At 44.3% G+C, this 72089-nt stretch overlaps 1 pseudogene; it reads right to left on the reverse strand.

Annotated features, from left to right (window-relative positions):
* Window positions 1-46892: 46892 nt before the first annotated feature.
* Window positions 46893-53915, reverse strand: LOC139241320 (probable G-protein coupled receptor 139; annotated as a pseudogene).
* Window positions 53916-72089: the final 18174 nt, after the last annotated feature.

The raw sequence follows: 72089 nt of genomic DNA on the forward strand, positions 1-72089 counted from the left end.
ACGATCTCTAATTTCCCTTGTTAGCCACTGTTGAGACACCTTCCCCGTTTTATTTTTCCTGCAGACAGGGATGAACAATTGTTGAAGTGCATCCATGTGATCTTCAAATGTTTCCCATTGCCTATCCATCGTCAACCCTTTAAGTATCATTCGCCAGTAAATTCCAGCAAATTCACGTCTGATACCATCGAAATTACCTTTCGTTAAGTTCAGAACCCTAGTCTCTGAATTAACTGTGTCACGGTCCATCTTAATAAAGAATACTACCATATTATGTTCACTCTTTCCCAAGGGGCCTCGCAGAACATGATTGCTAATTAGACCTTTCTCATTACACATCACCCAGTCGAGTTTGGCCAACACTCAAGTTGGTTCCTCGACATGTTGGTCGAGAAAACCATCACGCACATGTGATCATCCAGGCTACATGAACCGTCCAGGCGTTCGCACATGGCACAGTATTTGCACTCTATGGGATTGAGCTTCCACACCATGCTTCTATTTATTTGGCTATGAACTAAACTAGGAGCTTCAACTATTTGACTGTGATATAAACATAAAACTAGTAGACAAAAACACTCCCGCGCTACTCAACAATCAGCTGTTTTCCTTGAGCCGACGTCATTATGACAACACGCTTTAGAGTTTTGTATTCGATCGAATGTGAATGGTTCATGTTGGCTAGTTTTCTGCATAAGAGATGGTGAGTTTGCGCACTTTGGCTGTTTAATGCAGAAAGTGCGACGCTTCCAAACTAAAAGAGCTTGTTTTATCTTCATTCATGGATTAAATTTATCATAAAACTGTTATGACGACATTAAGTTCATGACATACAAATAAGTCAACGTTACAATTCTTTATAAGAGTTTGGAAAAACATTTCGGTGTTTTGTCATAGAATCATCGAACCATAGAAGTTTTGACAATGGGGGAGAACATTTCGGCCCACCGTGTCCAATTTCGGCCACCAAGAGGCTATCCAGCCTAATCCCACTTTCCAGCTCTAGGTCCATATCCCTGCAGGTTATGGGATTTCAAGTGCACATCCACGTATTTTGATATCTTGTGAGGAGTTCTGCCTTTAGCATGCTTTCAGACAGTGTGCTGCAGACACCAACAACACTCTGCGTAAAAGAGTTTCCCCTCAAATTCCCTCTGAACCTTCAACCAAATATATTAAATTTATCCCTTGGTAGTTGACGCCTTATCGGTGAGAAATATGACGTTTCTATCCATTAAATCGAGGCCCATCATAATGTAATACACCTCAATGATGTCTCCCTTAATCTCGTCTGTTCCAATGAACATAAATCCAGCCTATCCAATCTGTCCTGATTACTTAAATTCTTCAATTCCGCCAATATCATCCTAAAGCTCCGCTGTGCCCTCTCAGGGCACTTATGTATTTCTTGTAATGTAGTTACTTCAATTGCGCACAGTATTCCAGCTGTGGCCAAACCAGTGTTTTATCCCATTTAAGCATAATCCCCCTGCTCTTGTATTCTGTGCCTCGGGCAACATCGGCAAGCATTCCGGATGCCTTCTTAACCACTGTATCTAACTGGCGTGCTACTTTCAGGCATCTGTGGACATGCCCTCCAGCTCCATTTCCTCCTTTGCACTTCCCAGTATCCTACCATTTCATGTGTATTCCATTTCCTTATTAGCCCTCGCGAAATGCAATGCCTCACACATCTCAGGAAAAATTCCATTTGTCACTATGCTGCTAAACATGCTCTCAACTGAATAATGTACGTCGAGAGGCACCGCTAAGTTTGTGGTGGTGGCCCTCGAAATCGTGGTCGAGGATCCACGATGCCGATGCGGGCCCATTGCCCTGAAAAATGTCTTGGTTGTCATGTATGTTTATTCAAAATGGATTGAAAGTGTAATATTTTCTGTAAGCACGTCCACCGCCACCATCGAAAGCCGATGAGCCATCTTTGCAACACACGGCCTACCTGATGTATTAGACAGCGACGATGGGCCATGTTTCACCAGTGCTGAATTCAACGAATTCATGAGGCTCAATGGGATCAAGCTCCTGTGATCTGCCTCATTCAAGCCCGCATCCAAAGGCCAGAGAGAATAGGAAGTTCAGACCGTCAAGCAAAGCTTGAAACGCGTGTCGCAAAGCTCCCTGAAGACCGGACCATCCCGAGTTCTGTGCAGCTACCGCACCAGAACCCTGTCGCTCACCTGGGTTCCCCCAGCAGACCTGCTCCCGAAAAGGGCGCTCAAAACTAGGTCCTCCCTTGTGTACGCTGATGCCTGATCTCCATGATCAAGTAGAGGGCCGGTGGGACCAAAAAAAGTATGTATCATGATCTCGCAAATTTGTTACGTGATATTGGAGTCAATGATCCTGTGTTTGTAGTCAATTATGGACATGGTCCAAACGGCTCGCTGTCACGGTCATAGCCAAAACAGGGAGTCTGGTTTTTCAGATCAAATTGGCCATTGGACTAACGTGCAGAAAACATTTGGACCAAATCGAATTTCGGTTCGCTAACAGCTCCTAGCAACCCGAAGAGGACACCACATACATTGACACGCCAAACTAAACGCAAAAGCTTCTATAGATATGTTAAGATAAAAAGATTAGTGAAGCCAAACGTAGGTCCCTTGTCGTCAGAATCAGATGAATTTAAGATGGGGAACAAAGAAATGGCAGACCAATTGAACAAATACTTTGGTTCTGTTTTCAGGAAGGAAGACACAAATAACCTTCCGGAAATATTGGGGACAGAGATTCGAGTGAGAAGGAGGAACTGAATGAAATCCATATTAGTCAGGACATCGTATTGGGGAAATTGACGGGATTGAAGGCCAATAATTCCCTGGGGCCTGATAGTTTGTGTCCCAGAGTATTTAATGAAGTGGCCCGAGAAATAGAGGATGGATTGGAGATCATTTTCCAACAGGAACTCGACTCTGGATCACATCGTATGGACAGGAGGGTAACTAATGTAACACCACTTTTTTTTTTAAAGTAGAGAGAGAGAAAACGGGGAATTACAGACCCGTTAGCCTGACATCAATCGTGGGGAAAATTTTGCCATCAGTTACTAAAGTTGAAATAGCAGCGTTTTTGTACAGCAGTGACAGATCTGTCCAAGTCAGCATGGATTTATGAAAGGGAAATCATGCATAATAAATCTTCTGGAATTTTTTGAGGATGTAACTATTTGAGCAGACAAGGGGAGAACCAGTGGATGTGGTCTTTTTGGACTTTCAAAAGGCTTTTGACAAGGTACCCTACAAGAGATTTGTGTGCAAAATTCAAGCACATTATATTGGGAGTATTGCTGTGGATAGATAACTGGTTAGCAGACAGGAAGCAAAGAGTTCGGATTAACGGATCATTTTTAGAATGGCAGGGAGTGACTAGTGGGGTGCAGCAGGGCTCAGTGCTGGGACACGAGCAATTGCAATAAACATCAATGATGCAGATGAAGGAACTAAGAGTAATATCTCCAAATTTGCAGATGACACGAAGCTGAGTGGCGGTGTGAGTTGTAAGGAGGATGGTAAGAGGCTACGTGGTGATTTGGACAGGTAAGGTGAGTGGGCAAATGCACGGCAGATGCAGAGTAATGTGGAAAAATATGAGGTTATCCACTTTGGTGGCAAAAACATGAAGGCAGCTTATTAGCTGCATGGCGGCAGATTAGGCAAATAGAAAGTGCACCGATAGCTAGTTACCATGCGACATCAGTCATTGAAGGATGGCATGCAGGTGCAGCAGGAGGTGAAGCAGACAAATGGCATGTTGGTTATTCATAGCCAGGGGATTTGAGTAAAGGAGCAGGGATGTCTTACTCCAGTAATACAGGGTCACGGTAAGGCCTCACTTGGAATATTGTTTTCAGTTTTGGTGGCCTAATCTGAGGAAGGAAGGAATTGATATTTAGAGAGTGCAGCGACGGTCAACCACATTGATTCCCGGGATGGCAGTTCTGACATATTCGGAGAGACTGGATCGACTGGTCCTGTATTCACTTGAGCTGAGAAGAGTGAGAGAGGATCTCATAGAAACATACAAAATTCTTACGGGATTGGACTGATTAGATGCAGGAAGAATGAACCCGATGTTGGGGGAGTACAGAACCAGAGGTCACAATCTGAGGATAATTTGTAAGCCAGTTAGGACCGAGATGAGGAGAAACTTATTAATTCAGAGAGTTGTTAACCTTTGGAGTTCACCACCGCAGAGATTTATTGAGGGCAGTCCGTTAGATATATTCAAGAATGAATTAGATTTGGCCCTTATGGGAAAAGGGATCAAGAGGAGTGGCGAGAAAGCAGGAAAGGGGTACTAAGTGAAAATTTAGCCATGAACTTATTGAGTGGTGGTGCAGGCACGAAGGGCCGAATATCCCCACTCCTGCACTCATTTTCTATGTTTGTATCCATCTATAAATCCACGTCTTTCTTTTATAAAATCTATGGAGCACTAGCTCCAAGGCAAATATATCCTTCCAAAGACAAGGAAAGGCGAAATCTGATTCATGGGATGGTTCTTACTAATGAAGATGATGATTTCCAGCATGCGTTTGAAAGGTTCCACACAATGGAATGTTGGAAAAAAACCAACACTGAGGCAACGTGTGAACATGGGCAGGGAATTGAGAGGAGGGATACTGGCGATGTTCCCCAATTGGCAGACTGTGAATGGTCGTGTCCAGCAGTGATCTGTATGAGTGCCTCAGATTTGCATTGTAAATAAAATGACTTAGAAGAAGGAATAGTGAATCATATTACCATGGTTACACTAAGTTGGTGGCAAACAAAGTAATGAGAAAGGAAGCAGATGATTTCAAATGAACAATGATTTTGTGGGCAAAAATAAACGCGTCTGATTCACAAGTTTGGGAGTGGATGCGGAAAATCGGGAGTTTAATGACATATTGAAAATTTTTTCAATTAAATATATGTTTTGAGTATTTTCGGTCAGAGAAACGTATGTGAAAGACATGCTTTGCAGCAAGTGGGATGGAGCATTTCAGCTTGCCGCTGAACACTTCTCTGTGGGCGCTGACGTAAGCAAAGTTTTCTGTCGTGTAACGGTTATTACTTTAGCATCACACGCAAAAGATGCCCGGTTCAAGAAAGGGCAGAAATATTAATTTAAACAATACATTTGCTGTGAATTACAATATAACATAAGTGACCCCTGGTTCCTTGTCGAATGAGCAATGACCATTAATAACAGTCTCCTCAAATACAGAGTGTGTATCAGATAGGGGATAAAAATTAATCAATAATTTAATTTTCCCTAATTATCCCTGAGCCCAAGTCCCAGAACACATCTTCTTCACACCCAGTTGTGTCGACAAGCCCGGCTGGCCAATGCCAGCAATACAAACAAGCAGCCCATAACTCCTCCACCCCCAGAGGTTAGAGTGCAGCAGTCCTCCATCACCAGCACTTGTCGTCCGAGAAAGCGGAAGCAGAGGTTATGAACTTCAGTTTTGAAACTCATTGTTGACTCCGACAGGTAACAGAATGCCTAATCGATAACATTGGTGCTGTTCCTCATTGAGTTTAATGGAGAAACAAGTTGGGAAACTGAGAATAGAGTAGGAGCTGGAGTATATTGTCGGCAGCTGCTAAAATGTTGGAAGCTAAAAACCGGTGTAGGAGGGTGAGAAGAGTGAAGAATGCCGAGGACTGAGTAACAGCATAGGGGGCCAGGAACACTGAAGATGGCCGAGAATTGATGAGAAGTGGAAGACGCCAAGCACAGATGAACAATGTTGCCAGCAGAGAAGAGAGGAAAAATGTAGGATGCCGAGAACAGAGGAACAGAGTAGAATGCCCATTACAGTGAAATAGGCCGAGAACAGACGAACAGTGTAGGAGGCCAATAACAGTGAAGGAGACCGAGAACAGCGAGACAGTGTAGGAGGCCAATAACAATGATTGAGGCCGAGTACAGAGGAACAGAGTAGGAGGCCAATAACATTGAAGGATGCTGAGAACAGAGGAATAGATTAGGAGGCCAATTACAGTGAAGGTGGCCGAGAACAGAGGAACAGAGTAGGGTGCCAATTACAGTGATGGAGGCTGAGAACAGAGGAACAGAGTAGGATGCCAATAACAGTGAAGGAGGCCGAGAAAATAGGAAGAGAGTAGGAGGCCAATTACAGTGAAGGTGGCCGAGGACAGAGGAACTATGTGGGAGACCAATTACAGTGTAGGAGGCCGAGAACAGAGGAACAGAGTCGGAAGCCAATTCAGGTGAAGGAGGCCGAGAACAGAGGAACAGTGATGGAGGCCAATTACAGTGAAGGAGGCCGAGAACAGAGGGACTATGTAGGAGACCACTTACAGTGAAGGAGGCCGAGAAAAGTTGAAAAGTGTTGGACAACAGGAACGGTGAAGAAGGGCGAAAAGATAGGAACAGTGTCGGAAGCCAGTACGTTGCATGGCGCCGAGAACTGATGAGCAGTGCATGTGGACAGAATGGTGCATGAGGCTGAGAAAGGAGGAACAGTGTATGAGGCCGAGAACCGTGTAGAAGGCTAGGAACAGAGTAATAGCGTAGGACAGCCATAACGGAGGAACAGCGTCGGAATTTTAGAACAGATAAACATTGTAGTGGTCAGCGAGCAGCAACACAGTGAAGGAAGCCGAGAACAGAGACACAAACCTCGGAGCGGAATGTAAAATTAAATTGGCAAGTGAGTTGAAGCTCAGTGTGACGCTGCTGGATGGAACAGAGGCGTTCAGCAAAGAAATCACGCAATCTGCGTTTAGTACTCCCCAATATACAGGAGACTGCATCCTAATCAGCCAATACAGGACACCAATTTGCTGGAAGTAAAAGTCTATCACTGATTCATGTGGAAGCAATATTTGGGGCCATGGCTGTTGGGATGGAAAGACGGGAAAGGCAGGTATTGTTACTCCTGTGCTTGCAAAGCGAGTTGCTGGGGAAGGGGCGGATGTGTTGGGAGTGATAGAATAGTGGACAAGTGTGTCGCGGGGGCAAGGAAACGCAGGGGAAGATAGGTTTGGTGCTGGCCTTAGCTGGCTGTGGCGAAAAAGTTAGAGGATAATTGGTTGAATGTGCAGGCGGGTGGAGTGGAAGATGAGGTCAAGTGGAAAGCATATACGGTTCTTGCTGCAATGATGATGGCAGAAATACAGGATTGACAGAGTCGCGGCCACTGTTCACCACAGACGAGGGGAGTCCTTGGATGAGAAGAATTAAGTCTTTTCAGATGCATAGAAACATAGAAACATAGAAAATAGGTGTAGGAGGAGGCCATTCGGTCCTTCGAGCCCTGCACCGCCATTCAATGAGTTCATGACTGAACATGCAACTTCAGTACCCCATTCCTGCTTTTTCGCCAGAGCCCTTTATCCCCCTCGTAGGAAGGATTACATCTAACTAATTGTTCAATATATTTAGTGAATTGGCCTCAACAACTTCCTGTGGTAGAGAATTCCAAAGGATCACCACTCTCCGGGTGAAGAAGTTTCTCCTCATCATGTTCCTAAATGGCTCACCCCTTATTCTTAGAGTGTGACACCTGGTTCTGGACTTCCCCAACATTGGGAACATTCTTCCTGCATAACCTGTCGAAACCCGTCAGAATTATAAACGTTTCTATGAGATCCCGTCTCATTCTTCTGAACTCCACTCAATACAAGCCCAGTTGATCCAGTCTTTCTTGATACGTCAGTCCCGCCATCCGGGGAATCAGTCTGGTGAACCTTCGCTGCACTCCCTCAATAACAAGAATGTCCTTCCTCCAGTTAGGAGACCAAAAACTGTACACAATACTGCAGGTGTGGCCACACGAAGACCCAGACAACTGTAGTAACACCTCCCTGCCCCTGTACTCAAATACACTCGCTATGAAGGCCAACATACCATTTGCTTTCTTAACCGCCTGCTGTACCTGCATGCCAACCTTCAATGATTGATGTACCATGACACCCAGGTCTCGTTGCACCTCCCCTTTTCCGAATCTGTCACCATTCAGATAATAGTCTGTCTCTCTGTTTTTCCCACCAAAGTGGATAACCTCACAATTATCACATTATACTTCATCTACCATGCATTTGCCCACTCACCTAACCGACCCAAGTCACTCTGCAGCCCCATAGCATTCTCCTCGCAGCTCACACTGGCAGCCAACTTAGTGTCATCCGTAAATTTGACACTACATTTAATCCCCTCGTCTAAATCATTAATGTACAATGTAGATAGCTGTGGCCCCAGCACAGAACCTAGCGGTTCACCACTAGTCACTGCCTGACATTCTGAAAAGTTTCCATTTACTCCTACTCTTTGCTTCCTGTCTGCCAACCAGTTCTCAATCCATGTCATTCACACTACCCCCAATCCCATGTGCTTTAACTTTTACATGTTGTTCCTGTATTTAAAATGGAAGGCAGAACAACTCTGAAGAACTACAGATCAGTTCACATATTGGCGGTGCTGGGAAAAATAACGGAATACTTCACAAATAAATTAAGAACAAGGAGAAACACAAACATAATCACAGAATCCTAGAATCATAGAAGTTTGCAGCACGGAAGGAGGTAATTTATGCCCATCGTAACGCGCCGGCCAACAAAAGGTTATAGAGCCTTATCCCACATTCCAGCTCTGCTTAAGGCAGTTCAGGTGCACATCCAAGTACTTTTTCAATCAGTTTTGGCTTGTGCCTCTCCCTACCTTTCAGTCAGCGTGTTACAGACCCCCACAACCCTCTGCAGTGAAGAAGTTTGCCCTTAAATCCCCACTAATCTTTCTACCAATTACTTTGAATGCACACCCCCTGGTTGGTCACCCCTCGGTTAAGGGAAATAGGCCCTTTCTATATTCTATATCTAGGCCCCTCATAATTTGTTACACCTCATTGAGCTTCACCCTCTGTTTTATGAAAACGAACTCAGCCTATTCTATCTGTTCTCATTGCTAAGATTCTCCACTCCCAGAAACACCCTTGTAAATCTCCCCTGTGCTCTCTCCAGTGCAATCACGTCCTTCCTTTAGTGTGGTGACCGCAACACGCAGATCTCCAGCTGAGGCCTAACCAAAGTGTTATACAGTTCAAGCATGATCCATCTGGTATTATATTCTATGCCTCAGCTAATAAAGGCAAGCTTTCCCTATGCCTTCTTAATCACCTGATCCAATTGGTCTGCTACCTTCAGGGATCTGTGGACATCCACTTCCAGGTCCCTTTTTTCCTCTACACTTCTCAATGTGCTACCATTTAATGTGTATTCCCTTTTTTTGTTAGTTCTCCCCAAATGCATTAACTCACACTTCTCCGGATTAAATTTCATTTGCAACTGGGCTGCCCGTCCGACCAGTTGATTGATATCTTCCTGTCGTCCGCAGATATTCCAAAAGCAAAGGTCATGCTTGACCAGCCTTCTTGAAATCTTTGATTAAGTATCAGAAACAGTAGATGAGGGTAAGGCACTGGAGGCAATATGGATTGATTCATAAATATTCCTTCGTTAAGATACCACATTGCAGAGTCATGAACAATGACACAGCAAGTGGAGTTAGGCGACAACAACAGAATGGTTCGGGAGCTGGCTACACAAATAGAAAAAGGGAGTTAGGGAGAAAGGCATTTACTCAGATTAGCATAACTCGAGAAGTGTTGTTTCACAAGGATAGGCGCTGATAACTGTGTTGCTCAACATTAACATAAACGATATTGAATCAAGCAGGACAAACAGAAATTCAAAATTGGCAGGTTTAGACAGAGGAAGAATTCAGTTTGAGGCGCTGCATTTCGGTAGGAAGTAATATTGCTTCCTAAATTAGAGCCTGGAAGGGGTAGAGGAGCAAATATTTTCAGAGGCATATTTTCAAAAATCATTTCCTGCAGCAAAGGATGTGAACAAGGCCATCGAAATACAAACAAAGCTCTGGGATTCGTTATTAGAGGAATTTAATCAAAAACAAAGATATTATTATACAATTGCATATCACCATGACTATATCATAATTAGCGCAATGTATACAACTCTGGTCTCCATATCACTAATCCGATCTCGAGACACTGCAGAATGTGCAAATCGTGTAAAAAAATTATAACACAACTTAGATTATCATCATCATTCAAGGTTGCACAGGCTGGGCTGTTTTATTTACAAAGGAGAAGATTGAGGGCTGGCCTGAAAGAGGCGTTTAACTTTCTGAAAGGCGAACATAAGTTAAATGTTTGCACTGATGAATTCAGCCCTACAATGTCGATTATCGATGTAAAATGTTCAAAAACAAATCAGTTAAGTAATTGAGGAGAAATGTATTGAATTTGAGACGGGTGAGAATATGAAACTTACGACAAGTTGGAGTACTTGAAGTGACGAGCATGTAACGGGGAGTGATACCAGTACACAGGGGCATTTATGGCTCTGAGAGGCCTAAGGCTAACAGGAGCGAAGGCCCTATATAAATACAATATATTGCATACAATTCATAAAATCATCAAACAAATATAATTGACTATTTATCCAAATTTAACAACTGACACAAATTAAAGTTATGTACATTAAAAAATCAGCATACATTTGAAACAGAGAATGGTTTCTTCATCGATTTTAACAGTGATATCAAACGGAAATTGGCAGAAAGACTGGGAAGATCCTGGTCTTGACTGTGGCAAACAAAGTGCAAAAATCAAAGCCATGTACATTAAAAATAACAGCACAAACATTATACAGTTGAAGCGGAGAATGGATTCTTCCTTGCTTCAACTGCGATATCAAACAACAAATTCTCTGAATACGTTTCTTAAACCAAAGACTGTTTTTTTCCAGTACATTTGCCGTATGAACAGCATACGAAACTCTCCGGCAAATTTTTGGGGCATTTTTAACTCATTCTCATTGTCACATAATTTTATACACACCTTGAGCAATAACGACATAATATTTTGTACATCTGTAGTTATAACTTGCATTTATATATGATATTGCTGAAAACAACCTTGTGTCAATGATTTACAATTACTTATATAAAAATTAGGGCCGCACATCGATGGCCTAAAAAATATGAGGGATTAAGGCCTCATTAGCCTTTGCACTACATGAGGTAGAAAGCAGTAGAAGTTGATGCTGATAGAGTTACATAAAGATTGGTGGGAAAAGGCTAATATGCAGTTAAACACCGGCATTAATTAGTTAGAAGAATGGCTTGTTTTGCACTGAAAGTTCTATGGAGATATTCGTAATTGCCTACAAACTAACAACAGTCATTAATTATATCACAACATTGCAGATATTCAAATGGTTTATTTAATGAACCATTGCACTATTTATTTCATTATTATCAATTTAATAATGTTATTATTTATTGGCCCTGGACGGACCCTGTATTATGAAAACCCGATGTGTGTGTTTTTCAGTTATACGTAACTGTCCTCTCTTTTCTGAGGGCAGCATTATCTGGGCGGAGACTCTGAATCATAATTAGTAAGCGGTTCGTCAAACTTTAAACTGTTACAGCAGTGGAACAGTAAATAACTTCAGCCCAATATTCATTCTGTGCAATAGCAGGATAACTAAATTCAGCACACATGACCCACAGATTCTCAGGACCGTGTGGGGGGGGAAGAACATTAATCAGCACCAAAAACTTAGAGTGTTGGCACTAACTATGCTTAGATTAAGAATAAATCAAGATACAACGTATTTGAATAATGTAACCTAGAAACATAGAAACTAGGTGCAGGATTAGGCCATTCGGCCCTTCTAGCCTGCACCGCCATTCAATGAGTTCATGGCTGAACATGCAACTTCAGTACACCATTCCTGCTTTCTCACCATACCCCTTGATTCCCCTAATAGTAAGGACTTCATCTAACTGTGTTTTTAATATATATAGTGAATTGGCCTCAACAACTTTCTGTGGTAGAGAATTCCACAGGTTCACCACTCTCTGGGTGAAGAAATTCCTCCTCATCTCGGTCCCAAATCGCTTCCCCTTATCCTTAGACTGTGTCCCCTGGTTCTGGACTTCCCCAACATTGGGAACATTCTTCCTCCATCTAACCTGTCCAACCCCGTCAGAATTTTAAACGTTTCTATGAAGTCCCCTCTCAGTCTTCTGAACTCCAGTGAATACAAGCCCAGTTGGTCCAGTCTTTCTTGATAGGTCAGTCCCGCCATCCCGGGAATCAGTCTGGTGAACCTTCGCTGCACTCCCTCAATAGCAAGATTGTCCTTCCTCAGGTTAGGAGACCAAAAATGTACACAATACTCCAGGTGTGGCCTCACCAAGTCCCAGTACAAATGTAGCAACACCTCCCTGCCCCTGTACTCAAGTCCCCTCGCTATGAATGGCCAACATGCCATTTGCTTTCTTAACCGCCTGCTGTACGTGCATGCCAACCTTCAATGACTGATGTACCATGACACCCAGGTCTCTTTGCACCTCCCCTTTTCCTAATCTGTCACCATTCAGATAATAATCTCTCTCTCTGTTTTTACCACCAAAGTGGATAACCTCACATTTATCCACATTATACTTCATCTGCCATGCATTTTCCCACTCACCTAACCTATCCAAGTCGCTCTGCAGCCTCATAGCATCCTCCTCGCAGCTCACACTGCCACCCAACTTAGTGTCATCCGCAAATTTGGAGATACTACATTTAATCACCTCGTCTAAATCGTTAATGTACAGTGTAAACAGCTGGGGCCCCAGCAGAGAACCATGCGGTACCTCACTAGTCAATGCCTGCCATTCTGAAAAGTCCCCATTTACTCCTACTCTTTGATTCCTGTCTGACAACCAGTTCTCAATCCATGTCAGCAAACTACCCCCAATCCCATGTGCTTTAACTTTGCACATTAATCTCTTGTGTGGGACCTTGTCGAAAGCCTTCTGAAAGTCCAAATATACCACATCAACTGGTTCTCCCTTGTCCACTCTACTGGAAACATCCTTAAAAAATTCCAGAAGTTTTGTCAAGCATGATTTCCCTTTCACAAATCCATGCTGACTTGGACCTATCATATTAACTCTTTCCAAATGCACTGCTATGATATCCTTAATAACTGATTCCATCATTTTACCCACTACCGATGTCAGGCTGACTGGTCTATAATTCACTGTTTTCTCTCTCCCTCCTTTTTTAAAAAGTGGGGTTACATTGGCTACCCTCCACTCCATAGGAACTGATCCAGAGTCAATGGAATGTTGGAAAATGACTGTCAATGCATCCACTATTTCCAAGGCCACCACCTTAAGTATTCTGGGATGCAGTCCATCAGGCCCTGGGGTTTATCGGCCTTCAATCCCATCAATTTCCCCAACACAATTTCCCGACGAATAAGGATTTCCCTCAGTTCCTCCTCCTTACTAGACCCTCCGACCCCTTTTATATCCGGAAGATTGTTTGTGTCCTCCGCAGTGAATACCGAACCAAAGTACTTGTTCAATTGGTCCCCCATTTGTTTTTTCCCTGTTATGACTTCCCCTGATTCTGACTGCAGGGGACCTACATTTGTCGTTACTAACCTTTTTCTCTTTACATATCTATAGAAACTTTTGCAATCCGTCTTAATGTTCCCTGCAAGCTTCTTCTCGTACTCCATTTTCCCTGCCCTAATCAAACCCTTTGTCCTCCTCTTCTGAGTTCTAAATTTCTCCCAGTCCCCAGGTTCGCTGCTATTTCTGGCTAATTTGTATGCCACATCCTTGGCTTTAATGCTATCCCTGATTTCCCTTGATAGCCACGGTTGAGCCTCCTTCCCATTTTACTTTTACGCCAGACTGGAATGTACAATTGTTGTAGTTCATCCATGCGGTTTGTTAATGTCTGCCATTGCCCATCCACAGTCAACCCCTTCAGTATCATTCGCCAATCTATCCTAGCCAATTCAAGCCTCATACCTGCAAAGTTACCCTTCTTTAAGTTCTGGACCATGGTCTCTGAATTAACTGTTTCATTCTCCATCCTAATGCAGAATTCCATCATATTATGGTCATTCTCCCCAAGGGGCCTCGCACAACGAGATTGCTAATTAATCCTCTCTCATTACACAACACCCAGTCTAAGATGGCCTCCCCCCTAGTTGGTTCCTCGACATATTGGTCTAAAAAAACATCCCTTATTCACTCGAGGAAATCCTCCTCCACCGTATTGCTTTCAGATTGGTTAACCCAATCTATGTGCATATTAAAGTCACCCATTATAACTGCTGCACCTTTAATGCACGCACCCCTAATTTCATGTTTGATGCCCTCCCCAACATCACTACTACTGTTTGGAGGTCTGTACACAACTCCCACTAACGTTTTTTGCCCTTTGCTATTCTGCAGCTCTACCCATATAGATTCCACATCATCCAAGCTAATGTCCTTCGGAACTATTGCCTTAATTTGCTCCTTAACCAGCAATGCTACCCCACCTCCTTTTCCTTTTATTCTATCTTTCCTGAATGTTGAATACCCCTGGATGTTGAGTTCCCAGCCCTGATCATCCTGGAGCCACGTCTCCTTAATCCCAATCACATCATATTTGTTAATATTTATTTGCACAGTTAATTCATCCACCTTATTGCGGATACTCCTTGCATTAAGACACAAAGCCTTCAGGCTTGTTTTTTTAACACCCTTTGTCCTTTTAGAATTTTGCTGCACAGTGGCCCTTTTTGTTCTTTGCCTTGGGTTTCTCTGCCCTCCACATTTCCTCATCTCCTTTCTGTCTTTTGCTTTTGCCTCCTTTTTGTTTCCCTCTGTCTCCCTGCATTGATTCCCATCCCCCTGCCATATTAGTTTAAATCCTCCCCAACAGCACTAGCAAACACTCCCCCTACGACATTGGTTCCGGTTCTGCCCAGGTTAGACCGTCCGGTTTGTACTGGTCCCACCTCCCCCAGAATGTTTCCAATGCCCCAGGAATTTGAATCCCTCCCTGATGCACCACTGCTCAAGCCACGTATTCATCTGCGCTATCCTGCGATGCCTACTCTGACTATCACGTGGCACTGGTAGCAATCCCGAGATTACTTCTTTTGAGGTCCTACTTTTTAATTTAGCTCCGAGCTCCTTAAATTCGTTTCGTAGGACCTCATCCCTTTTTTTACCGATGTCGTTGGTACCAATCTGCACCACGACAACTGGCTGTTCTCCCTCCCTTTTTAGAATGTCCTGCACCCGCACCGAGACATTCTTGACCCTTGCACCAGGGAGGCAACATAACATCCTTGAGTCTCGCTTGCGGCTGCAGAAACGCCTATCTATTCCCCTTACCATTGAATCCCCAATCGCTATTGCTCTCCCGCTCTTTTTCCTGCCCTCCTGTGCAGCAGAGCCAGCCATGGTGCCATGAATTTGGCTGCTGCTGCCCTCCCCTGATGACTCATCCCCCTCAACAGTACACAAAGCAGTGTATCTGTTTTGCAGTGGGATGACCACATGGGACTCCTGCATTACCTTCCTTGCACTGCTCTTCCTGTTGGTCTTCCATTCCATATCTGGCTGTGGACGCTTTCCCTGCGGAACGACCAACTCGCTATACGTGATACTCACGTCATTCTCAGCATCGTGGATGCTCCAGAGTGAATCCACCCTTGCTGTGATGTTCTGTAAATGTCAGTAGATAGTAAACTTGTGCTTCTATTGGTTGAGTTCAATAGGAAAGAGATCAATATCAATGCACGTATTTTCAACCATCTTCAACATTCTCATTTGACATCGACTACATTCATAAAAGACACATATCGCTCCTTTGCATGCAGAGATCAGTCACCTAAAGCAATAGCTGAAAAGTAGAAGCAAATTACTTCACACCAGTAAGTGACCCACACTCAGTACATTCAGCAGAGAAAGATGAGAGGGGATCGCATAGAAACATAAAATTATGACGGGACTGGACAGGTTAGATGCGGGAAGAATGTTCCCGATGTTGCGGAAGTCCAGAAACAGTGGAGACAGTCTTAGGATTAGGGGAGGCCATTTAGGACTAAGATGAGGAGAAACATATTCAATCGGAGAGTTGTTAACTTGTGCAATTCGCTGCCACAGAGAGTGGTTGATGTCAGTTCATTTGATATATTCAAGAGGGAGTTAGATATGGCCCTTTAATCTGAAGGGATCAAGGGATGTGGAGAGCACGCAGGAAAGGGATACCGAGGGAATGATCAGCCATGATCTTATCGAATGGTGGTACAGGCTCGAAGGGCCGAATGGCCTACTCCTGCACCTATTTTCTATGTTGCTATACTCACAGTAACACATGATCACTGGGGTATGATGTTCTACACAGGTTAGTAATCAGCACTCAGTTGATCCCACAATGATAGACACTCCCATAAATATATGGTCACTGTGATACGGTGGTCCTCACCAGTTGGTGACCAACACTCAGTACATTCCACATTGAACTACACTCCTATAAATACATTGCAGGGTGTGGTTTACACATCGGTTTGAGAACCTCACATAGTACAGCTGTGTAGGGACAGACACGGCCATTCCTACCTTCTATCAGAGAGATGGGTATACTGAGGACTGATTCAAAAGTACACGATATTCCATTAAGGGCAATAACTTGATAGTTAAACAACCCTATTCGACACAAACATAAATTTATATTCAGCTGAGTCAATCGAATCAAATCGCAGAGGATATTGAGAAAGCTTCACGCAACAGAATGAATTCACGGAGCTCGTGTCTTTAAAATCGTGACCACTACGTTTAACATTATCAGACATAGATCGAAATCAGAGAGAAGCTGACACACAGACTTACACAACTTCAATGTTTATATTAACTTACTAGGAACACCAATAACGGCAACGATCACCTAGTATATTTTCTTCGCACTGTAAAGTGTTTGATGCATTTTGTGTGAGAAGCGATGTGACCCTTTGTGCTGCAGGCAATCTCCAGGAATTATTCTCTGAGACGATACATTCCCAGCGCCTTAAATTTATACCCTGCGGTATCTTCATGGGGACACTGAGGTTGCAACATCGCTCAAAAAATTTATTTTAACCATTTGAACAAACAGATTACGACAGCCGAGATAGGTCTCTGTTGTCATGGACTATATTCAGTGTAGAGATTGAAATTTAAAACCCCAAAGTCTGCACAATTCTGATCCAATTAATTAACCGTTGAAAATCGTTCTCTGCATTCTGCCAGCAATGTGGTTGTTGTATCAAACACAATCAGGCCCATCTTTACATCTCATATTTTTTCGCAACAGTACTTCAATCTGCTGTGGCCATTCAGTAATTGCAAACCCAATGTTAGAGTGGCCATCCAGACCTGTTGTATTCGACTCGAGGATGCAGCTGCCCTCCTTAACTCTGGCCGTTCATACAAGCAATTAAAGAAATTAATTTATGTCAATCGTACTCAAACGAATAAAGACATTCAGATAATAGAGCCCCTCCACCTAATACATCCCCTCCAACTAATACAGCCGATAACACTAATGCAACTCCTCTCAACAATACCGCCACCCAAACTCATACAGCACCTCACACGAATACAGCCCATCATGCTCATATATTGCCTCTTACACATAGAGTAACATAAAAATGTTCCAGCACCTTAAACTCATACAGCATGTTAAACTCATACAGTACATCAAACTGATATTTCCAGTTGGAAAACAGTAGCAAGTGGAGTGCCGCAGTGATTGGTGCTGGGGCCTCAAATACTTACAATGATTTGGATTAAGGGTCCGAGTGTAACGTATCCAAGTTTGTTGATCTTACAAAAATGGACGCGACAGCAAATAAATCTTTAAACGGATAGAGAGAGGCTAAGTGAATGGGAAAAAAATTTGGCACATCGAGAATAATGTGGGAAAATGTGAGATTATCAACTTTGGCAGAAAAAATAGAAAAGCAAATTATAATTTAATTGGAGAATAATTGCAGAGTGCTGCAGTACAGAGAGATCTGTGAGCCCCTGTACATGAAGCACAAAATGTTAATATGCAGGGAGAGCAAGTAAGCAGGAAGGCAAATGGAATGTTGGCCTTTATTGCAAGGGGGAAGGACTAAACAGCAGCGAGGTCCTGTTACAACTGTGCAGGGCATTGTACAGGCCACACTCGCGAACTGAGCACTGTTTTGGTCTCTGTTGATGGGAAGAATAGAATTGCATTGGAGACGATTCAGAGACGGTTGATTCCGGAGATGGGGGTGTTTGATTTGTCAAGTTAAGTTGAGTAGGTTGGGCATATACTCACTGGAGCACAGAATAATTAATGTTGATTTTATCGAAACATGTGAGATAATGAGGCGCTCGACAGAGTGGATGCAGAGAGGATATTTCATCTCATAGGGGAAAATAATAGTTGGGAGCATCGTCTCAGAATAAGGCGTCGACTGTTTAAAACTCAGATGAGGAGGAATTCCTGCATTCCGAGGGTTGCAAATCTGCAGAATACTCTGCCGCAGAGAGCTGTGGAGGCTAGACCATTGATTATATTTAACGCGGAGATAGACAGATTTTTGAGCGATATGGGAATAAGGAGTTATGGGTTAGTGGACAGGGAAGTGCAGCTCAGTCCATTATCAGAACTGCTACGATCTTATTAATTGGTGGTGCAGACTCGAGAGGCCAATTGCCCCAGTCATGCTTCTATCTCTTTTGTTCTTATGCACTTATGTACACTCAATACAAGCCTTGAATCTAATACAGGCATTCAACTAATAAAGAACCTTACATTAATACAGTCCCTGAAACTAGCAGATACACGCAAACGTATACTGAACCTCAAACTTTCAAACTAGTACAGATCGTCAAACTAACAGAGATTCAAAAACTAATACAGATCCTCAAACTAATAGAGAAAGATAAACGAATAGAGAACCTGAATTTAATACAAATCCTGAAACCAATATGAACGAGAAGGTGATGGAGAATCTCAAAGTAACACAGCCCCTCAAACTAATAGAGAACATAGAAACATGGAATCATTTCGAATTTTAGACAGCAGAAGGAGGTCATTTCGGCTCATCGTGTCCACGCTGACGTCAATCATAAGAACCTACGAAATAGTTGTGAGAGTAGTCCATACGGCCCCTCGAGCCTGCTCCGTCATTTAATACGATTATGGTTGGAGAGCAGGCACAGTCATAATTACACACACACACACACACAAACTAACGGACACTCACACAAACTCACACATACACTCACACACTCACACACACATACACACACACACACTCATGCTCACACTCAAGCTCACACTCTATCACACACATCTTCACAGACACACTCACAGTCTCGCGCAATCTTGCACACGCTCTCACAGACTCTCTCTCACACACACGCACACACGCATATTCCCTCTCACAAAAACACTCACACAAACAGTCACACTCACACACACACTCACACACGCTCTCTCACACACTCTCACACAGTCTCACACACTCAGATACACAAAGTCACACACACACAGGCACGTACACTCACGCAATCACACTCACACACACACACGCATACATTCTCACACACAAACACTCACACATACACAGTCACACTCACACACACACGCATACACGTTCTCCCACACAATCTCACACACACATTCACACACGCACTCTCACACACTCTCACACACTCACATATACTCAGTCACACACACACACACGCACGCACACTCACGCAATGACACTCACACACACACATACTTTCTGACACACAAACACTCACACATGCACAGTCACACACAAACACACACGGATACATGTTCTACCACAAACTCTCACACATGCACAATCTCACACACTCTCACACACCGTCACACACACACCCTCACACTCACACACACACTCACGCACACTCTCACACACCCTCACACACACACATTCTCACACACTCTCACACATTCACACACACTCTCACACACACTCACATACTCTAACACACACACATACACTCAGTCACAAACACACACGCACGCACACTTACGCAATCACACTCACACACACACGCATACATTCCGACACACAAACACTCACACACACACACAGTCACACTCACATAAGCTCTCTCACACACTCACACACTCACACACTCACACACACACTGATACCCGCACACTGACACTCACACAAGGACACACGCACAAACACACACACAGACACTCACACACACTGACAATCACACACACAGACAATCACACACTCACATTCACAGATAAACTGATGCATACACTGACAGACATACTTCCACATACACTAACACACCTATACTCACACATAAACACTTTCTCATGAGCATTGATTTTTGAAAGAGTTACAGCCCGGCTGCGTCACTTTTGACGATGTCCCTTACTGGCTTTGGCTTACATTGGTAATGAGGTTTCCTCTCGAGTGGACTTAATGAGACCCTCTCCCCAGGGGACTGCCCGAGATTCTCTCCCCAGCGGATCGACAAAGAACCTCCCAAGGGGAGTGATCGAGACCCTCTCCCCAGGGGACTTACTGATACACTCTCCTGAGTGGATTGGCCGAGTTCCCTTCCCAGGGGACATACCAAGTCCCCCTGCCCAGGGGAATGACTGGAAACCTCTCCCCATGAGACTGACACAGACTCCTGACCAGGGGACTGAACGAGACCTCGTCGAGAAAGGAATGACCGGGACCCTCTCCCCAGCGGACTGACAGAGACCCTAACCATAATTTGGACGCAAGGGGGCAACTTGAATTTTTTGTGTTTATTACCTGGCGTTTAATTCTGTATCTGGGCCCTTGTTTTGTGATCTCGGGCTAACAATTTGCAGATTGGATAGTCTGGATTTTGCTCTCATTGGAACAGAGGAGGTAGAGAGGAGACCTCATTGAAACATAGAAACATAGAAATTAGTTGCAGCAGCAGAGCATTCGGCACTTCGAACCTGCAGCGCCATTCAATAAGGTCATAGCTGATCATTCAACTTCAGATCCCCTTTACTTCTTCTCTGCATACCCCTTAATTCTTTGAGCATAAGGGCCATATCTAACTCCCTTTTTAATATATCTAACGTAGTGGCCTCAGCAACATTCTGCAGTAGAGAATTCCACACGTTAAATAATCTCTGAGTGAAGACATTTCTCCTCATCTCGGCCCTAAATGGCTTATCCCTTATTCTTAGAATGTGACCCCTGTTTCTGGAACTCCTCAGCAACGGAAACATTCTTCCTGCATCTAACTTGTCCAATCCCGTCAGAATGTTATATGTTTCTATAAGACCTCCTCTCATTCTTCTAAACGCCAATGGATACAAGCCCAGTTGATCCAGTCTCTCCTCGTATGTCAGTCCAGCAATCCCAGGAACAACCTTCCGAAGCTTCGCTGTACTACCTCAATAGCAAGAACATCCTTCCTCTGATTAGCAGACCAAAGCTGAACACAATATTCCAGCTGTGGCGTTACCAACGCTCTGTACAACTGCAGGAAGACCTCCCTGCTTTATGCTGAAATCCTCGAGCCATGAATGCCAACATGCCATTTGGCTTCTTCACTGCCTGCTGTATCTGCATGCAAAATTGTGTGTACAGGTGTACAAAATATTGACCGGCATGCACATAATGTAGAGTAAGGGCCAATTTCCATTGGTGGAGTGACCAATAAGAATGGGCATAGTTTTAAGGTGGTTATTGGAAAGTTAAAGGGGTTTTGAGAGTTGTTTCTTTATGATCAGAGTTGAGCGAATCTGGAACTCACTGTCTGAAAGAGCGGTGGATGCAGAAATCCTCACCGTATTTAACACATGGTTGGATGGGAATTGAAGGGTTGCAGACCTGGAGCTGGTTAGTGGGATTAGGCTGGATAGCCACTTGTTGGCCAGTGAATGTAGGATGGTAAGTACTGCAGGGAATGGAATACGACCACGAAGATATCCTGGACTAGTTTCAATCGCCTGGATGGGTTCGACAGGAATTTTCCTCGACTTCTTTCCGGTAAATTTGCCTGTGGGTTTTTATCATATTTTTGCCTCTCCCTGGAGATCACATGGCTCCGGTTAGGGTGGAGTGCAGAATCATTCGGTGTAAGGGGTGTCGCAGTTGTGTGGGGTGACTGGTTGGGCAGGGTGCTCATTACCTTTCCGCCAGTCTTCATTGTTCACAGGTTTATATGTAACATTCAGGGCCACTGACTGAGGGCCGAGTGGCTGTTTGACGGGCAGCGCGGATACGATGGGCCGAACTGGCCTCCTTTTGCACTGCAAGTTTCGAAGTATCAATGTTTCTATTCGATTGCGGCCCTTGTGTTTTACAGAGGTTAACGCCGGGTTTAAGTTGCCCGGCTGCAATGCTACAAACACATGTTAACTCTCTGTCTACTGAACAGGAGCTGAGAGGAGAGGAAGGTTGGAAAGTCGAGGCGTGGATGGAGAGTAAAATATCAAGCTCCTATTTGCAAGTGAGGCGACAATTTGGAGGGGACATGGAGGGCATTTGAGGGGGTTTTATGGAGTAATTTGCGAGATAATATATCGAGTGGTAGGAGGGTGCGGAACTAAAGGAAACAGGTTTGCAATACTTGGCAAAACAACCTGAGCAGAGATGCGGACGATTTGGTTTATGCATTGCGTTGTTATGCTCTGTACACTTGTTAAGAAATAGGTTGCAGAGCTACGGGCAGAGCGAGGCACTGATGGGATCCCTCGATCAAGCAGAAAGAGGACGGGCCGAATGGACTGTATGATTCTCTGATTTGTTGCAGGTTTATGGGGCTATTTCCCGGGAATCTGTGGGATGGTATTTTCAGAGTCCCAGATCTGCTCTTCTGTTCTCACTCAGTCTCACTATCGTGTGTAAATTGCTTATCCATCCTGAGAGTCGGACTAACAGGACAGTTCGTGTCGATAGGTCATTTGGAGAAGGAACCTTTATTTAATACATTCAAACAATGAAACCAGTTGTGATGAAAATACCAAGGAGATCAGCCTCGAACTGCAGTAAGCGGTAGAGATTTATTAACACAACACCGGGACAACAACAACTTGCATTTATATAGCGGCTTTAATGTATTGAAAAACACAAGGCCAAATTTAACACTGAGCCACGTAAAAAGATGTTAGGACAGATTATCAAAAATTCAGTGAAAGCGGGAAGTTTAAGTCGCGTTTGAACGAGCAGGAGCGAGGTGGAGCTACGAAGAAGTTTCAGGAGGGAATTCAGAGTTTTGGACCTTGGCAGCTGAAGTCGTGGGCGCCAAAGTGATGAAATTCGAGAACGCCCAACAGCTTGAAGCAGTGGAGAGATCGCGGACGGTTTTAGGGACACTTCTTACAGAGCCTGACTCCTCATTGGGACAGACACACACTGTACACAGGGACACTTTTTACAGAGTCTGACTCCCCACTGGGAGACACATTGTGTACAGGGACACTTGTTACACCGTGTGTTTCCTCACTGGGAGAAACACACTGTACACAGGGACACTTGAAACAGAGTCTAACTCCTCACTGTGAGTGACACGCATTGTACACAGGGACACTTGTTTCAGAGTCTGACTCCTCACTGCGAGTGAAACAGTCTACACAGGGACACTTGTTACAGAGCCTAACAACTCATTGGCAAGAGACACACATTGTACATAGGGACAGTATTTACAGAGTCTAACTCCTCACTGGGAGTGACACAGACTGTACACAGGGACAGTTGTTACACATTCTGAAATATCACTGGGAGAGGCACACACTATACACAGGGACACTTGTCACATTGTCTCAGCTTGGCGTTGCATTATTTTAGCATGCATAACTCCCACTTATCGTCAATTTTAATGCTGAAATGACATGTAACGCCCATATATCGCCCATTGTCCCCCAAAATATAAACAGATGACCATTTTTTGGAAATATTTCGCCGAGCGTTAATATCCACATGTGCGAAACGGCGACGAAAAATATTACTGTCCGCTCACAATTTTGGGGCGGCGTCATCAGAACGTGCGAAATTAACGCCCATAATATCGCCCAGCGTTACTTTTGATGTGTTATTAACATCGAGATTCAATAAAACCTCATGCCCACTTTCTTTGTCGTAAAAATCAAATTTGATGATTGCAAAGACCAGGACATCAGCCAGCTTCATTTTCCCGACCTCAAACAGATCTCTCCCACAATATTGCTCGCCCGAACAGCGATCTTGAAAAGTGGAACTGTTCTCACCAAATCACAGCGGTGTGGACGCCACATTTTCATCTCGCACGTCGCTTCATTGAAAAGGCTGCTTCAACGTCGCTGGGAGTTCGGGTTGACTCTGGAGTTATACTCAGGTGAAATGACCACCTGAACGACATTTCTTCACCTAGTGTACGATTGTGTCAAACTGTGCGTGGCTTTTAGCGCTGAAATTATTTTCTTCTGACCAATCGGCATTATACTTTTATTTCAATGGTGCCATCCATTACAAAGCCTGATTTGGTAACTACGTAGATGCTGCAGAGTCAAAATGGCAGAAGGTCTGATGCATAGAATTATGTGTCCAACTGACAACGTGTCTGACTCAAGATGTGGTCCAGAACATACACACCCCGCCCTTTCATGGAGAAGCGCAGTGAGCTCAACGTTAAAGAACACCTCCCTTTGCAGACTGTGTTTCCACAAAGTGCTGATCGCAGAAATCTTGCAGCTCATCAGAACATATCTGCAGTTTGCCAGCAATTTCAGGACATCAGTGACCTTCGCCATAAATATCACCGCCGTGCTCCCGTTCTATGCCTCCGGTTCCTTTTAAATTTCTGCGGTCGACAGTTGCCCTCTGTCCCACCATTACTGCGTTAGACAGGTGACGCATGCCCTCTATGGGCGTGGGATGGTCTTTATCAGTTTCCAGACACAGAATGCAACACACACACATGTTAACTCGCTGTGTGCTGAACAGGGGCTGGGCGGAAATTAAGGAGGGAAAGGTGAACTCGTAGATGGACAGCTCAACGTAATGCTCGTGCTTCAGAGCGAGGCGACAATTTGGAGAGGACATGGAGGTTATATTACTGGGTTTGATAGAGTAATTTCGGAAATACTATTTCCAGTCGCAGGAGGGTGGGGAAGCAAAGGACACAGGTTTCCAATAATTGGCAAACAACCAGTGCAGCGATGTGGAGGAGTTGTTTCATGCAGGGCGTTGGTATGCACGGTACACTTAAAAAAATCAGTTTGAAGGGCTACGGGGAGAGAGAGGCAGTCAATGGATCGCACTTTCAGGCACTGGCAGGATGGACCGAATGTCCTGTATGATGCTCCGATTTGTTGCAGGTTTTTGAGCAATTTCCCATTAATCTGTGAAGCAGTATGTTGAGAGTCCCAGCTGCACACTTCTTTTGCCACTGTCTCACCTTCGTGTGTAAATTGCTTATCCAACCCCGAGTAAGGCCCATATGCGGACAGGTCGAGTTTATGCAGTCAGTTAGAGAATAAACTTTTATTTAATATCTTCAAAAAATAATGAATTTTTTGCTGAAAATAATGAGGAGACCAGCCGTGAGCTGCAGTAAGCAGTAGAGTTTGATTGACACTACACCGAGACAACAACAACTTGAATTTATAAAGTGGCTTTAATGTAATGAAACGTCACAAGGCAAAATGCGATACTGAGCCCAATAAAGAGATGCTCGGACAGATTATGATAATCTTAGTGAAAGCGGGAGATTTCAGAAGCGATTGAACGAGGAGGAGCGAGGCGGAACTACGAAGTGTAGTTAATTCCAGAGTATAGTGCCTTGGCAGCTGATGTCATGGGCGCCAATGTGTTGAACATCGAGGATGCCCAACAGCTCATAGGAGTGGAGAGATCTCGGGAGGTCGGAGCGACACTTGTTACTGAGTCTGCAACCTCACTGGGAGGAACACGCACTGTTCAAAGTGAAACTTGTTACAGAGTCTGGCTCTTCACTGGGAGAGACACATACTGTACAAAGGGACACTTGTTACAGAGTCAGACTCCTCACTGTGAGAGACACACACTGTACACATGGACATTATGATAGATTCAGACTCCTCACTGGGAGAGGCACCACTTTATCACAGGTACACTTGTTACAGATTCTGAAACCTCACTGGAAGAGACACCCACTGTACACAGGGACATTTGTTACATATTCTTACTCCTCACTGGGAGAGACACACACTGTACATAGAAACATAGAAACATAATAAATAGGTGCAGGAGTAGGACATTGGGCCCTTCGAGCCCGCGCCACTGTTCAATAAGTTCATGGCTGAACATTCATGTGATTACCCCTTTCCTGCTTTCTCTCCATACCCCTGGATCCCTTTAGCCGCAAGGGCCATATCTAACTCCCTCTTGAATATATCGAATAAACTGGCATCAACAAATCTCTGTGGTAGGCAATTCCATAGATTCACAATTCTCTGAGTGAAGATGTTTCTCCTCATCACATTCCTAAATGGCTTACCCGTTATCCTTAGACTGTGGCCCCTTGTTCTGAACCTCCAGTACAAATTCTTCCTGCATCTAACCTGTGCAGTCCCATCAGAATTATTTTGTTTTATGAGATCCCCTCTCATCCTTCTAAACACCAGTAAATATAGGCACAGTCGATCCAGTCTCTCCTCATATGTCAGTCCTGCCATCCCGGGAATCAGTCTGGTAAACCTTCGCTGCACTCCCTCAATAGCATTAACGTTCTTTCTCAGATTTGGAGACCAAAACTATGGCCCTGTACAATTGCAGTAACACCTTCCTGCTACTATTCTCAAATCCCCTAGCTATGACGGCCAACATACATTTTGTCTTCTTCAACGCCTGCTGTACATGCATGCCAACTTTCAATGACGGGTGTACTATGACACCCAGGTCTCGTTGCCCCTTTTCGGAATCATCCGCCTTTCAGATAATATTCTGCTTTCGTGTTTTTGCCACCAAACTTGGATAACCTCACATTTATCCACATTAAATTGCATCCGCCATGCATTTGCCCGCTCAACTAACCTGTCCAATCAGCCTGCAACCGCTTAGCTTCCTCCTCACAGCTCACAGCGCCACCCAGCTTAGTGTTATCTTCAAACATGGAGATATTACACTCAATTACTTCATCTAAATCATTAATGTATATTGTAAATAGCTTTGTTCACAGCACTGAGCCCTGCGGCACCGGACTATTCAATGCCTGACATTCTGAAAAGTACCTGTTTATTGAGAATCTTTGATTCCTGTCTAACAACCAGTTCACTATCCACGTCAGTACATTACCCCGAATACCATGTGCTTTAATTTTGCACATCAATCTCTTGTGTGGGGCCTTGTCAAAAGCCTCTTGAAAGCCCAAACACACCACATCCACTGGTTCGATGTGTTACATCAGCAAAAAACCCTAGAAGATTTGTCAAGCTTGACTTCCCTTAGATAAATCCATGCTGACTTGGACCGATCTTGTCACTGCTTTCCAAATGCACTGTTATTTCATCTTTAATAATTGATTCCAACATTTTCCCCACTACTGATCTCAGGCTTACCAGTCTATAATTAGCCGTTTTCTCTCTTCCTCCTTTCTTAGAAATGGTGTTACATTAGTTCGCCTCCAGTCAATAGGAACTGAGCAGAACCGATAGACCGTTGGAAAATGATCACCAATGCATCCACTATTTTTCGGGCCACTTCCTTAAGTACTCTGAGCTGCAGACTATCAGGCCTCGGGGATTTATCGACCATCAATTCCATCAATTTCCGAAACACAATTTCCAGCCTAATAAGGATTTCATTCAGTTCCTCCTTCGAAATAGACACTCGGTCCCCCAGTATTTCGGGACTTTTTTTTTATCTTCCTTCGTAAAGACAGAACCGAAGAACTTGTTCAACTGGGCGCCATTTCTTTTTTCCCCATTATAAATTCACCTGCAAATGACTGTAATGGAACTACGTTTGTCTTTACTAATGTTTTTCTCATCACATATCTATGGAAGATTTTGAAGTCAGTATTTATGTTCCCAGCAAGCTTCCTCGCATACTCTAATTTTCCCCTCTTAACTAAAGCCTTTGTCCTACTCTGCTCGAATAGACTTGCGAATGATACTTAATGTGTTGACGTAGGATAGGTAATGGAAAACATTTAAATATCACTTGGCTGAACTTCAACATTGGTACATCCATGGCTGGAGTAATAATAAAACTGGAATATGGCTCAACCATGGCTAACAAGGAAATATAAGCATAGTTTTAAATCCAAAGAAGAGGAATATAAACGGGGCAGAAAAAGCACCAAACCTGAGGACTGGGAGAAATTTATAACCCTGTATTTTTCATTCGCCAGTTTATTCTAGCCAATTCACATCACATATCATCGAAGTTACCTTGCCTTACGTTCAGGACCCTAGTTTCAGAATTAAATGGTTCATTCTCTATCTTAATAAAGAATTCTACCATATTATGGTCACTCTTCCCAATGATACCTCGCACAACAAAATTGCTAATTATTCATTTCTCCTTACACATCACCCAGTCTAGGATGGCCAGCTATCTAGTTGGTTCCTCGACAAATTGTTCTGCAAAACATTCCCTATTACACTCCAGCAAATCCTCCCCCATGGCATTGCTAAGAGTTTGTGGATTATATATAGAGTAAAGTCGCCCATGATAACTGCTGTGCCTTTATCGCACGCATCCCTAATTTCTGGTTGGATGCTGTCCGCAAATTCGCGACTATTGTTTGGTAGCCTGTATACAACTCCCACTAGCGTTTTCTGCCCTCTGGTATTCCGTAGCTCAATCCATACCGATTCCACATCATCCAAGCGAATGTCCTTCCTTACAATTGCGTTAATTTCCTCTATTACCAGCAACACCACCCCACCTCCTTTTACTTTTTGTCTCTCCTTACTGAATGTTGAATACTCCTGGATGTTGAGTTCCCAGACCTGCAGCCATGAGTCCGCGATGCCAATTACATCATATCCGTTCACAGCTATCTGTGCAGTTAATGTGTCCACATTATTCTGAATACTCCTCATATTGAGGCAGTTCTCTCTCCCTCTTCAAAATGTCCTGCAGCCGCTCAGAGACATCCTTCACCCTTGCACCAAGGAGGCAACATAGCATCCTGGAGTACTGACTGCGGCCGCAGAAACGTCTATCTACTCCCCTTACAATAGAATCCCCTACCTATATAGCTCTCCCACTCTTTTTCCTCACTCCTGTGCAGCAGAGCCACCCACGATGCTATGACCCTGGCTGCAGCTGCTCTCCCCTGAAGTGTCAAACCCCTCAACAGTAACCAAAGCGGTGTATCTGCTTTGCAGGGGGATGACCACAGGAGACCCCTGCACGATCTTCCTTCCACTGCTCTCCTGTTGGTCACCCATCCCCTTTCTAGCTGTGTACCGATTACACTGCGGTGTGTTCAACTCAATCAACGTGTTGTTCACGACATCCTCAGCCTCTTTTTCAATCATGCTGTAGGCCCTCTCTGCCGAAGACAAGCTCCTGGAGGCATAGGCGACAGTTTGCAACTTCCCCGCAATGTAAGCTTGTTGTAATACACACCCGAGTCTGTATGACGATGAATCACATGCTAGCACAAGTCTTTTACATGGGTTATACAATACAATCAGCTTGTTGGATCATGAAATGTTTCTGGCTTTCTCAAAAGCAATTACTTGTTTTTTTTTTCCCCATACCCAGTTCTCAAGTTTATGCAAGGAGACATGTAGCGGATGCTCCAGATTAAATCCACCCGCACCTTCAGTGCCGCAATGCGGTCAGTTAGGTGTTGCAGGGCGATACACTTCCTGTACATTTAGTCGTCAGGGACACTGGGAGCGTCCCTAACTTACCACATAGCACAGGAGGAGCATGACACATGTCCGAGCTCTCCTGCCGTGACTAAACCTTTACGTTAACTTAAGCAGGCTACAACAATGAGAAAGGATACTTACTGATAAGGCAAAAGAAAATAAAAATGACTCATTAATCACCAGCCAATCACTTAATCCCTTGGCTGTGATGTCACGCTACGATTTCTTTCGACTTCTGTTTTGCCTTCTCACCCTGCTGCACCCGCACCGACTGGCCTTTTGTATGCCTGACGACGCTGCCGCTCTGCCGCGTCGACTTCCCCCCGGCTGCTCCCGGCCTTTTGGTCCTTTTGCAATTATCCCGACACTGCTGCTCCGCCCGCTCGACATCCCACTGGCTACAAAGTGACACTTGATACAGAGTCTGAAACCTCACTGTGAGACACACACTGTACACAGGGACATTTGTTACATAGACTCGACAAGATTTTGCATTATTTTGCAATGCATAACGCCCAATTATCGTCCATTTTAACGTTGAAATGACGTGTAATGGCTCTATGTTGCCAATTTTGCAACAAAATGTAAAATAACGGCCATTTGTTGATAACATATCTCCGAGCGTTAATTTCAAATATTCAAACGCTGTGAAACAATTATTACCACCCACCCACTTTATGGGATGGAATCACCTGAATGGGCGAAATTATCGCCAATAATTTGGCCCAGCGCTACATCTGGCATGACATTAACAGTGAGCTTCAATAAACACGCCCGCCAACTTTTTTTGTTTTAAACATCAATTTTGACGAAAGTATTGTCCAGGACGTAGCCCAGCTTCATTTTCACTACCTCATACAAATCTCGGCCAAAATATTGCTCGCCCAAAACAGCGCTCTGAAAAAGTGGAAGTGTTCTGACCAAATACAGTGGTGTGGACGGCACTTTTTCATCTCACATGGCGCTTCATTGAAAAGGCTGCTTCAACGTCGCTGGCAGTTTGGATTGAAGCTGGAGTTATTCTGAGGTGAAGTCACCATCTGGATGACATTGTCCGCACCCTGCACGATTGGATCAAACTGCGGTTGACTTTTAGACTTAAATGAATTTCTTCTGACCAATCGGCATTACACTTTTATTTCAATGGGGCCAGCCATTTACGTTCTGTTAACTATGCACATGCTGCAGAGTGCAAACGGCACTACGTCTGTTGCACAGAATTTTGTGTCCAATGTACGATATGCCAGATTCAATAGTAGGTCCAGATGGCACACGCGCCACCCTTACATCTAGAAGCGCTGTTACATCAACGTTTCCAAGGAGACCTACCTTCACAGACTGTGCTTCTACAAAGTGGTGCTCACAGAAATCTGGCAGCTCATCAGGCCACATATGCAGCCTGCCAGCACCTTCATGACGTCATGACCATCGAGGTCAAGTTCACCGCTGCAGTGTTGTTTTACGCGTCCGGCATCTTTTAGGCCTCCCTGGTCGAAATTTGTCCTTTGTCTCACCATGCCACATAATGCTGCGTTGGACAGTTCACGGAGGCCGCCTACCTGTGTAGAATTGAATCAATCACCCTCCCGTTGACCACGGAGGCCCAGACAAACATCGCTGCAGAATTCCACAGCATTGCTAAGTTCCCAAAGATGCAGGGCGCAATGCGGGCGCCTTCTCAGGACCCACAGCTTTTTCGCAAATGAAAATAGATTTCACTCCCTGAAGTTCCAACCAGTTGACGAACACAAACAGTTCATTATTGTGGTGCATGCCAAATATCCGGGGCAGCTTCGAGGAGTCTCAAATCCTACGTGAGAGCGCTGGTCCTGACATGTTCACACGTCATCCACAAGTCCAATGTTGGACGCTTGATGACAAACGGTGTGTACTTGCGAACTGGCTGATGACACCCTGCGTGACACCCACAAGAGACAGAGAAGCGGTAAAATGACAGGCACAGAGACACACACAATGTGGTCCAGAAAACAAGTTGTGTGCTCAAGCAGCGGCTTTTATGAGTGCACCATCAGGAGTGGAGCTGCACGACAACCCTGATCAGGTAGTTAAAGTTGTAGTCGGAATGCTGCACAATCTGGCGATCAGGAGGGTGCAAGGATTGCCAGATGTGACTTATGGTGCACATGAGGAGAGGGATGAAGAGGAGGACGAGGGGCTGGACGCTGAACTCGGGCTGGACACTCAGGCTAACTATTAGAACATGCCCGCCGCTCCCTTCAGAACGCACGAAAGGGCACATGGTGAGTACATAGCTGCAGGACTGTTAACGTCAGCAACTCATAATTGCCTGAAAGAACGTTGCGGTGATTGACAAAGCTGACACACTGCTGTATATGTGTGCATCTCAGACATCAATGCTGGGCATCAAGTTGGTGCTGGTTAAAATTTAGGATAATTGGAGTTAAGTTTATTCGTAACCTTTAGTGCAATGTAATCACCAGTGTTTAATGGTGCAGCTCTCTGAGGCAATGCAAAACTAGGTTATGTTCAATTATAAAGACATTTAACACAAGCTTTGTTGTGAAATTATAAGTATCATTGGCAACAACTGCTGAACCCACCCTGATGGGGATATAACAGACCCATCACCTGCGGACATGCAACTCCCTTTCCATCCACCCTCCTCTTCTCAGAATCAGGGGAAGTCATAACGGGGAACAAAGAAATAGCAGACCAATTGAACAAGTACTTTGGTTCGGTATTCACTAAGGAGGACACAAACAAACTTTCGGATATAAAATGGGTCAGAGGGTCCAGTAAGAAGGATGAACTGAGGGAAATCCTTATTAGTCGGGAAATTGTGTTGGGGAAATTGATGGAATTGAAGGCCGATAGAACCCTAGGGCCTGATGGTCTGCATCCCAGAGTAGTTTGGAGTTGGCCTTGGAAATAGCGGATGCATTGACAGTCATTTTCCAACATTCCATAGACTCTGGATCAGTTCCTATGGAGTGGAGGGTAGCCACTGTAAAACCACCTTTTACAAAAGGAAGGAGAGAGAAAACAGGTAATTATAGACCGGTCAGCTTGATATCGGTGGTGGGTAAAATGATGGAATCAATTATTAAGGATGTCATATCAGCTTTTTTGGAAAGAGGTGACATGATGTGCCCAAGTCAGCATGGATTTGTGAATGGGAAATCATGCTTGACAAACCTTCTTGATTTTTTTGAGGATGTTCACAGTAGAGTGGACAAGAGTATACCAGTTGAGGTGGTGTATCTGGAATTTCAGAAGGCTTTCGACAATGTCCGATACAAGAAGTTAATGTGCAACGTTGAAGCACATGGGATTGGGGTAGTGTACTGGCTTGGATGGAGAAATGGATGGCGGACAGGAAGCAAAGTGTAGGAGTAAAAGGGTACTTTTTAGAATGGCAGGCAGCGGCGAGTGGGGTACCGCAGGGACCACTGCTGGGGCCCCAGCTGTTTACACTGTACATTAATGATTTAGACGAGGGGATTAAATGTACTATCTCCAAATTTGAGGATGAAACTAAGTTGGCTGGCTGTGTGAGCTGCGAAGAGGATTCTATGAGGCTGCAGATTGACTTGGACATGTTCGATGAGTGGGCAAATTCATGGCAGATGAAGTCGTACGTGGATAAATGTGAGGTTATCCACTTTGATGGGAAAAACAGGGAGACAGACTATTATCTGAATGGTGACAGATTAGGAAAAGGGGAGGTGCAACGAGACCTGGGTGTCATGGTAGATCAGTCATTGAAGGTTGGCATGCTGGGACAGCAGGCGGTTAAGAAAGCAAATGATATGTTGGCCTTCAAACAGAGGGGATTTGAATGCGGAGGCAGGGAAGTGTTACTGCAGTTGTACAGGGCCTTGGTGAGGCCACACCTGGAGTGTTGTGTAGAGTTTTGGTCTCCTAACTTGAGGAAGGACATTCTTGCTATTGAGGGAGTGCAGCGAATGTTCACCAGACTGATTCCCGGGATGGCGGGACTGACATATCAAGAAAGACTGGATTAACTGGGATTTTATTCACTGGAGTTCAGAAGAATAAGAGGGGATCTCCTAGAATCGTGTAAATTCTGACGGGTTAAGACAGGTTAGATGGAGGCAGAATGTTCCCGATGTTGGAGAAGTCCAGAACCAGGGTTCACAGCATAAGGATAAGGCGTAGGTCATTTAGGACCGAGATGAGGAGAAACACCTTCAACCAGAGAGTGGTGAACCTGTGGAATTCTCTACCACAGAACGTTGTTGAGGCCAATTCACTAAATACATAAAAAAATGAGTTAGATGTAGTCCTTACTACTCAGGGGAAATCAACGCGAATGGCGAGAATGCAGGAATGGGGTACTGAAATTGCATGTTCAGTGATGAAGTCATTGAATGGTGGTGCAGGCTCGAAGGGTCGAATGACAAACTCCTGCACCTAATTTCTATCTTTCAAGTTTCTCCCCTTCTCTACCCCTTTCCCTCATCGCTCCAAGCCGCCTTGTCGAGGAGCACATTCGGCGATGCCCCATTTGGAGGGATGAAGGAAGAGCCGATGATTACAAGAGTACAGGAGCAGAGGGTAACGATGTGGGAACATTCTCGTATCCAGAAGCAGGATCTTTCTGCTGACGTTCATGTGTCATTGGGACTGGGAGGGGTGCCGAAAGTTGGGGTGGAGTGTATCGCTCCGGGACCAGTGTGAGGACAGTGCCAGCAATGTTCCTGGCTATCGTCTCCAGGGCCTCGGCCATCCATGGAACGTACTCATTGATGGTGCTGGAGACTCTGGCCAGCTGTTGGGATATGCCTCCAATGCACCTTGCTGCTGGTCACCGATGTCTACAGTCATCCTGGACAACTGTACCATCTCTCCGCTCTCATCTGATGGTCATGGACGAGACCTGCAACGTGTACGATAGCTGGGCGCGGTCGCTGCCTGCCTGCGGACAAACGGGGTGCATTGTAGCGACGTTATTTGTGTCCGGTACCTCCACACTGGAGTTGGGAGTTGTTGGAGGAACACCAGATGTCCTCGGAGGAGAATGTCTTGTCGATCATGGCGATGGAGGTTCCTGGAAGTGCAAATCCCATCCATCCACAAGAGACCATGCGGATAGACTGGCGAGAATGGGTCATCCTCCACACAAGATGCAGGTTCATCCACCGAGTCAGGGCCCACGTACACAGCTTCTGGCCTCTGTGGGATTGCCCATCAACAGTTTGCATTGCAACGATTCTCACTCGGCCTGCATTATTTGTGGGACGTTGTTAGAAACCAACGCTCATATATTATTGCTCGGATATGAGTGCGTGTGGCATCAATTCAATTTAGATGATGCAATGGTGTATTTTTGGCTCACGTCCCATCACTTCAGGCTCTGCAGATGCCTGCATTGCTCTCCGGCTGTTCCTCCCCACTGGTATGATCACCCCCGCCTCCGTGTCAGTGATGTCGCTGGTGATTGGTGCCACCCCCCCCCCATCAGTTGGCCGCTCCGCGGACTTCATCATCGATAGCTTCTTCTGTAACATGCAACAGAACAACATATCAGGAGGTCGTTGCGTGCTACATTTCCTCATCTCCCAGCTCACTGCCCTCACCAACTTGAGTTTGCTTAGCATACTGGCTTGACTCTTCCACTCAGCTATGACCTTTTTGAGTGGCGGAGCAGGCTCGAGGGACTAGATGGCCTAATCCTGTTACTAATTCTTATTCTCTTATGTTCTCACTCCATTATCGTCGCGGAATTCTTGCAAAGATCTGGCTGGTAACGGCTAACTCTTTTGCCCAATGTGCTGTAACCAATAAGGTAATTAAGGGCTATGGGGAGAGGGCGGGTAAGTGGAGCTGTGTCCATGGCCAGATTAGCCATGATCTTATTGAATGGCGGAGCAGGCTCGAGTGGCTAGATGGCCTACTCCTGTTCCTAATTCTTATGTTCTTACGTTCTTATATTATTGCTGGGTCGTGTCACAGAGACTGATACAACACATAACCGACAGATGTAATCATGATTTTTATCAGAATGATCATTTTTTACCTAAAGACGCACACCGTGACCGCAGGATTTGGGTACAACATTCCCAATAGTAGGACGATCTCACATGTGATACTCACTGATGACTCTTACAAAACCAACTCATAACTATATAAGTGATTGTAAGTAAACGTGATACTTACTCTTGCGGATTCCACAAGGTCGGTTGCTTGCGGCATTGATTGGCTTCATGCTCCACGTTGGTGGCCACCGAGACCACCACTCTATCTTGCTCCATATCCTCATGTAGATCTTTTCGGCTGGATTCCCACCACCGTCCCTGTGTCAAATCACCCCAGCGTGACTCGACCCGCTGCAGGACGGAAGCTTTGCCTCGTCCGAGAACCTCCTTGCTCTCTTTGATTCTCCAATGTCCTCATCTCCCAGCTTACTGCTCTCACCAGCGTGAGTTTCCACAGCGTGCTGGCTTGACTCCTCCACTCAGCCATAACCTTGCTGATTGGCGGAGCAGGCTCGAGGGGCTAGATGGCATATTCCTGTTCCTAATTCTTATGTTCTTATGTTCTGCCTCCATTATAGTCGCATAATGCTTACAAAGATCTGGCCGGTAACGTCTACCTCTTTTGCCCAATGTGCTGTAAAGCTCGAATCTCTCCCTCCTTCCTCCCAAAGCCATGACACACCAACCACACACGCCTCTACTCAATCGCAACACGCTCACTGTTTAGGTCCTCTTCTGCGCAATTCATAATGAGCACTGAGCTCCTGAATCGTGGGAATCGAGAGTTGCCATGCCAGTGCTAAGGATGGCGACAGTCTACAGCAGAAGATGAGAGAGATTTAACGTTAACGCTCATATGGTATCAGTCACGGTAACGCCTGGTTTCAAAAAAGCAGACGGTTAAAAATCTTTTGTGCATCTTTAACGCCCTTTTTACCGCTGAATTAACGTATAAAGCCCAGATTTCGCCGATTGGAAACAAAATGGAAACTGAGGTAGCATTTTTCTAAACCTTATCGCCGAGCGTTGCGTTACTTTAGCCATGTGCTTGACGCCGGGACAAAATATTACAGCCCGACCACTTTGTTTGGACAGATTGGGCAAAATCAAAGCCCATAATATCGCCCGAGCGTTACTTTCCACAACAATTTAACGCTCAGGTTCACTATTAACGCCGGGCCACTTTTGTAGTTCATAAAGAGCACATTTGGGGAAAGTAACGTTCAGGAGATCGACGGCATTCAGTTTCCCCCACCTCGCACACATCCTGCCCACAACATCGCTTGCCCAAAAAAACGCCCACAAAGGGTGTAACATTTCTGAACCAACGCCAACGGTGTGGCTGGACTTTTACAATCACAGCTCTTCCATTCAAAAGGCTGCCTGAACTTCAGCGGAGTTTGCTTTGACTCTGGAGTTCTACTCAGTTGACGTGAACATCGCAAAAGACATATTTTCAGAGTCTGGACTGCTGGTGGTTACGTTTACTCAGCAGTGTTTAACGGTGAAGATATGTGAGGCAAAGTGCTTCAAGGTTACGTGCAAGAAAATAGATTGTGTAATAACACTGGTCTGAAATCATAATTATCACTTGCAATAACACCCAACCACAGCCCAGAATCCACTTGTTCCACGATTGACAGCAAACAAATTTTCAACCTCTCTTGCAACACAGAATATAAAGGGAAATGCGGAGGGGGGTCACCAGCCCCCATACAATACATCAAATTGCATACAACCAGATACAGATATAATACAGCCATCACCAACTGAAATGCAGCTTACTTTCCTCCCGCCCCAAGAACCTTCATCTCACTAAGTCGAGCCCTTCCCTTCCTCGCTCCACGATGGGTGACCGAGGAGCTCCACAGGCGGTTCCTCATTGGGGGGATGAAGGCAGATGCAGTCGTTGAACGGGTCCGGGAGTGGATACATGCCGAGGGGCAACATTCTCTGATGCATCTTGGTCCTGGCTCTATCCGTCATTTGCAGTGGGGGTGCAGAAACTAGGGGCGGAGACAGAGAAGGTGAGAGAGAGAGAGACAGAGAGAGAGAGAGAGAGAGAGAGAGAGGGAAAGAGAGAGGGGCAGAAAGAGAGAGAGAAATAGAGAGGGAGAAGGCAAGAAAAAGGAAAGAAGGCGAGAGAGAGAGCGAAAGAGAAGGCGGGAGAGAGTGAGAGAGAGAGAAGGTGAGAGAGTGCGAGAGAGAGAGAAGGCGAGAGAGAGAGAGACAAAGAAAGAGAAGGTGAGCGAGAGCGAGAGAGAGAGAAGGCGAGAGAGATGTTCGTGCCTATCGCATCCTGGATCTCCACCTTCTGAATTGGTAATTGTGGCCAGCTGTCGGGCCATCACTCCCAATGCTTCGATGAGCTGGTCACCAATGTTTACAGTCCACCTGGACAACTGTACCTTCTCGTCACTGTAAGTTGCTACTCGTGGGACAGACTTGGCGCGTCCACGAGGCCTCCGCAATGTCGGTGCCGTCCTGGGGACAAATGGGGCACCTTGCGGTGAGGAGTTTGGGCAAGGTATCTTCAGAGTGGAGGCGGGCAGGACGGGAGGACCATTAGCTGGCCTTGAGCTTCTGGCCCTTGGCGATGCATGTTCCTTGATATGTGCCCTCTTCTCCATGAAGACAGATTCAGCGGATTGACGGGTGACAATCGGGGCTCCTCGGCACCAGATATATTCGAATTGTCCTAAGACTCATGCCCCTCCTGGGGCCGCGTTGCTGGCTGAGCTGCAATTCACAAATGAGTTTCGTAGAGGAGAAAGTGGGTGCTCGGCTCACAACATGAGTCCAGTGCTACGCACAGCATATACACGTGAAAACAGCACCGCACTCAAAGTCATCACGGGCATCGCATTTCATGACCACCAACGCTTTGGCATTGCAATACATTTCTTCCGTCCATCATTATTTCGATGAAAATTTGAGAAACCATTGATCACATGTGATTGTCCGGATATGAGTGGGTTTGGCCTCCATTGAATTCACATCACGCAATATCGAAACCTTTTCTCACTTCAGGGTCAGCAAATGCATCCGTGGCTGTTTGTGGCTGCTTTCGCACGAGTGCGAGCACATGCCTCTCCATCTCAGTGATGTCCCTGGGGGCTGGTGGCCCCCCACACCCGTTAACTCCGCCACAGACCTCATCAACGAGAGCCCCTTCAGTAAAAGTTGACTGGACGACAAAGCAAGAGAACATTGCATGATATCATTGATAGGTCCTGTCACAGAGACTGATACAACACATAACCAATCAGGATTATTTTGATAATTATCATTCGCTACCTGATGAATCACACCGTGACTGCAGGCTTTGAGGAAAACATTCCCGGAAAAGTGAAAGAATTTATGTGATAGAAACATTGAAACATAGAAACACAGAAACATAGAAAATAGGTGCAGGAGGAGTCCACTCAGCCCTTGAGCCTGCACCGCCATTCAGTCAGTTCATGGCTGAACATTGCAACTTCAGTACCCCATTCCTGCTTTCTCGCCATACCCCTTGATCCCCCTAGTAGCCAGGTCTATATCTAACTCCTTTTTCAATATATTTCATGAATTGTCCTCAACAACGTTCTGTTGTAGAAAATTCCATAGTTTCACCGCTCTCTGAGTAAAGAAGTTTTTCCTCATCTAGGAACGAAATGGCTTACCCCTTATCCTCAGACTGTGACCCTTGATTCTGGACTTCACCAACATCGCGAACATTCTTCCTGCATCTAACCTGTCCAATCCCGTCAGAATTTGAAACATTTCTACGTGATCCCCTCTCATTCTTCTGAACTCCAATGAATACAAGCCCAGTTGATCGGTCAGTCCCGCCATCCCGGGAATCAGTCTGGTGCACCTTCGCTGCACTCCCTCAATAGCAAGAATGTCCTTCCTCAAGCTAGGAGACCAGAACTGTACACAATACTCGGGGTGAGGCCTCATCGAGGCCCTTTACAACTGAAGTAACACCTCCCTGCTCCTGTACTTAAATCCCCTCGCCACGAAGGCCAACATGCCATTTGCTTTCTTCACCGCCTGCTGTACCTGCATGCCAACGTTCAATGACTGATATACCATGACACCCAGGTCTAGTTGCACCTCCCATTTTCCTAATCTGTCACCATTCTGATAATAGTCTGTCTCTCTTTTTTACCACCAAAGTGGATAACCTCACATTTATCCACGTTAAACTTCATCTGCCATGCATTTGCCCACTCACCTAAAGTATCCAAGTCACTCTGCAGGCTCGTCGCATCCTCCTCCCCTGATGAGGGTGACTCCTGGCTGTTACAAATCCAATTCAATAAATGCATAATTAAATCTAATTTAATTTGCAATTTAATCTTGTACATCCCACGAGGTCGTTCCATCGTTTGTGGCAATGGTTGCGCTCACAAACCTTGTTGGTTGCCAGTGACACCAACTGTGCTATTTAATCCATAGCCTTTGTGGGGGACTTCCCATTCCCACCCTGAGTCAAATCACCCGAGCGTAACTGGACCACCTGCAAAAGCGAGGCATTTGCCTCGTCCAGAACCACCTGGCTCTTTTGCGCCTCCAATGTGTTCCCCTCCCAACTCACTGCTCTCTCTAGCATCAGAGTCCAAAGCGTACTGTGATGCATCCTCCTGGCTCTCTATTATAGGCCAATTTGAGACAAAAATGAGACTGCTAATTTTTCTTTCCCTTCTTGCTGTGAAGCTCCAAACTGTCCCTCCCTCCTCCCAAATTACTCACATACACACAGACACGACTTCAATGCCTCAGAGCACCTTGTCTCCCGAACTCCTGTTCTGTTCATTTCACGATGACCATTGACTTGCAGAACCGCAGGAACCTAGCGTTGCCATGCCGTTGCGAAGGACGGCCAATCTTTATGCAGAAGGACAAAAATATTTGAATTCGCCGGCTGTCACGCACATTTTCTAAAATGGAAACTAGGTTTTTTTGAGAATGGACGAGAAGCCGGCGATCTGAAAACACTTTGTTAACGCCCACGGCTGCAATAACGCACATTTTCGGGTGTTAAGCACTAAAGTGGAGATTCTAAGGACATTGAGAATCGGCGAGTATCCCGCGATCGGAAAACACTTTGTCAACGCTCACGCTGGAAATAATCCCCATTTTGGGTGTTAAGCACAAATGGAGTAATAAGGACTTTGAGAAGAGGCGAGTATCCCACCATCTGAAAACACTCTGTTAACGCCCCCGCCGTAAATTACGCCTATTTACGCCTACCGAAAGGATCGAACACATGATTCGGGTTGTTCCATAGGGAAATGAGCAGAAATATAAGGAATAATAATCACGTGAACTTTCAACTACTGCGATATTAATTGGACAAAAGAGGTGGGGAAGAGGATGAGGGAATGTAGTTCCCACGATGCCTAAATGAATCCTTTCAAACCCAATCGATAAGGAGACCAAAAAGGAAGGGTTCGCTATTGGATGTCTTAATACAGAATAAAGCAGAGAAGATACTGTAACTAAAAGTTGCGATACATCTATCCAATAATAAAATAATATGCTGTCAGGTGATAATTAAAATGGACATAAGTATGACGAAGACCACTTTAATTGACTGGAGAAAAGTTGGTTTTGCGAATAGAACATGGGGAAATAAAATGACCAACAATATTGGAAAAACATGACAAAAATAGCAAAGGGAAACATTTGAAACGGTGTGCAGCAGATTTCGGGAAAATAGATATTCTGCTAAAAATAAGAACAAACTGAACACTAATGATGAATAAAGATATACAGAAAAAAATTAAGTTAAGTGTAGATGCACGCACTAATTCCATGGACAGCATAGTCAGCATGATCAGCGAGAATATGGAGAGAGTAGGAATGAAGTCAAAAACTATTAGAAAGGCAGAGAGCAACTGTGACCTTAAATTATCAAGGAACAAAGAAGAAAATAGTAATATGTTTTACAGGTACATCAATTAAAAAGGAAGGCTGGAATAGGAATATGACCAGAGAAGACTGGACAGCATGATACCACAGGCAGCGATAGAGAGTTGGCAGAAATATAAAATACTTGCTTTGCTTCGTTATTTATCAGGACAACAGAGCAGGTGAACATGATATTAGACGATGAGATTAACAAGGAGTTAATTGCATTTAAAATAAAAAGTGGAGAGCTATTAAATAAACTAAGCAAACTCAAAGAGAATAAAACCCGGACGGATTACATCTGCACAATTTAAACCAATTTAAAGTGGAGATCGCAGAGGCACTATTACATACATTTCGTTAGGTTGTGATTGGGATTACAGAGACGTGGCTCCAGGATGATCAGGGCTTGGAACTCAACATCCAGGGGTAATTAACATTCAGGAAGGAAAGAATCAAAGGAAATGGAAGTGGGTTAGCATTGCTGGTTAAGGCGGAGATTAATGCAATAGTTAGGAAGGACATTAGCTTGGATGATGTGGAATCTATATGGGTAGAGCTACAGAAAACCAAAGGGCAAAAAACGTTTGTGGGAATTGTGTACAGACCTCCAAACAGTAGTAGTGATGTTGGGGAGGGCATCAAACAGGAAATTATGGGTGCATGCAATAAAGGTGCAGCAGTTATAATGGGTGACTTTAATATGCACATAGATTGGGCTTACCAAACGGGAAGCAGTACGGTGGAGGAGGAATTCCTGGAGTGCATAAGGGATGTTTTTTTACACAATATGTCGAGGAACCAACTCGGGGGGAGGCCATCTTAGACTGCGTGTTGTGCAATGAGAGAGGATTGTTGAGCAATCCCGTTGTGCGAGGCCCCTTGGGGAAGATTGACCATAATATGGTGGAATTCTGTTTCAGGATGGAGAATGAAACAGTTAATTCGGAGACCATGGTCCAGAACTTAAAGAAGGGTAACTTTGAAGGTATGAGGCGTGAATTGGCTTGGATAGATTGGCGAATGATACGTTAGAGGTTGACTGTGGATGGGCAATGGCAGACATTTAGAGATCGCATGGATGAACAAATTGTACATTCCTGTCTGGCGTAAAAATAAAAAAGGGAAGGTGGCTCAACCGTGGCTTCAAGGGAAATCAGGGATAGTATTAAATCCAAGGAAGTGGCATAAATATTGGCCAGAAATAGCAGCGAACCCGGGGACTGGGAGAAATTTAGAACTCAGCAGAGGAGGACAAAGGTTTTGATTAGGGCAGGGAAAATGGAGTACGAGATGAAGCTTGCAGGGAACATTAAGACGTATTGCAAAATTTTCTATCGATATGTAAAGAGAAAAAGGTTAATAAAGACAAATGTAGGTCCCCTGCAGTCAGAATCAGGGGATGTCATAACGTGGAACAAAGTAATTGAACAAGTACTTTGGTTCGGTATTCTCAAAGGAGGAAACAAACAACCTTCCGGATATAAAAGGGGAAGGAGGGTCGAGTAAGGAGGAGGAACTGAGGGAAATCCTTATTAGTCGGGAAATTGTGTTGGGGAAATTTTTGTGATTGAAGGCCGATAAATCCCCAGGGCCTGATGGACTACATCCCAGAGTATTAAGGAGGGTGGCCTTGGAAATAGCGAATGCATTGACAGTCATTTTCCAACATTCCATTGTCTCTGGATCAGTTCCTATGGAGTGGAGGGTAGCCAATGTAACCCCACTCTTTAAAAAAGGAGGCAGAGAGATAACAGGGAATTATAGACCGGTCAGCCTGACAACGGTAGTGGGTAAAATGATGGAATCAATTATTAAGGATTTCATAGCAGTGCATTTGGAAAGAGGTGACAAGATAGGACCAAGTCAGCATGGATTTGTGAAAGGGAAATCACGCTTGATAAATCTTCTGGAATTTTTTGAGGATGTTTCCAGTAGAGTGGACCAGGGAGAAACAGTTGATGTGGTATATTTGGACTTTCAGAAGGTTTTCAACAAAGTCCCACACAAGAGATTAATGTACAAAGTTAAAGCACATGGGATTGGGTGTACTGTGCTGACATGGATTTAGAACTGGTTGTCATACAGGAAGCAAAGAGTAGGAGTAAATGGGGACTTTTCAGAATGGCAGGCAGTGACTTGTGGGGTACCACAAGGTTCTGCGCTGGGGCCCCAGCTGTTTACACTGTACATTAATGATTTAGACGAGGGGATTAAATGTATTATCTCCAAATTTGCGGATGACACTAAGTTGGGTGGAAGTGTGAGCAGCGAGGAGGATGCGATGAGAATGCAGATTGATTTGGATAGGTTAGGTTAGTTGGCAAATGCATGGCAGATGAAGTATAATGCGGATAATTGTGAGGTTATCCGCTTTGGTGATAAAAACAGAGAGACAGACTATTATCTGAATGGTGACAGAATACGAAAAGGGGAGGTGCAACGAGACCTGGGTGTCATGGTACATCAGTCATTGAAGGTTGGCATGCAGGTACAGCAGGCGGTTAATAAAGCAAATGGCATGTTGGCCTTCATAGCGAGGGGATCTGAGCACAGGGGCAGGGTGGTGTTTCTACAGTTGTACAGGGCCTTGGGGAGGCCACACATGGAGTATTGTGTACAGTTTTGGTCTCCTAACCTAAGGAAGAACATTCTTGCTATTGAGGGAGTGCAGTGAAGGTTCACCAGACTGATTTCCGGGATGGCGTTACTGACCAATCAAAAAAGACTGGATCAACTGGGCTTGTATTCACTGGAGTTCAGAAGAATGAGAGGGGACCTCATAGAAACCTTTAACATTCTGAGGGGGTTAGAGAGGTTAGATGCAGAAAGAATGTACCCAGTGTTGGGGAAATCCAGAACCAGGGGACACAGTTTAAGGAGAAGGGGTAAGCCATTTAGGGCCGAGATGAGGAGGAGCTTCTTCACCCAGAGAGTGATGAACCTGTGGAGTTCTCTGCCACAGAAAGTTGTTGCGGCCAATTCAATAAATATATTCAAAAAGTAGTTCGATGAAGTCCTTACTAATTGGGGCGATCAAGGGGTTTGGCGAGAAAGCAGGAATGGGGTACTGAAGTTGCACGTTCAGCCATGAACTCATTGAATGGCGGTGCAGGCTAGAATGGCCGAATGGTCTACTCCTGCAGCTATTTTCTATGTTTCTATGTTTCGATGTTAGTGTAACGTGTACAGCCAGAACACAGCCAGAAAGCTAAAGTAATACCCATATTTAAGAAAGGAGATAGAACATGCCCAGTACACTGTCGAACAGACAGCTTAACGTCGGTGATTGGAAAAATAATGGCACACCGACTAAAGGTGAAAATAGAACATATTGGCCATGGGGGATTCAACATAATGCTGCTGGATTTAAAGAATTGCATTAGCTTCCCTCGCGTTCACGTGACTTTAGAATTCGATTTCGATTAACTTGAAATTGCTAAAACAAATTAGGCATTCGATGCGCTAGTTGGAGGAAAACTATATCCTCTGGAGTGGAATCCAGAACAATAGGCTCCACCCTAAAATTACAGGTAGGATATTCACAGAGAATACAGATACAGATAGGAGTGGGCTTTATCCCACTGGGAATCGGATATCGACACAGTGAGGGCAGAGGCGTGTCTGACTGGTACCCGAATACAGGTACACACATGCCAGCTTTCTGTCCGACTGGGCCGCGAATACATAAACAGGCACGACAGAGGTCTGTCAGATTACGACCCGAATAAAATATACATAGATGACTGGAAGAGGAGACAGAGTGTACTGTAACAAAATTTGCAGATGCCACAAAGATTAGTGGGAAAGCGGGTTGTGTAGAGGAAATAGAGAGGCTGCAAAGAGATTGAGATAGGTTTTGCGAATTATCTAAGGTTTGGCAGATGCAATACAATGTCTGGAAAATGTGAGGTCACCCAACTCGGAAAAAAAACAGTAAAATGGGAATATTATTTGAACGGGGAGAAATTGCAACATGCTGCGGTGCGGAGGGACCTGGGGGTCCTTGTGCATTAATCCCAAAAAGTTAGTTTGCACGTGCAGCAGGTAATCGGGAAGGCGAATGAAATGTTGGCCATCATTGCGAGAGGGATAGAGCACAAAAGCAGGGACGTCCTGCTGCAACTGTATCGGGTTTTGGTGATGCCGCACCTGAAGTACTGCATGCTGTTTTGGTTACCTTACTAAAGGAAGGATTACCAGCTTTGGAGGGGGTACAGAGACGATTCACTCGGCTGATTCCAGAGATGAGCGGGTTACTTTATGATGATTGATTGAGTAGACTGGGTCTTTACGCGCTGGTTTTCAGAAGGATGAGGGATGATCTTATCGAAACATTTAAAATAATGAAAGGGATAGAAAAGATAGAGGCAGAGAGGTTGTTTACACTGGTCGGGGAGACTAGAACTAGGGGGCAAAGACTCAAAATACGGGGGACCCAATTTAAAACTGAGTTGAGCAGGAATTTCTTCTCCCAGAGCGTTGTGAATCTGTGGAATTCTCTTCCCAAGGAAGCAGATGAGGCTAGCTCATTGAATGTATTCAAATCACAGAGAGATAGATTTTTAACCAATTAGGTATTAAAGGGTTATGGGGAGTGGGCCGGAAAGAGTAACTGATTCCACGGCCAGATCGGTCATGATCTTGTTGAACGGCGGAGCAGGCTCGAGGGGCTAGATGGCCTACTCCTGTTTCTAATTCATATGTTCTTATGTTCTTATGTTGATATTTCAGTGGTAACCACTTTGTGGAAGCGCAGTTTCCGAAGGCAGGTGTGCAAGGTAAGTCTATGTAAGAACTCTTCTCCCTGTCAGTGTGAAGTGTGTATGGTCTGGACCTCCTCCTCAGTCTGACACGTCATACATTGCACCTCTGCTCATTCAGTTTCTCACTTTCTGATATAGTGCGAAGCATACTCACCAGCACAGACTGGCTGGGCCGAATAGCCTGATTCTCTGCTCTATGTTCTCTATAATATAACCCACTGAACGAGAGCTCAAACTTGCCTGCCTACCTATTGTCGAGCCTCTCACTCTGGAAGATGCAATGTATCTCTGCAGTAAATAGCTGCAGTGACCCTTTACAGAAGAGGTCAGAGAGAATGCTCGTGGCACTTTCCCAAAAGACCATGTGGGAATTTTCAATCAGAAATATTGCCGTGTCCTACACACATTGCTTTCCCCGTCGCTGGGTGTGTGATCAGATCACCAGCCACTACTGGTGTAATTCAATGGATGAATTATGTTGCTAAATATTACATTCCTGGACTGCAAACACTGGGACCCACCTGTGGGCTGCGCTCAGTCGTTCTGTTTATTAATTAATTGTACAATTGAGGTAACCGGATATTTTACCGTGCTCTTCAACTGCTCTGTGAACTTGGACTGGGTCACCCCGTAAATAAATGTGTTTGCACAACAACTTAAATTCCGCAGTATAAATCCGACCTGTGTAAATTGATAAAAGAATCATTGTAATCACTGGGATTTATTCCTGTAATGCTAAAATAAAAGAACTCTATAACAATTATCAGCCACAGCAGTATGAAGCTGCCGGATATGGTGAAGAGTAAAATCACAGACTTTCTCCTGCTCTCCATCTCTGGGTCACTGCCATTCTCCCCCTTGCTCTCACCCCTCAGACCCCTCCGGACTCGACTGGCCACTAAAATGTGTCTGACTGTTAGAGCGTTGAGCAACAAAATTACAGCGAATGGGAGCAGTGGGGTTAAAATCGTTTCAAACAAGTCAAATCCCACCCATCCGGTCTCAGTAAAATAGGCGGTGATTAAGGAACAGTCCCACGGAACATTGTCGATTATATATCCAGGTTCAACTGTAAAGTAGTATGGAACGTTTTTCGAACAGAGCAGAATGCAGCTTGTGGCCAGAACTACAGCCGCAGTTCTCCCGGTGCAATATTTGGCTTTCAGCTTCTGCCAACAAATGGCCACAAATCGATCAAAGGTGAATGTAACGGTGAACCAGACAGAACAGTCAGCGGCTGCACGAGACAGGAGATATAAAACAGTACACACAGGGGTGATATGCAGGAAACATCCCCGGAAATAATACCATCCGATCTGCCGCAGTATGACGTCAGTGATGACAAACAGTAGATCCGTCTCTGCCATGGCGACCAGGTAGCGAGTGGTGCAGGTGGACAGCCCGCACTTTCCCCGGGACAGGATCACAATCGCCACTAAATTCACTGTAATAAAGAGAAGGGAAAAGAGACGGTCAATTATTGGTCACTCATTCTTGGAGACTGAGCCCAGACAGTTCGGCCTGTGATTTAGCACAAAAACGGTCGGCTGGACGCCGGGTCAGGGGTTAACATGTAAAGTATATCACCCCAACCTTGAATATTGTGTTCAGTTTTGGTCTCCTAACTTGAGGAAGTACACTCTTGCTATTGCAGCGAAGGTTCACCAGACTGATTCCCGGGATGACGGACTGACATATCAAGAAAGACTGGATCAACTGGGCTTGTATTCACTGGAATGCAGAAGAATAAAAGGGGATCTGCTGGAAACGTTTGAAATTCTGACGGGACTGGATTGGTTAGATGCAGGAAGAATGTTCCCGATGTTGGGGAAGTCCAGAACAAGAGGTCACAGTCGAAGGATAATGGGTAAGCCATTTAGGATTGAAATGAGGAGAAACTTCTTCACTCAGAGAGTGGTGAACCTGTGGAATTCTCCACCACAGAAAGGCCAATTCACGAAATGTATTCAAAAAGGAGTTAGATGTAGTCCTTACTATTAGGGGATCAAGGGGTATGGCGAGAACGCAATAATGGGGTACTGAAGTTGCATGTTCAGCCATGAACTCATTGAATAGCAGTGCACGCTCAAAGGGTCGAATGGCCTGTTCATGCACCTATTTTCTATGTTTCCATGTTCCATAACCTAACCTACCTCCAACCCACTGCTTCCGAGTTTAGCAGCGACGGGGCACTGGGAAGGAAGCCGAGCAATCCCAGCGGGCGGGATTGCAGTATAAATATATTAATGCAGATAGCAGCTTCTGGTTTAAACTATTTTACGGATTTAACTTATTTTACGGGTTTAACTATGGTTGGCTGTGTTTACCAGGCCTCGGGATACCCGGCAGCTAAAGTGAGCCGAGGACAGCTTCGGGGACAATGTCAGTGCCTTCACGGACATGGTTGTGGGCCAGGAGATCCAGGTGTGCCTTCCGTAAGCCCCACACGCTCTCCCTCTCTCGTCGTCTGTTTAAACTACTCCCATACAAACGGTTGAAAATCTGATAAATTACAGAAAAAGCTAAAAACACTCAGTATGTCAGGCAGCATCAGTGGAGAGAGAAACAGAGTTAACGTTTCAGGTGATAATGTTTTTTCAATAATGGCATACATGAGCAATGAACAGTTTTAACGCAATGTTAGAGGCACAGTAAATTGTAGTAGGTGGAGGAAAGATCAAAGTTGAAGGCCTTTGATGGGATGGTGGGCAGGAGTGATTCAAAGAAAAAGGGATGATGGTGTAAGACAAATGGGACAAGGAAAGAAACAGGAAATGAGTCCAGAGAAGATGTAACTGGATAGAGCAGGATTGCGGAGTGTGACGAGAGGGGGCTGGGGGAAGCAAGATTAATCTGGCAAAGATCAGAAGGCTCCCATGGCCCGGCAATGTGGTGGAGAAAGGTCAGCCGACCCCAGGGCTGCGGACCAGCCCACCTGTCATATACCGAGTGGCGATCCCAAGCACCAGCACACACCACCTCCCCTCCCAGTGTCTCGACTGAAGACATCCTTCATTACCAGCACATGCCTTCTGAGGAGCGGTAGTATTTTTCTGAAAAGTTTAAGCTCAGTTTTATTGCCGGGTTGCAATAAATGCATAATCGAAATATCTGGTGCTGCTCCCCATTGAGTTACGAAGGGGAACATCTTAGAGTGTCGAAGGTAGAGATATGAGACTGGGAGTGGGATGTAGAAATGAAGGGTCAAGTGACCGGGGGAGTGTGAGACAGAGGGAGAGAGAGAGACAAGTTTCCAGACACAATGGAGAAGTTCAGGAATGTAATCACACAATCTCTGTTTAATCCTCCCTAATCTGCAGGAGACAGCATCGTGAACAACGAATACAGTGTACTACATTGGAGGAAATACAAGTCTATTACTGTTTCAGATTTAAGGCCTTGGACGATGGAAAGAATGAGGTGAAATGGCATCTGTTGCATCTCCTAGTTTTTGCAGAGGAAGGTCCGGTGGTTGGGGAGAACTGTTGGGGCGATTCACGAATAGTCCACATTGTCATGGAGGGGCCGATCCATTGGGAATGTTGAAAGGGGATGTGTTTGGTGGTGGGAATAAGAAGGAAGGGACAGCAATGGCAGAGGATGAACTCTTGAATGTGGGGGTTGGTTGAGACTAAGGTGACGACAAGGGGATCCGATCATAGTTCGAGCAGGGAGGATCAGGTGCGATGAAAGTAAGGCAGCAAATTGTATTGACACTGCGGTGTGCCTTTTCCACCACAGTGGTGCGGAATCCTCGGCTGTGGATAAATGCGGGAAATTGGATTGAGGACCCTGTCCATAGAAACATAGAAACATAGTATATAGATGCAGGACTAGGCCATTGGGTCTTTCGAGCCTGCATCACCATTCAATAACATCATGGCTGATCATTCTCCCTGAACACCTGTCCTGCTTTCCCTCCAGAGGCCTTGATCCCTTTAATGTAAGGGCCATACCTAACTCCCTCTTAAATGTATCCTATGAACTGCATCAACAACTCTCTGCGGGAGGGAATTTCTCAGGTTAACAGCGCTCTGAGTGAAGAGCTTTCTCCTCATCTTGGTCCTAAATGGCATACCCCTGATCCTTACACTATGTCAGCTAGTTCTGGACTTCCCCAACATCAGGAACATTCTTCAACTATGTCCCCTAGTTGTAGATTCCGCAATGAGGGGAAACAGCTTCTTTGCATCTACACTGTCGAGCCACCTCAGCATCCTATACGTTTCAATAACATTAGCGCACATTCTTCTAAACTCCAACGAATATATGCACAACCTGCTCAACCTTTCCTCATAAGTGAACAGATTCACTTCAGGGACCAGCCTGGTGAACCTTCTCTGAACAGAGCATGGTCACTGCAGGAAGAGAATCAACCAGAGAGTGTGGTTGACCGGGGAACCGACCCACTACTGTAGCCCCTCAGCCCGAGTTATTGACTCAAAGGTTCGCTGTCTCCATGACTCTGCTTTGCCCCTCCTCTCCTACCCACTCCACGCTAGGTTACAGGCACACAGGATCAGGACCACAGAGGATGGGTATCCTCAGCTCAGAGAAAGGTACACATGTTGTAAGCACTGATGTGGGATGTGGCATTATCGGAACAGATGAAACGCAGGCAGCGTCATTTGTAGAGTATAATAGAGTCCGTCCAGCAAGCTGGGTGAGAGATCATATAATCAAGGTAGCTCTCAGAGTCGGCCGCTTTATGGTAGACATTGGTATAGAGCCAATCTTGCGAAATGGACTTAGAGATGTTGCAGAAGGGAAGGGAGTGATAGTCGAAGCATATGAAGGAGAGAGTGTGTCGCAAATTTTAAGCAAGGTTGATCACATAATTGTTATTATAATGATTATTTTGAATAATAATATTTATAATAATTAATATTATTATTAATAATAATAACAGTAACTTTTATTTATATCGCACGTTTAACCTAGTTAAACGTCCCAAGGCGCTTCAAAGCAGTTTTAACAGGACAACTCAGATACATATGACACCAAGACAAAAAAGAAGAAATTAAGGCATATGACCAAAAGCTTCCTAAAAGGGTTGATTTTAAGGAGCGTCTTTAAAATGGAAAGATGATTAGAGAAGCTTAGAGGTTCAGGGAGGGATTGCAGAGTTAAGGGCCCAACCAGCTGAAGGTAAGGCCATCGATGGTTCAGCAGTATAATGAGGGATGTTCGAGAGGGCAGCATTTGAAGAGCGGAGATATCTTGAGGGGTTGTGAGGCTGCAAAAGATTACAGAGGTAGGGAGCTGCAAAACCATGGAGAGATGTGTAAATATTGATGAGAATTTTCAAAATCGTGGCGTTCTTTAACCGGGAGCCAATGTCGTTCAGTAAACATAGGCATGAGGTGATGGGTGGTCATTACCTTGTGCGAGTGAGGACTTTTTCTAGGTCATGGCTAGAAAAGGAAATTGCGCGACCACAGTCATCAATGTACTTAAAAATATGTGAAGGAGGGGATAGGAGTAGAATTGGAACAACGAAGATTCCCTGAATCGCACGAAAAGGCAGCATAGCGAGGAACCATTCGAGCTCCCATACCGGCATCATTGGAGTGTGGAGATAGAACATTGTTCAGACCAGAGGTCCAGCACTTGTACGTTCAGCAAGGGCAGTGCACTGGGGTCAGGATCACGATCAGTAACCTGCAAGGGTTTTCATTCACAGCCCAAAGCTGGTGAGGGTGAGAGGCAATTGAATTAAATTGCAAATGGGACATTCAGAATGTATCAGCGGGTGTAGGCGCAGGGAAACTCGCCATCCGCTGCAAGTTTCAGTAGAGCTCCGATTTACTGGGCTATACACTGTACAATGTGGACCATTTTCCATACCTCGGGAGCCTACTGTCAAAAAGGGCAGACTTTGATGGCAAAGTCCAACACTGTCTCCAGTGTGTCAGTGCAGCCTTCGGACGCCTGAGGAAGGAAGTATTGAAGACCAGGACCTCTTCAAGCTGGTTCAAGCTCATGGTCTACAGTGCAGTAGTGATACCCACCCTCCTAGATGCTTCAGAGACATGGAATATTTACAGCAGTCACCTCAAAGCACTGGAGAATTACCAACCCTGCCTCCGCAATTTCCTGCAAATTTATTGGCCGGTGTGGCGCACTAGCATCAGTGTACTCGGTCAGGCCAACATCCCCAGCATCGAAGCATTAACCACAGTCAATCAGCTCCGTTGGGCGGGCCACATCGTCGGCATGCCGGACATGAGAATCAAAAAGCAAACGCTCAACTCAGTGATTCTTTATTGCTAACGAGCCACAGGTGGGTCGAGGAAACGTACCATGACACACTCAATGCCTCCTTGAAAAAATGCAACGTCCCCACCCACACCTGGCAATCCCTGCCCAAGCCAGCACAAATTGGAGGAAAAGCATCCGCACGGCGCAGAGCACCTCGAGTAATATCGCCCAGAGCAAACTGAATCCAAGCGTAGATAGCGGAATGAGGGCGCAGCAACCCAGGCACCCCAAACTCCGTTCGTTCAAACACCGTCTGCCCCACCTGTGTCAGAGAATGGAAGTCATGCATTGGACTCTTCAGCCCTCTGGGAACTAATTTTCAGTGTGGAATCGAGTGTTCTTCGATTCCGAGGGTACGCCTCAGAAGCGAAAGCAGAAGAAATAGTGAACCACACTGAGTACATCCGACAGTGACAGAAACTCCCATTAATACATGGTTACGGGGTACGGTGTTCCACACCGGTTAGTGTCCCACGCTCAGTATATCCTACAGTGATACATACGTGCAGTAATACATGTTCACTGGTGCAGAGTGTTCCACACCGGTTAGTGACCCACACTCAATATATGCCACAGTGACAGACACTCCGAGTAATACATGTTCACTGGGGTACGGTGTTCCACAACGTTTAATAACCCACAATCAGTATATCCTACAGAGACACACACTCTTAGTAATACATGGTCACTGGGGTACGGTGTTCCACACCGGTTAGTGACCGAGACTCAGTATATCCTACAGTGACACACACTCCCAGTAGTGCATGGTCACTCGATCACGGTGTTCCACACTGGTTAGTGACACACACTCAGTACATCTTACAGTGACAGACATTCCCTGTAATACATGGTCACTGGGGTATCATGATCCACTCCCGGTATGACTCACATTCAGTAAAACCGACAGTGACAGACACTCCAACAAATACCTTCTCTCAGATTGTTGCGCTCAGTAAGGAATGTTTCAAAAGTACACAAAAAATTCCACTAAAGACAATAGCTTGATAATAATATCAGCCTGTTAGTTACACACACACGTTTATGTTTAGATGGAACAATTGAATCAAACCGCAGTGGTTATTCAGGCCATTTGACTGAACGGAATGATATCACCAATCAGGTGTCTATACCAGTGACCACTAGTCCAGGATGTAACATTCTCAGTCACAGAGCAAAACCAGAGACCAGCTCACACACAGATGTGCTCAACTTCAATGGTTATAGTCACTTACCAGGAACACCAATGACGGCAATGAATGTATAGCATATTTTCTTGGCATGTTGAATTGGAAGCATTTTCTATGTGAAACGATGTGCCCCTTCGTGCTGCAGGTAATCTCCCTGATTTATACTCTGAGACGTAGAATTCCTGTGCCTTTAAGTTATGCCCTGCGGTCACTCCACGGGGACATTGAGGTTGCAACATCGAACAAAACAGTTATTTTTAAAGCTTGAACAAGCAGATTACGACAGCCGATTTAACTCCCTGTTGTGAACGAATATATTTACTGCAGAGATTCAAATTGGAAACCACAAAGACTATACAATTCTGCTCATTTTAATTAACTCATGAACGTTTCCAGCTGTATCCTCCCAGCAATTGGGTTGTTGTTTCAAAAACCATCAAGCCAAACTGGAGATCGCATGTTAATCGGGTGATGTAATTTACTCTGCTGTGGTCATTCAGTAATTACATTCCCAATGTTAGTGTATGCCTCTGAGGGTGTGTCTACTGCACTCAGTGATGTGACTGCTTTCTTTAACTGCAGCTATTCAGTAATTACATTCCTAATTTTAGAGTTTCCCTCTCAGGGCTGTTCTACTGCTCTCTGTGATGTGGCTGCTTTCTTTAACTGTAGCTATTCAGTCGTCACTTTCCCAATGTTAGAGTTTCTCTCTCGGGTCTGCTGTGCTACAAAGTGGGTCGTGGCTGCCATTTTAAATGCAGGCATTCAGTCGTTAATTTACAAATGTTAGTATGTCCTTCTCAAGGCTGTTCAAGTGCGGTATTGGAAGTGACTGCTCTTTTAAATAGGGAAATGCAGTCAAAGAATTAAAATGGTAAGAATGTCTATGATCGTCCTCAAACTAATACAGGTACTCATATTTTTTAAGCCTCTCAACCCATACAGCACCTCATACACATGCGGAGCCTCATATTCGGAGATCACCTAAAAGTAATACAGCACCTCAAACTGATACAGCAAAAACAATGCAAACAAATGCAGCACTTCTCGTCATACAGACATTAAAAATAATACAGCACTTCAAATTAATGGAGAATCTCAAACTAAACCAATCGTTTAATATTACAAAGTACTTCAAACTAAAACTAAATCTAATACAAACCCTCAAGTTAAAAGATAACCTCAAACTAAAAGAGAACCTTAAAGTAAGCGAACCACAAACTAATAAATAACGTCAAACTAACTTTAAAAAATCTACAGAGAAACTCAAAGTAATACGGACCCTCAATATAATAAAGCAACTAAAAGCAATACAGACACTCAAATCAATAGAGACATTCAAACTAGCAATGAAACTCATACCAATATTGAAATTCAAACCAAGAGAGAAGCTGAAACTAGTAAACTCAAACTAATAGGGAGTCTCAAAATAATCCACTCAAACCAATAGAGAACGTCAAACTAATCGGGACGCTAAAAATTATCCAAATATTCAAACTAATAGAGAAACTCAAACTAATACAGCCCCTTAAACTAATACAGACCCTCAAATTAATACAGACCCTCAAAGTAATACAGATCATCAAGCTAATACAGTCCCTCAAATTAACGCAGTCCCTCAAACTAATACAGCGACTCAAACTAATACAAACCCTCAAATTAATACAGACCGTCAAACTAATACATGCCCTCAAACTAACACCGCCCCTCAAACTAATACAGACCCTCAAGCTACTACAGTCTCCCAAACTAATACAGCCCCTCAAACTAATACAGACCCTCAAGATAATACAGTCCCTCAAACTAATACAGTCCCTCAAACTGATACAGACCCTCAAACTAGTAAAGCCCCTCAAATTAATACACACCTTCAAGCTAATGCAGTCCCTCAATCTAATACAGTCTCTCAAACAATACAGACCCTCAAAATAATAAAGCAACTCAAACGATTATAGTCCCTCAACCTAATACAGACACTCAAACTAAAACAGCCTCTCTAACTAATACAGACCCTCAAGCTAATACAGTCTCTCAAACTAATACAGTCCCTGAAACAAATACAGCGACTCAAAGTAATACAGTCCCTCAAACTAACACAGAGACTCAAACTATTAAAGAACCTCAAATTAGTAGACCTCCTAATACTCATAGTGGATCTAAGACAAATACAGCCTCTTAAAATAAAACAACAATACAAACTTTTCGAGGATCTCAACTTAATATATTTCCTCAAAGTAATAGAGAAGCTCAAACTAATACAGCCCCTCAAACTAGTGCAGCCCATCAAAGTAATAGAGATCCTTAAACTATTAGATAAGCTAAACTAATAGAGAAATTCAAATTAATTGAGAACATTTAACTTGCAGAGAAGTCCAAAATATTATAGCCCATCAAACTGATAGAGAGCCGCAAACTAATAGAGAATCTCCAACCACGACAGGACCTCAAACTGATACAAAACCTCAAACTAATACAGCTCCTCAAACTAACAGAACCTATAATTATTGCAGGCCCTAAAACTAATAGAGAACCTCAAACTAATACAATAAATAGAGAAAGTCAAGCTAATAGAGAACCTCAAACTAATAGAGGACCTTTAAACCAATACAGCAACTCCACCACACACAGCGAGTTATATTCATACAGCCATTGAAACTAACACAATATTTCCGATAAATCAGATTGTCACACTAATACACCCCTTGAACTAATAGACAACGTAAAACTCATACATCCCCTAAAACAATAAAGATTGACAAACTAATCGATAACCGCAAACTACCAGAGAACCTCACAATACTACAGCCTCTCTAACTGATAAAATCCCTCAAATTAATACAGAATCTCAAATTAATAAAGCAGCGTGAAATAATACCACTCTTCCAAACATTTAGAGAAACTCAGGCGAATATAGTACTCAAACAATGAGACAGCCTCAAACCAATATGAGAAACTCAAACAAATACAGCCATCTAAAATAATACACCACAAACTATACGAGAAACTCAAACTAATAAAGCCCCTCAAAGTATTATATAATCTCATACTAATAGAGAACCTGAATTTAATAAATAAACTCCAACGAATAGATAATTAATAGCACAGAAAATCTAGCATCTAGCCGACAATCACGATGTGTGTGGATTTTTAAGTGCGGTATAACCTATGGCCCAAAGTCTTATTCCACTGAAATTCAAGAACGGAGAGGTGCTCATCAAGGACAGTGAGGCTTTCAGTTGCCACTGGAAAGAACACTTCGTGGATCTTCGCCACCAACCATCTGTCATCGACGTGAGTATCCGTGATTGCATTCCACAGCATGCTACCTATCACCTCTTTGGCACAATCGCAGTTCAGCACGATTTTGAAAAGGCCATAGACAACTAAAAACAACAAGGCCTCAGGAGCAGATGGAATCGCCTCGGAAGTACTGAAGCTTGGCGGTGAATTACTACTGGCACGGATTCATGAACTCATCTGTCTTATCTGGAACAAGGAAATAATACCAGGCGATCTCAGAGTAGGTTTACTTGTAATGATCATAAAGAAAAGTGACGAATCCTACTACAGATGAATCTCGCTGCTCTCGACCAATGACAAAGTAATCGCAACAATTCTCCTCAACCACCTCCTCCCTATGGCGGAAGAACTCCTCCCAGAGTCGCAATGCGGATTCCGCCCACTAATTGTCACAATGGATATGATCTTCACCACGCGGCAGATGCAAGAGAAATGCAGGGAATAGCACCAACACTTGAACATGGCTTTCTTTGATCTCTCGAATGCCTCCAATTCTGTCAACCATGAGGGATTAAGGAGCGTCCTCCTCAGATTCGGCTGTACGTAAAGGTTTTTCACCATTCTCCACCTTCTGCAGGATGAAATGTTAGCCGTGCTCCAGAGCAGCGCATCCACCACAGCACAATTCCACATACGGACCGGGGTTTAGCAAGGCGGTTTCATCGCACCACACTCTTCCAGATCTTCCTATCTGCTATGCTCCATCTCACGTTCAAAAGCTCCCCACTGGATAGGAGCTAAATTACAGAACAAACGGGAATCTGTACAACATCTGCTCCTCCCTGCCTGAGTAAAGTGCATCTCAACCTCCTTCATTGAACTACAGCACGCCAACGATGGCTTTTTCTGCGCACCTTCGTTGACCGAACATGAAGCCATCATGAACACCTTCTCCGAGGCAAACTAGAGCATGGGCATTACATTATACAGCCTTAAGAGAAGGGTCCAATAACAACCTGCCCCCAACACACAGCACTGCCCCCGCCGTTATCAAGCTCCATAACGTGGACAACATGGACCGTTTTCCATACCTCCTGAGACCACTGCCAACAAGGGCAGACTTCATCAAATTCAAGAGGCTGCAGCGTGATTTGGATAGGTTAGGTGAATTGTCAAATGCATGGCAGATGCAGTAGAATGTACATAAATGTGAGGTTATCCATTTTGGTCGCAACAGCTGGAAGGCAGAATAATATATGAATGGTGACAGATTAGGAAAATTGGAGGTACAACGAAACCTGGGTGTTATGACAAATCAGTCATTGAATGTTGGCATGCATGTACAACAGACAGTGAAGATGGCAACTGGCATGTTGCCTTCGTAACAACAAGACTTTAGTATAGGAGCAGGCAGGACTTAATGCATTTGTACAGGGGCTTGGTGAGGCCACAACTTGAATATTGTGTAGAGTTTTGAGCTCCCAATCTGATGGAGGACATTCTTGCCACTGAGGGAGTGCCGCGAAGGTTCAGCAGACGGATTCCCTGGATGGTAGCACTGATAGAGGAAGAAAGACAGATTCAACTAGCCATATATTCACTGGAATTTAGAAAAAAGAGAGGGGATTTCATCGTTGCAAATTAAATTCTGACGGGATTGGAATGGTTCGATGCAGGTGGAATGTTCCCAATGTTGTTGAAGTCCAGAACCAGGGGTCAACGTCTAATGATAATGGTAAGCCATTTAGGACCGATATGAGGAGAAATTTCTTCACTCAGATAATTGTGAACATGTGGATTAATCTCCCAAGAAAGTTTTTGATGCCAGTTCTTTACATTTTACAAAAGGGAGTTAGAGGTGGCCCTTATGGCTAATGGGATCAAAGGATAAGGGGAGAAAGCAAGAATGGGGAACTGAAGTTGCCTGATCAGCCATGATCTTATTGAATAGTGGTGCAGGCTCGGAGGGCTGAATGGCCTACTCCTGCACCTATTTTCTATGTGTCTATGTTGCTACGACATCCAACCCCATCTTCAACCTGCCCTGGGATTTCTGAGTACGCACTCCCTCCCTCCGTGTCCCGGGGGTGCTGAGGCACACACTCCATCCCTACTGGCCCAGGGGGTGCTGAGGCCAACACGCCCTCACTGCGTGCACTGGGTGTGCTGAGGCCCCAATCACTCCCTGCGCTGGTGGTGCTGAGGCACACACTCCCTCCGTCCCTGTCCTGGGCGTACTGAGGCCCACAATCCCTCCCTCCCGGACATGTGGGTACTGAGGCACAATCACCCTCCCTCCCTGCCCTGTGGATACTCAGGCCGACAATCCATCACTCCGTCCCTGCCTTGGATTACTGAGGCCCACACTCCCTCCCTCCTTACGGGTTCCAAGTCTCCCACACTCCTTATTAAATCTAAGATGGTATGTGTTCCTCACCGAGGAGTCCAATAATACAACCTAAGGGATCGAACCTTCCTCGTACCAATGGACAGTCATCAGCCTGCTCAGAACTGGTCAGGTAAATGCTGCCACCTTCACCAGAGCTGGAAGATTCAAGCTACTGTGCAGCTCCTGATTTGACGTGGAGCACTTAGAAACATAAAACCATAGAAAATCGGTGCAGGAGTAGGCCATTCCGCTCTCTGAGCCTGCACCATCATTCAATAAGACCATGGCTGATCATTCATCTCAGTACCCCTTTGCTGCTTTCTCTCCATACCCCTTGATCTCTTTAACTGTAAGTGGCATATCTAACTCCCTCTTGAATATATCCAATGAACTGGCATCAAAAATTCTCTGCTGTAAGGAATTCAACAGGTGAACAACTCTCTGAGTGAAGAACTTTCTCGTCATCTCAATCCTAAATGGCTTAGCCTTCAGAGGGAATTCGAAGGCAGATATCTACCTTGGAACACCGCAAGCTTTGACCCGGATGTCTGACTTATGCTTTGAAATTTGTTTTGGTTTGCTCCTAGATGAAGGGGTGCTCTGATAAGGGCAGGAATCTGATTGGGCAGTTTAAACATGGAATTACGCACAGCACGTACACGATAATTTCAAGGACCTTGGAGAGGAGTGAGAAATTGGAGATTGGGGCGAAGGTTTTCAAAAACGGATATCAATTTGGAATTGTTCCAAGTTAATCTTGATGGCAGATTTGAATGGAAAGGGTTCAGCAAGAGAACAGAGGGAAGCATTTAGAGTGTCAACTAGCATGGTGGGCCAGGATCGGAATTGGAGATGTCAGCTATTTTGTGGGACTGAGTGAGAATAGGGTCAAGAGAACATGAAGTGGATCACGCGGTCAGAATGAGCTCGGCGAGGACAGGGCAGCAAATGGGGATCATAAGGGTATTCATGGTAATACAGTTACTGTACAATTAAAAATTTAGGGCAGGTGAATGTCGAGGGATACAGTCACAGTTTAATGAGAAACAGACAACTGGCGCATTTAGGGAAATAGAACAACCGTTCAGCTATCAATCATATAAAATTAATTGCAGAGAAATACAGTAATTTTCTAAGTACAAATAGAGGAATGGGTAATTTAGGGGAACACAGTGAGAGTTTAATTAGTAATAGAGGACTAGGGAATTTAGGCGAACACAGTGAGTGTTTAATTAGAAATAGAGGACTGGGTAACTTAAGGGCACACAGTGAGAGTTCAATTAGAAATAGAGTACTGGATAATGTAAAGGAACACAGTGAGTGTTTAACTAGAAATAAGACCTGAAGAACATAAGTAATAGAAGCAGGAGTAGGCCATACGTCCCCTCGAGCCTGCTCCGCCATTTAACAAGATCATGGCTAATCTGAACATGGAAACAGCTCCACTTCCAAGCCCATTTCCCATAACCCCTTTTTCACTTATCGTTTAAGAAACTATGTATCTATGTCTTATATTTATTCAATGATCCAGCTTCCACAGCTCTCTGAGGCAGTGAATTCCACAGATTTACAACTTTCTGCAAGAAGAAAATCTTCCTCATCTCAGTCCAAAATGTGCGGCCCCCTACATTAAGTGTATGGCAACTAGTTCTAGTCTAACCTATCAGTGGAAACATCCTATCTGCACCCACCTTGTCAACCCCCATCATAATCTTATACGTTTCGATAAGATCAATTCTGATTCAGCATTTGATATAAACATGGATCTTAAACAATATTTTTGCAGACGTCAGATGTAACCATGCGTGCGATATTTATAACATTTATATGTGGACAGTCATATGTGTTATGTTGTGTTGTATAATAATAATATTAAAAATAAAGATAAGAATAACATATCTGTCAGTAACCTATGCACCTGTATCTGTCACAATAACTGGCAATGATCTTACGCCAAGCCATACCTTTATCGCCTTTTGCATAAAAAGCTTTCATAGAACAGTGCCGAGCCGCGGAGCACGGGTGACGGCCCAGCAGATCTATGCACCTACACCGATCTCGAGGTGTTGGCGCTGGCATTTTAGGTGTTCCACAATTGTTCGCACACCCATGCTGCTTCGGAACCTGTCCTCATGCCACGTTTGTGAACTATAAACCATTGGGTGATGGAAAGGCAATTAATACCACTTATATCTTAAAAATATATCATTGATGATTTATTGATGCAATGTTATGTCATGTTACGTGAAGTAATGTAATGTCATGCAATTAATGATGGGATCATGAAAATCATTGTAATGCTGATCTTGTACTGTCATGATGTTCATCAAATGTGAATTCTGTCATCATTCTTTCAACATTAGACTTGCTCTCCTACATATGCGTGTGTAGCGTTTGGATTCACATGTGACCCACGCACCCCCTTCTCCTCTAATTCGCTCTCTTTTGTTTTCTCGCTCAACCAAGAGCGCAGGACATGGCAATCGAATGACAACTTCAACCGATGGGGCTGGTCATAAGTATTTCTGGGTTCGTGGAGTCCCAAATCTCACCCGTTCTGCTACGGGTCCTCCTCTCCACTAAGGACAGTGAGGAGGTGGAAGGGGAGCCTGCAGCTGCAGTAGCTTCCAGTTTTCCTCTGGCCATGTACTCCTCGAACGAGGAGGTAGCGGGGCTAAGCGCCATGCTACAGGGTGCCTCCAGTGAATCATTGCCGGCGACGACCCCGCGGAGGTTGGTTCAGCGCAGGAGGATTGCTCCACGAACGGGAGAGCTTAGCGTGTGCATGGTTAACTTGTCCAGGAGAAGCATTGAGATTGTTCAAGAGCCCGTTCAGACAATGGGTGGAATATCTCAGCAGATAGACACCCTATCCGCTAACATGAAGGAGAAAATGATGGGGAGAGCGCGGACCCTGGAGAAAATAGCCAGAGACACTTGTGTCAGAGGGCAATCAGTGGTCCCGAAATCCGGCACTGCACCCCAAGATGCCGCACCTGTTCATGAGACTCATCGAAGATAGGAGGAAGATCTTGCATCACGTTCGGAGGATATTTCCACAGAAATGTCCTCTCCACCATCATCACCACAATTGGACGAACTATCGTCACCCCCTCCCCCCACCCCCGCCCATCGAAGCAGTGCTTGCGGAACACCGCAGCAAAGCAGCTTGGTGTTAGTAGTGAGAAGGGAAGAGGTGGGGCTCAGATCGGGGGGGACAGGAAAGAAGGGGCGTTGCCGCAGATAGGGAGGGATTGTTTTTTGTTATACATTAATATTAATGCCTGTGGGGTGGGTGTGTGTTTCGATTTAGTATTAGTTGATTAAATAATTGCTGTTTTGAAATGTTTCATTGTTGGTATGGTTTGGGGGAGAGTGGGGTATTAAAATATGTTGTTGCTGTGCTGTTAAAATATTCAAAGATTGGTCTGCGGTGTGGGTGGGGGTTACTGATGTGTTGTGTTGTGTTATGCTTTTTTCTGAATTTAAAAAAAATCGTCAAGTTTACTTTTAAAAAATAAATTTAACATTGTTGCGCATTTTATTCAGATTGTTGTACCGCTAAACACTGGCGAGTACAGCCATGAAAGGCGAACATCAACCGTAACGGTAACTGTCACCAATGTAACCCAAGCCGGTCAGTTATGAGCTGCAGACACAACATTTGCAGCTGCATAAATACCACCAACATTATTTCAGGTAACGCGTTCATTTATGAGCTGCTCATGCAACAGTCTTACAGCTTTGTATCATCCATGGGCATTTTCCTGCAGTCTAGAGCGGGGTGGGGGCATGGTTTCAAAGTCAACCTGAGTGTCTTCCCCGGTTTCATCGTCCACCTACTTTTTTCCCTTCTCCTCTTTCCTGAGGTGGATCGGCAGTCTCATCTGGCAATTCTTATCCCAACGTGATAGCCAAATTATGCATCATGGAGCACACCAAAATGAACTGAGCAACCTGCTCAGGATTTCATTGTAATTCGTCTCCAGACTGGTCCAGGCATCTGAAGTGTTATTTCAGCACTCCATTTGTCTTTTCCACGACATTGTGTGTGGCAATGTGGCTTTCAATGTTTCGCTTCACGCCTTCTCTCTGGAGCTCACGCAGGGGGGGGTCATCAGTCAGCTGGTAAGGTCATATCCTTTATCACCCAGCATTCAACCGTGAACTTGTGGCTGGTTCCTAATCAAGACAAAGTGCTCTCACGCAAGATGTGCGCATCGTGGATGCTTCCTGGAAATGTTGCATTGACTGCCATGATTATTTGCTTGAGGTCAACAAGGAGCTGCAAATTAAGGGAGTGGAATCGCCTTCGGTTCAGAAAAACATCTACATCCTGAAAGGCTGCTCGCAGGGCGATATGCTTACAGTCTATTGCTCCCTGCACCTTGGGGAAGTTTGCTATTCTGGAGAAACCCAAAGCCCTCTCAGTCTGCGCATCCCTCGTGAAAAGAAAGCTTTTAAAGTCCATTCTCCGAGTGAAAAGGGCTTCAGTCACCTATCGAAAGCAGCAATGTGTGGCATGCTGAGAGATAGCACACTTTTCGCCTGCTGAGGCCTGAAAGGAGCCAGATGCATGGAAGGAAAGTGGTGCTGTAAATTAACCTCAATGGGCAGTGCGGTCATTGTGGTGCTGTTAGGCTGCAGATCTCCTTGAGGAGTGATGACCTCCTTTTGCAATCGCACGCTCTTAAGTCACATGTTCTCGGACACGTTCAGGTAAGATGTTTATCTCTGTAAGTGCGTTGGGTGTATGTGCTCCTCCTCCTCCTCAGTCTGCCATGTCCTTGATTGGCCACATAATGTTCTTCAACATACCTTCTCGAATCTCTGGTCTGCAGCAGGTGAGTAGTCATCAATACAGGCTGAGAATGTGCAGGCCCGATACAATTACTATTAGATTTAGTTTTCAGTAACAATACATTTTCAATCGAAATCTCATAAAATAATGTTAATTCGTCCGCAATATGATAAAATGTTTCTTCAATTTTGATACTCACCTTAAAATAATTCACAGATTAAATCAAAGCTCCCCAGAATTTCAAGCTGCCTTTTCTGTGAAAAGTGCTTTGCTTTGCAAAATGGATTCCATGCCTCTGCGTTAAGGTCAGGTGAGTGCATCTTTTTAACAGCGTTTCCTTGGGCGAGCGATATTCTGGGTGGTTTCTGGGCATTAGTTTTTTTGAAAAACTGTATTCTGAGCATTGATGTCATAAAAATATGGGCGGACGGTTAACTTAATTCTCGGCGTTAACTTGACGCCTAAACTAATGCTGGCGGCAAATGGGTAATAAATGGGCGTTAAACGGACGTTAGTTTAAATTTTGGGAGTAACTAGGAGATAAACAGGCGTTATAGCATTAGAGCGTTTAAATGCGTGGTAAGTGGTTGGTCGTGGGAAGAAACTAATGGAAAGTCTCGCCCTAAATCATTGATATATAAAACAAAAAGCAAGGGGCCTAGTACTGAGCCGAACCGAACCCAACTGGAAACAGCCTTCCAGTCACAAACACCCGTCAACAATTACCCTTTGCTTCCAGCCACTGGGACAGTTATGGATTCAACTTGAGACTTTCCCTTGGATCACATGGTTTTTATTTTTCTTCCGTGTGGGTGTGTGTTGCAAGCAATGGATAAAATCCATGCAGACTACATAAAACGCACTGCCCTCATCGACTCCCCTTGCTACCGCCTCAAAAATTCACTCAAGTTAGTTAGGCATGACTTTCCCTTAATAAATCTATGCTGACTGTCATTGACTAATCTGTGCCTTTACAAATGATGATAAATACTGTCCCTCAGATTTTTTTCCAATAATTTTCCCACGGTCTACGTTTGGATCACTCGGCTTTAATTGCTCAGTGAATCCCTTTCTCCATTTTAAATAATGGAGCAACTTGAGCAATCCGCCAGTCCTCCGGCACCACATCTATAACAAGAGCGGATTGGAAATTGATGGTCAGAGCCTCCGCTATTTCCTCCATTGATTATCTTAACAGCCTGGGATACATTTCTTCTGAGCCTCGTGAAGTATATTCTTTCAAATATGCCAAATTCCTTAACATTTCCTCTCTCACTACGTTCATCTAATCTAATTTTGCATACACCAACCTCTTAACTGATATGTCTGCATCGTGTCCGTTGTGAAGACAGGCACAATTTATTAATTGAGAAACATTCCCACGTCTTCCAAATCCATACACATGTTACCTTTTTGTTCTCTAATAGATCATCTACTTTCTTTAGCAAGGCTTTTGCCGTTTATGTATTTATTTTACATGTTTGTGTTATCTTTGTTTCCACTTGCCAATGTGTATTAATTGTTTCTTAATTTCCTTTGTAATTACGATTTATACACTACGCTTGGCTTTCTGCAGTATTTAGATTTCTGTATCTGACTTAAGCTTCCTTTTTTGCATTATCTTATTAATTGGCGTATATGAGATATTGAGTGCAACACGTTTTCGTTATAGGAAGACATTTCCTCTGAGCGCTCACTATTTCGACATTGAATGCCTCACACTACTCCGACACTGATTTACCTTCATTTGTTTCCAGTCCACGTTCCATAAATCACATCCCACCTCAGTAAAATTGGCTTTTCCCCAGTTGAAAAATGTAACTTCTCGTCTATCTTTCTCCTTTTATATAACTACTATAAATCTTACTGAATTATGATCAATACCAGCAAAATAATCTCATACACCTACCCAACTTAATTCACTTAAACTCAGTACAGAATTTCTCCCTCTCTTGGTTGCCTTGCTAAAAACTGGCTAAAAATGCTCAGCTTAATATATTTTATGAATACTGCGCCCTCTATACTTTTCACACAAATTATTTGACAAATATTGCATCGGAATTTGAGGTTGGTGGCAAAGCAAAGCCTTCACCACTGGTCACAATTATGCTCCGCACAAGTATCTAGCGACCTGTGTGTCGAGCATTTCGAGTCCTCCGACGTGTAATACAAATCAGCGTATATAAGTGGGGACCCTCGGTATTTTTATTCATTACGGGATGTGGTCATAGCTGGAAAGCCCAGCATTTATTGCCCTTCGCCTAATTACCCATGTGAAGGAGATGGTGATTCACCTTCTTGAACTGCTGCTATCATTGTTGTAAATGTACTGTTAGGTCGGGATTTCCAGAATATTGACACCACGGCAATGGAGGAACGGCAAAATATTACCATGAAAGATTGCTGTGTCGCTTGGAGGAGGATTTGCAAATGATGATGTTCCCATGCGTCTGCTGCCCTTGTCCTTCTAGCTGGTAGAGGTTGCTGGTTTGGGAGGTGCTGCCGAGGAAGCCTTAGCGAGATTCTTGAGTGCATCTTGTAGATGGTACTCATTGCAGCCAAGGTGCACTGGTGCTGCAGGGAGTGAATCTTGAAGATGGTGGATGCTTTGCCAATCAAGCGGTCTGCTTTGTCCTGAATGGTGTCGAGCTTATTGAGTGTTATTGAAGCTGCACTCATCCAGGCAAGTGCAGAGTTTTCCATCACACTACTGTCATTTGTCTTGTTGATGGTTGAAACTTTGAGTGAGCAGGTGTGACACTCGCCAAGAATATCCAGCCTCCTACGTGCTCGTGTGGCCATTTTATTTATTTAGCAGGCCAAGTTAAGTTTCTCCTCAATACTGACGCCCAGGATTTGATAGTCGGGGAATCGGCGATGGTCATGCTGTTGAATGTCAAGGGAAGGTGGTTTTTCTCCCGATTGTTGGAGGTTGACATTGCCTGCCTCAATGTGTTGCGAAAGATCAGTCTGGTAGCTATGACCTTCAAGCCTCTTCCAGCACGGTCAATAGAGGTGCTACTCAGCCACTCTTAGTGATGGTCATTGAAGTCCCGTATCCTGATTAAATTATGTGCCCATGCTATGCTCAGTGCTTCTTCCAAGTGGTGTTTAACATGAAGAAGAATTGATCATCAGCTGAGGGAGGGAGGTAATTGGTAATCAGAGAAGGTTTTCTTGCCATTATTTCACCTGATATCGTTAATTTTGCAGCGATGGATTTTGCGAATGTATTCGAAAAAGTGACACACTAGAGGTCATTAAGGAGCTGGAAGCCCAGGGAATTTAATGGATACTGGCGGTATGCATGCAAAATTAGCTCAGTAACTCGACCAAAGTATGGTGCTGCGTGGATGGTTTTCAGTCTGTGAGGTGCTTTAAGTGGAGTTCCCCAGGTGCCAATTTTTGGTCCATTACTTTTCAATTTTAATAAACGACCTCGAATCGGGTTTAGGAAGCGGAATTCTAAACATTGCAGTTAAAACAAAACTTGGCACAGTAGTAGTTAGTGATGTGGACAGTTATAGGCTTTAGGATGATTGAGACAGGATGTAGAAATGGGCAGAAGCATGGCAGATGGAGTTCACCGTGGAAAAGTATGATGTGATACCCCTAGGGAGCACTAATATTGAAAGATATTATAGTATAAATGTCACGAATTAGAAAATTGTAGATGAGCAGAGAGACCTTGGTGTCCATATCCACAAATCCTTAAACGTCGCAGAGAAAGTTGACAAGTTGGTTAAAATGAATATCTTTTCGTTTGGTTTATAAATAGACAAATAGACTATATCGGCAAACAGATGATGTTTTCAAGTATATATCCAATATACTTTACAAAGTTACGACTTGAATCTGCTTCCTTAGCTTGTCAGGTATTGTGTTCCAGATCAGGACAAGTCGATGTGTAAAAGCAATCCTTCTCATGCTCTTCCTGGATTTTTTGGGGGAAATGTTATCTTACTACCGACCCTCCTTCCAGTAGAAGCAGTTTCTCCCGATCTAATCTGCCAAAACCCTTCAGGATAGTGACTATATTTGTTAAATCGCCGCTTACACTTTTCTGCCGAAGGAGAACATTCCCAGTTCCTCTCCTCTCTACATATAACTGTCCTGCCTGGCAAAAATTCAGGGTTTAGGTCTGATGAGAATCCCCTTTAATGTGTGTTTGTTTTATTCTGTCCCTGGAAGTAGAACATAACTGCAACATACTTCAGGGAGTGAGTTGTTTGCAGTGTTTCTGTGCAACAGTTTGAGTAATTCTACTGAACTTGTAAATCTTTATTCAGTTAACAATGATTACATCACCATTTACAGTGATGGGGCACTTGGACACTTGTCGGGCAGGCTCCTGCATGTGTATCAACATTGATGGGAAACCCTCAGGGATGATTCAATATATAGCGCAGGTACATGGTGATACCTGACATTGTTTAGGGTCAATAGTTGTGCATTTCTGGAACGATTCATCAGCATGGCTACACTTTCGTTGTATTTTCTAGGGGCGTGTCAGCATTTTAAGGGCTGTGGAAACGATGTATATATATTACCGGGGTTCACCGACATAATTTGGTTTCCCTGGCTGAATTGGAGAGAAATTTTCTGAAAAACGGAACCAGAGAATTAATCATAAACCTGAACCAAACCCTTTATCGATCACCCAGTGCTATCGGACTGAAGATTTCACATAGTCTGTTCTTCCCTGGCCTTTGGGCAGATTCAATTTCCACCCGTGCAATATCTGACGAAATGTAAATGTAATATTGCAGCATATTTTTTAAAAAGTGATGAACTGAATCTGTATGTTTAGCCACTTCAACTAATATAATTCTACTTACACCGAAATTATATCAGTGGAGATATCTCGCACCTTACATAAAAGCATGCACTCAATGTGTGAACCCAAATTGTCCCTCGGAGTTTGGTCTGCTGAACAAACCGAAGCAGCTTTCTGCAGAAGTAGAACGAATGGATCCGAGTCAGTCAGTTGAATATATGGTATGGGAAATAATTAAATATACACAGATTTTTTTTTTCCATCCCTCGCTTTTACTGGTGTTCCTGGTAAGTCTCCGTTTCCAGATACTAATTCTGTAAGCATTTTAATTGTAATCCATATTCTAACGTTCAAATCCCAGTTTCTGTCGATGTTCCTTGCAAATGACCATATCTGTATTTCATTTTGTAAACAATATTTAATTGTAAACATGTGCTCATTGCACAAGTTTCCACATCCAACAATTCATTGTATTCAGTTTATGCATCTTGTTATGTGAATGAAAGTGCATTGTTCCCTCGATATTGTCACTGGGTGATTTATTTAATGAATAATTTATAGTCTGCTGTCTGCTCTGAGGCCTGGAAGCAGCTTTGAATCGTTATCATTTGGGGTGAAACTGATGAGGCCAGTGGAATCAAAAGTTAGCTGAGAATGATTTCCATAACCAGCCATAGTTATTGCATTGGATTTAAAGGAAGGTGAATGGGAAGGGTTCTCTTATTGCTGAGCAGTCCGTTTCCCGTCCGATTGTTGTGTGCTCTAGACAGGGGGTGTTAAATGTTAGACAGTGAAAACCATATCACATCAAATCAGATAGATATTCATTGCTTTAAGGATTTTGTTTGTATATCTACTGGGTAAACTGAATGATACAGATCTGCAATTGGCCAAAATCATTCCAGTTGTTTTTACTTATAATTGATTGTAAACGGAGCAAAGTTCAGAGTAAATTTCATTGTGATTTAATCACTTTATATTCCCTCGATCAAATGCAACCTATTCATTTCTCACTCAATGATGTAGAACAGCAGAATAGCATCGATCCGTTTCCATTCAGATACCTACTCAACTTCAATGTGGAAGATCACATTGTTAGTTACACCATCAGCCCAATCATAGTGACTGGCGTGAATAGCTTTGAGATGTAAGTGGAAATTCACCCATTACAGGAATTATTAGAAAGATATATATATAGATAAAGAGATGGATAAAGAGATGGATAGACAGACAGACAGAGAGGCAGACCATCAGGCATATGCAGTTTTATGGACAGATAGACAGAGAGACAGACAGTGAGATAAAGAATGAGAGGCAGAGAGAGAGAGAGAGAGAGAGAGAGAGAGATTTATGGATAGAGAGATAGATATTTTTATGTAGATAGAGACATGGAGTAATGGAGAGATAGTAATAGATGAATACATAGACAAACATTTAGACATACAGACAGACAGAGTGTGCACAGCGCAGTAATTTGCTTTTCATTGAGTTAAATGGGTTGCAAAACCGAGTAGGGTTATAGAAACATCCACCCATTCGACAGCATCCGGTTTCGTTCTACACCGAAAGTTGAAAGGTTGCCGCAGTGATCAATGACTGAAGTAGAAGAGCTCAGTCAATCCGCTACTGCCATTACATGTCCGGGAGCAAAAGACAAAATTCCGGTCTTATTGCCAATACCAATTAAAAAAAAATGTCTCCCTTTTCCTGCCCCAAAGGATTTGAGTCCTTTTTGAGTTTTCACAATAGAGGTACCTCATATGCCACCGGTGATTTTATTATATTCTCGTTTGGTGCATTTTGCTGGTGTCGTTTCACACCCCAGATGCTTCTTGCCCAGATAGAGAACATTCAGCCTTACTCTGTCTGTGCTGTTTGCTGGGGTGTATCCACTCAAACAGACCACTCCCTCCTAATGTCCCGGTGTCCTCCTCTGCTCCTTGTGCTGCTCTCTTTCGTTCGAATATATCCTCTGAGAGTGATTATCGCTCTCTCCTGTTCCGACCCATCACATGGCTGATGTTTATATTCAAATGTCCAATTGATGCTTTTAGCTCACTTATGTTCTCTGGCCTTGCATCTAATTTCAGGAAGAACTTGAGTTACATTCTCCAGGCGGTAACAAGTCGAATTCTGTATGGAAAAATTTTACACGACAGCCGGTTTGCTCCCCACTGAATTCAATGTTGCGTGAAATTGGACGGGGAATAAAGCCGTTGTCAGACTTGAAATCGCCCCATTCCTGCTGGCTGCGTGAGTTTAAATCGGGATTTAAAGAGGTCAATTGTTTTGTTTCGTACGCCCACTCTGAAAATATCATTATTAAAGTTTGAGGCGAGGTACCCGCTGTAACAGGTCCATCTGCCACGGCACTTAACCTGACTGACCAAACGTTCATTTCCTCGAACATACAAACACTTTGCAGCAGAATGCTTTGCATACTGATGAGCATCAGCCTCCAGGTGATTACCCCAATATATCTCAGCAGCTCTGATCAGGACCGGGACACATGACATTAGTCGCAACATATCCCCGTGTAACTGATCAGTCGCTGGACCCAGGGGATTGCCGCAATGTAAACTAGCATCACTGATCAGGAGCTGGACCCAGAGGATTACCCCAATATATCCCAGCACCACTGATCAGGAGCAGGACACAGGGAATTGCCCCAATATTTACCAACATCATTGATCTGGAGAATGACCTAGGGGAATATCCCAATATAACCCAGCATCACTGACGAGGCGCATGAAACAGAGGATTGCCCCAATGTCTACCAGCATCACTGATCAGGAGCAGGACTCGTGGACAATGGTGAACAGAAGAGACGAGAGACAACATCAAGCTAATGGAAAGAACATACAAACGTGAAAATAATAGACTCGTCCGAGTGGATTGTCAGAGATATAAAGAACAGCTAAGTTAGACAATAAAAGACACCAAGAGCTGGAAAGAGTTAATAGGAATTAAAGCTGCGATGGATATCAAGAATAAAACACAACGTTTTTATTATTATGTAATGAAAAAAGGATTATGTGGTAATGTGAGCCGTTTAAATCAGATACAAGCAAATGAA

This window comes from Pristiophorus japonicus, unplaced genomic scaffold (genome assembly GCF_044704955.1).
Source record: "Pristiophorus japonicus isolate sPriJap1 unplaced genomic scaffold, sPriJap1.hap1 HAP1_SCAFFOLD_104, whole genome shotgun sequence".
Lineage (NCBI taxonomy): Eukaryota > Metazoa > Chordata > Chondrichthyes > Pristiophoridae > Pristiophorus > Pristiophorus japonicus.